Source organism: Varanus komodoensis, unplaced genomic scaffold (assembly GCF_004798865.1).
Source record: "Varanus komodoensis strain SLA01 unplaced genomic scaffold, ASM479886v1 scaffold14_1, whole genome shotgun sequence".
In the NCBI taxonomy this organism is placed as follows: domain Eukaryota; kingdom Metazoa; phylum Chordata; class Lepidosauria; order Squamata; family Varanidae; genus Varanus; species Varanus komodoensis.
Window position 1 is genome coordinate 9,360,368 of NW_025335438.1, and position 72,089 is coordinate 9,432,456.

The following is a 72,089-nucleotide window of genomic DNA, read 5'->3' on the forward strand; positions in this document are numbered from 1 at the left end:
GATGCATACATTTGAGAAACCACACACAAAACAACATTTCAATCATAGAGGATATCCACATTTTAAAAGTGCACAAAAATGCATACATGAATGTGTACCTTATGGAAAATGCATTCATATTACCACATTGATTGATAGATAGACAGATAGGCAAGTTTGTGCAGACTGTGATAAATGAGCCCATGCCAAACAGATCTGCCCACCCCTAATTGACACAGCACCCATCACATTTTCCTCAACATGGAATAGAACCCAATATGGAATATGGAAAGTCCTTCCATGCTTATGAATATAGCCACTTGCTGAGTGGATAAGGATAGTAGCAAATGCCTCTTTACAAAAAACTATGGTTCCTCTTCGCTAAAAAGCACAGTGATACTTCCCAAGCTTAAATATGCCTGGACCTCACTGTATTAGGCAATTTCTCACCAGTCTCCAACATATTATTACTGGGCAAGGTGCTAAAACATATGGTGGTTCCTTAGTGCCAGTGGTTCCTGGTTAATACAGATTATCTAGATCCATTTCAGACTGGCTTCAGGTCTGGTAATGGGACTGGTTTTGGCACCTTGGCAGATGATCTGTACTGAGGATTGGAAGGGAGAGTATGTGCCTATTGATTGTCCTGGATTTCTTGGTTTTTGAAACCATATGCCATGGTATACTTCGGGGCTATCTAGAATGGGACTTGATACTTTGTTCTACAATGGCTCCAGTTTTTGGGAGAGACAATTTTAGAGATATGCCTATATGATATAATAGCCATTGACCTATGAGTTCCATCTTTTTATTTTGCTGTTATTTTGCTAGTCCATTTTGCTATTTAGCAATACGTACATACATTGAGAGAGTTTCTCCAGTTTGGGAGCCCGTCCAGTAGACTGCTGACACCCAGTTCAAACTTTCCATTTCATTTTAATGCAACTTTTTTTTCTGGGTTGCAATTGGTATCAGTAATGGAGTAGAAGAGGACAAACTAATTGAAGCACAGTGTAGACAAGACAGGTGTCCTGCTTAGTCAAAAGGTAATTCAGAGAATAGAAATTCAACCTGTGCTGTTACGCTAACCCTGAAGACTCAAGCTTTCAGTTTGGGTATATTCCTTTATGAACATGGATGTCCAGCTCTGGCAGTCACTAGGAGTATATTTGCACAGCTGAGGTGCTGCTATGCACCAACTGAACCCATGCCGAAGTCTCTGTTCTTACCATGGTCACACATGCCTTTTTTCCAGCCCATTTTAATAGGTATAGCATGTCATATAGCATCATGAGAAGGCAAGACACACTGGAGAAAACAATCATGCAAGGAAAAGTTGAAGACAGAAGATGAAAAGGGAGACCAAATAAGAGATGGATTTACTCAATGAGGGAAGTCACAGCCTTGAACTGGGAACAGTTAAGCAGGAGTGTCATGTACAGGACACTTTGGGGTGCTTTCTTTCATAGGGTTACCATAAGTCAGACACAACTTGACAGCACATAAGGACAATAATACGTGCCCTGTGTGAAGATGCTTTTGAAAAGTATGAGGTAATTCCAGGGGTCCAGAACTCTGAAGTCAGACCATTTGCTTTACTACAGCAGCTTCATGGGCTATTAGTCTCTTATCAGGGACTATTTAAAGTTCTGCTTCTAACCTATAGGGACAACGCTTCTTGAAAAGTCACCCTCTCCCACAAGAGCACACACAGGTTTAGGATCTTCAGAGGAGGTCCTTCCCTTGATCCCACCAGCACTGAGGTATGCTTGCTGTGGACATGAAAAAAGTCTTCCTGCTTCCATGCTCTGGAAGTCTGCATTGAAAGAAACTAGATTGCCCCCCCCCCCCCCCGTGGTCCATCGACCAGCAAGCAAAAACACATTTTTTATTTCAGTAGGTCTTTGATATGGAAGCTTCCATATATTATTATTACTACATGCGCGCACGCACGCACACACACAGAAAGAGAGAGAGAAAGAGAGAGAGAGAGCACTTTTATATTATTCATATTATAATATAAATGATATAATATATTATTATATGACTAATATTCATATTCATATTATATTATATTATAATCTCAGTGGTTTGCATGATACTTCTTATCTCCATTTTATTTTTACAACAATCCTGTGAAGTAGGTTAGACTAAAAGTCCATGCCTGACCCAAAGATACACAGTAAGTTTCATAAATTATGTGTTGGTCTATATTTGGGAAGGCAATTCTACAAGTAGGGCTTTGTACATTAATCCCAATGCCTTGAATTAGGCTTGGTGCACCACTGGCAGCCTAATGATAAGCATATATCTCACTGTACATGTCAACATGGGCAGTGGGGACAGCATCTGGCCCACTGTAGCTTCTACAGCATTTGCAACAGAAGCCCCAATTGTATATCCATTTAGACCATTGCAATGGTTCAGTAAGAAAGTTGCCAAATGCCTGGAGTATTGTTGTCAACTTATTCTGGTCCTGGGACAGCCATACCTGGGAAACTGCCCCAGCTAGCCATAAACATTTTTTTTGCCACTGAAGCTATGCAGTCATCCAGAAATAGCTGTGATCAAGGGTTCTACTCTCAAACTACATACTTGGTTTGTTACATTTAGTGCTGCCATGTCTAGAATAGTCCATCTACCTAATCTTGAATCCAGAAACCACCTACCATTAAAGCCTCCATCTTATCAGATTTAATTTGTTTATTAGGTCTCACTCAGCATCCAGCTGACCAGTGGATCCAGGCACTGTTCCAGCACTTGCACAGCCTTTCCTGATTCAGATAGAATAGAAAGAGATAACTTATTGGTGACCCTGTGCTCCAAGCCCCAAAGAGATCCACCAGTCAATTCATACAGATGTTAAATGGCATGGGATTTAAGGAGTGTCAGCTACTGGTTTTGGAAGGTCCTTAAGCGAAAAACCAGCTGTTTCTCATCAGAGAACCATTCAGCAAGTAAGACAGGCATCTTCTGCTCTCCCTTCTCAACATTAACAGTTTGGGCCAACAGTGACAGGTGTTGCTAGGTAAACAAGCAGTTTCCAGAGTGAAAAGGAGATGCAAGTCCACACAGTTTTTGTCAATGGCCTCTTCTGGGCCATGGGACCTTGGCAGATGCCCAACCATGCCTACCCTTGATGCCAGCCTTGAAAATAAACTACAATATTTGGGAACTCACAGCTGTCCTGGAGGACTCCTACCACATGACATGTTAAAGTGAATTGGATGTTTGGTCTGGCCATGGACAGACTCAGATTCAAATATTCAGGCATGATGCATACTGGATGGTCTTTGCAAAGTTATAATCTGAGCCTAACCTCCCTTTACAGGGTGGCTGTGAGCTAAAATGTCAGAAATCCACGTGTCGTGCTAGAACTCCTTGAGGGAAGGTCAGAATACAAAGTGATAAATACACAGGGACTTTTTCATTCCTATTGATTTGGGAAGATCTGACCATGTGATTAACAACATCACAGAAAGCAATGGGCCTTAAAAGTGCTGGATTTGGGCTGGATTGTGCCCATAATATACAAACTACAAAAGTAATAACATCCTATATAATATGCACATTCTGATAATTCAGTTCCACTCCCATTGATACAAGGCAATAAATTATCTTATGTACAGAGTACATCTGTCAAAAATATTTCGAGGAATCAGCAAATCTGTACTTTGCAGTTTGAATACTGCCATTTTCCCATTGACTGTCTCATCTCTCTTGGAAGAAAAAAAGTCCTAAATATAAATAGAGCATTTGCTGTTGTCTTTCCACTAAAGCTTTTAAATTTAAGAAATAATAGATGCCTGTCTAGACAACCCTAAAATTGTTTTAGTTACTGATGTATGGATGACTGATAAATGTCATCTTTTTCTGCCTGCAGTGCATTTTGCATCCAGCCTACTGACATTTGTCTATAGTTGACCTGATTCTGCATTTTTCATTTGCATGAAGCATTAAAATTGTTACCACTATGAAACTTCAGAATTCAGTGTGCAAAAAGAAATGCCTTCTATCTTCAATTTCTTTCTCTCTCAATCTTCCTTCTATACTCACGCTAGTAGGAAAGACTCTAAATAATGGAATTCATTGCATAACAACCAGAGAAATAGTAATTAATTCTCTAGCTTTATGTAGTAATGTCCTCAAGTAGATAAAAGGAAATTGAAAAGCATGGAAATAATAAAAAGTATACTTGCTTTTGAAAACAGTGCAGATGTGCTTAATATTAACTACTATGAAACCATTTCTATAAAATGTGCATTAAAATCATATCTCAATCAAGAGCTTTGAAAATCCTGAAAGCAACATGATTAGGACTAGGAATCTGCAAATCTCACAATGCCTGAGGCTCCAATCACATTGGAGATCGTATTGGTAGTATGAAAGATGCTGCAAGCACATGACAAGCATTGATGCTCATCAATTGATTTGATTTGTAGACCACCTGTCTACCTACTCAAGGAGGTTTAGACCCACTAATAAAACTTAATAAAAATAAGAACATTCATTAAAACACAATTAAAAACATGATAACAATGAAGTTAAAAAAGCATTCATCTTGACATATCTGCTTACATATCAAAGGACACCTTGAATATTATATAAGGAGACAAGAGACTTTATTTATGTATTTATGATTTATTTGTTACACTTTTATACCACTGAAGACCTTCATTTACATTGTCATCAACTGTGCCTCTGAAGGCAGTGGTCTTAAAAAAATGGCCTTTCCCAAAGCCCCACTGGGGTTAATAGAAGCACAAGAGTCCTCATTCAAAATCTCAAAATTGTCCATTAAAACAAATAAATAGACTACTTTCCAACCTTTGTGGTGGTGGTGAGACTGTTTTCTCATCCCAGTTCTGAACTGAGCATGGAGATGGTTCATTACCAGCAAAGGATCAAAACCCAGTAGACACCAACTTCTAATACTATGCTCAAGGCATGGTGATGCAGAAGTGTCCTGTCTGTGTATGACTTTACAGAATCTGCATGAACTGCATGAAAAAGTTATGACTGTGCCAGATAAACTCCTGCAAATGACACCAAGAAATAGCTGAAAATAGCCTTGGTAATACTGTGGAGTGAAAGAATGAAAAAACCCGCTATAAGATAAAAAGAAGAATGAGCTAGATAGATGCGGTACACTCAATTGCCATAATTAAAAATGCAAATACTACCTGAAACAGCAACAACAGAAAAATAGGATTCATTGTCATGATCATTACAGGTCCCATTGTGATTGATTGTGCCCAATTTGCCTCTATACACTACATGTGTAACCAAATAAATACTTGACAGCACTTGTGGTTTCAAAATTTCATTTATTTACTGATTTATTTATGTCCTTATTATACCTCCGAATAGCCAAGAGTCTCTGTGCAGTTAACTAAAGTTAAAAGCACACAAATAACAACAAAAATGAAAATGACAGCAATTGCAACTGAATCAGCAAAGAGGTATAGCAGCAGTATGAGATGAAATGCAATATTAAACATAGAAATATAGAAACAGAGCAAGTCAGAAGGGGTCTGCTTGGCCATCTATTCTGACCCCTGCTCCAGCTGGCTCCACTCATGACATGCCTTGTATGTACATGTCTAAACTAAAACTAAAGTTTAAAAATTCAAATGTTAAAATATGGGGAAAATCAAAAAAGTTTTTACCTGCCACCAAAAAGAGTGCACAGTAGACTCCAAACACACCTCTTTCAGTTACTCATGTCTGGGTGCCAGAACTGAAAAGGCCCAACTCCTAGTAGCCACCCACTTCACTTCCTTTGGAGTTCCCAGAGAAGGACCCCTGCAGTTGACCTCGAGTCTGGGTAGATACATATGGAACAAGGCATCCCTTCAGATAACCTGGCTCCAAGCTGTTTCAGCCTTTGAATCGAACATGGTCTTCAACTGGCAACCAGTGCAGCTAGAAAAGGACTAGCATAATACATTCCGTAAGTCAGTTCCCATTAACAAGCTCAGCGTCCTGTTTTGGGTCAGTTGAAGTTTCTAGACTGTTTTTAAAAGTAGTCACATGTGCAATTTATTGCAGTAATCCAAAGAAGAGGTTACCAGAGCATAGAAAACTGTAGCTAGGCTCTCTCTGTCCAGGTAGGGTCGTAGTTGTGATAAATTGTTGTTGTGAACTATCCCAAGACGTCTGTGACAGACAGTATACAAAAGTTTTAAATAAATAAATAGTTCATATATCAGCTATTTAAACTGATAAAAGATGCTTCATACCACTGAATCCACGTGTGCCTCAAGTGACAACTCGGATCCAGGAATACCCTCAAATTACAAACTTTGTCATTTAAGGGCAGTGCAACCCTATTCAGAACAACCCTATCACCCACCAACAGCATCTCCATCTTGTCTGGATTGAGGTTCAGTTTGTTGGCCCTTATCCACTCCATTACCGTGCTCAGACATTGATTCAGAGTGGCCATTGCTTCACCTGGGTCTGATGAAAAAGAGAGGTGCTGCCGAGTGTCATCCCCATATTGATGGTACCTCAGCCCACACTCTGGATGACCTTCCCCAGCAGTTTCATATATATGTTAGTTAGCATAGAGGATAGAACAGAACTGTGCTGGACAACACTGAGAAGGTGTAATGCTGGTGGAAAAAATCTGCCTATTTGCCTTCCTCACCACCACAGAGTATGCTCATTAATGAGTTCTAACCCATGTTTGAGCAGATGCAGCATGAAATTTCCTCCACCTGTGCTCTGGCCATCTCCTCTCTTGCTTCATTGCCCTCAGCTCAGGTGTATATCGAGCAGCTGGCCAAGGAAAGGAAGAGGGTATTCGGGTACAATCTTATCAACCGTCTGACATCTCACATCTCTGCGTTCCACATAGTGACCTGGGATTTGACAGGAGTGCCAGCCATCCACTATGAACTCTGGGTTATTCTGGGTTGACCAAGCATCCACTGGGAATGCCACCAGACCAAAGGCCAATCTAGTAAAGAATTATCCTGGTGGGGGAAGAACCAGAAGAAGGTAGGGTCTGTGAGGTATCTTCTTCTCAGCTGGTTTGTTGATCCCCGAATGCCATATGTCCCTCTACCTGTGACGACAGTACTGGAGGTACTCCCTTGCTTCCCAAAGTTACCCAGACACATAATTAAAATGAATATAATAAAAACAACAAAAACAATATAAAATTTGCACATAAATAGAATGGTACAAAACTGTTGCACATAAATATAACTTACAAAAATGTGACTGTTCCCTCTGTTTCATTTTACCTAGTGCCAGGTAGGTGTGTTTTTACTAGGGTGCACACATGTCTATCTTCCACATGGTTAGTGCAGAAATGTCCATTGTCCTTTCTCAAATGCTCAAAGCTAGAGGTGGGATTCAGCTTCAGCCAAATCCCAAACTGAATCAAGTTGATTTTGAAAGGTTCAGAAAATGTTTGTGTTGCCAACAATGGGCCCAATAGACCAAAATTCTTACTTTGTATATGTACATTACTAGATACATTTGTAGCTTACACAGGAAAATGAAGTCAACTGTCTTCTCTTTGTGCCTACACCTTTTGGTATTGTATGTTGTCTGTTGTCTATGGTATTCAGAAGTATCGTATCTACTGCCACAGATCTGTCCATCATATATTTATATCTGTATAATCCTTTATAAAAAGCCATTTCAAGTAGCATTTTCCCCCTAGCCCCTGTATAAGAAACCATAATTGGACCTTCCATTCTACATTTACAGAGCCACTTGGTTGAAAGCACTGATTTTAATACAACTCAGTCAATCTGTCTTGAAATGCAGTGTCTTAAGAAATTTGAGGGTCGCTTGTGGGTTTTAGTATGAAACCCTTAGATGCCTTGTCTCAACATGGGAATTGTTGATCTAGTAGAAATGTTTATGGCAAATAATTTTTTTCTTAAACTGGAATAAAGACCTATAGATACAAAAATTATTATGAATCCATGTTATCACCATTTTCCGAGAAGAAAAGGTAAAACAGGATCATTCACGTCTATGATGGATTCAATTGTGGTGGTAGTAAGGGGAAAAAGCTGTGACAAGGTTATTAGCTAATAAGGTACAAAAAGAATTCCAAAAGAGCTGTTCTTGCTTTACAATTGCGCCAGACTTTTTGAAGAGACTTCTGGCATGACAGATAAAGGGAATACTAGGTGAATTATATATTTAAATTTTCTGAAGAGGTAGCACACAAGTGGCTTGTTTTGAAAATAAAGACCCATATGATACAGTGGAAGGAACAAAGTGAATTAAAAAGAGAAAAGGTGATGCAAGGAAAGAAGGAATAATGAATATAATGCATTTATTTAATGCTGGGATCTATTCTCTGGTGAAGCCTGACAAGCATCAAAGATAACCCCTCTGCACTGATTGAGTGCGATACAGTCTTTGAAATGTAATATCACAAATACACTCATATTTGACTGCAACAGGGGGAAAAAGTTTATCTGCAATGCAAACTATTTTATCATGTTTTTTTTAATTAAGCTGCCTTCTTGGAGCCAGACAAGGCAAGAATTTTTAGCAATACTTCAAAATAACTCTGAATTAATACTCTACTTGAAAATAATTGCACTTCATTGACATGGCATCTTAAAACTTCTTACTGGACAAAAGCACATTTAGCTACTGCAGCTGTATTTTGTCTAGTGTCCAGTGTCTAAAAAAGGCATGATGTGACTCCACTATAGAACATCCTTCTTTCCAGATCCAGTATATCAGAAATGAATACTTGCTGACTGAAAGAGTATTTTTCTAACCTGTTCTTCCTATTTACAATTGTTTAAAAGTTTATGTTTAAAGAAGATATATATGATCATGTTGCACAGTTTCCAGTGTCTGTATGGAGGCAGGAGGAAGAGATGGCTGTCCTTATGGAAACAACATCACATGATCATACAGTGACATTTTCAGAGAGAATTCTGGCCCTGCTTTGCTGTGTTTCTGATGTTCTTGCCTTTAAAGATATTAAGGTAAATAAAGAAGGCACTTGTTTAAAAGTTCTTGTTCTACTTCTTATCAATATACATTGAAATTTATCTCTACTCCAAGTTCTCTTAATAGCTGGTAACTTGTTCCAAACTTAAAATATTGCATTTCCACTTAGCAAACAATTATAAAGGATGGCATGATTAGTTTGCACACCACTAATGAGAATATAACATTGTTTGCTATGCTTATTTCTCTGGGAACAAGCTGTTTGGACCTGTTGATACTGGTTATATGAATTACAGCAGTGGTTGGCAGATTTCAGAACAGAGGATCTACTTAGTTTTTTGCTTTTCAGTAGAGTCCCATGATCCATGTCTTGAATGGAACTCAAAACTCTCCTTCCATGTAAACATTCTTTCCTGGATGTGGTTACTTCAACTTTTCTTCATTTGAACAGTACTGATTAGGCCATCAGGGAAGCCATTTTGTTGCTTACTGTTAAATACCATGCAGTCAAAAATCCTTGATGAACTACAGAAGTAAAACCAGATCTAACTACCTTCTTCCCTCATCCCCACTTTAGACTCAAGAAATTCGTTGTGGGTGTGATTAAATGCATAAAATGATGTTCTGGTTGTGCTGTTCTCCCCCTTACAAGCTTGATTTCTAATTATTTCATTTCCTTATTAACTTCTATTTAAGCTGTCTTGGTGCTTAAAAGCGCTAAAACCATTCTGTCATATTTGCAAAAGCACTTGTTCTACAGCAAGGATAACCACATATTTTCATTTTATTCCATTTTTAACTGTTGTATTTCTTTTCTGACAAGGCCATCCTTTTTTCCATTTTGTGATCAAAGTCATAAGAGTTCATGCTTTTGCTTTGAATACAGATCAAAGAGTTACCTTTTTTAATATCCTGAAAATAATGTATTTGATTAAAACCATCATGTGTATTTTAGAAAAGCATTTCCATGTTAATTTTAGTGTTCATTTGATAATTCTGAAAAAGAGTATAATAGTTGGGTGGCAGGCTGATTCTCTGCATTAACAATCAAGTCTCACTTGATCCAGTGGGATTTTCATACACATGTGTGAACCAGCAAAAATCACCTGGTTGAGATTCAAGAGATTCTTGAATTCCTCTTTCAAGTTCATTCTGACTTATGTCCATATCAGATGGTAAGTAGTGCCTATTTTGGCATAGAGATGCCTCCATACTTTTCCAAGTTGTGAACATTTTAATATTGATTAACATATATCCTTTTTTTTTTCAGGCACACTTTTCAAATGCATTTTCGATCCACAAATTGAATACTTGAGAAGTTGCTCTGTCCCTTACCATCCTGCACAGTCATGAAGGTATTGGATGGCGATTTTGGTGGTTCCACATAGACCAATAGCCATTAGGGTCTATCCAGTTCCAGGGAACATTCAGCATAATAGTTTCATTTCTTTGGAATTTCCTGCCTCTGGAGGTCAGGCAGACACCAACAAATGTATTGCTTTCAGCACCTCCTGAAAACATCTTTATTTAAGGAAGCATTCCTTGACTGACCAGTCATGTTTTCATTGATCTTCTTTTCATGTCATTTTATGCCTTCTATCTGTTTTATCTTTCTATTGTTTACTTTCAAATAAATAAGAATAGGATTTTTAGCATCAGTGTTATGGAAAAAAATAGTTCTTTTTATATATATCTGGAAAACTGGTGCTGGCTCAAAAAGTGTTTTTGTGTTTTCCCTAACTGCACCTGCGAAATAAGTAGGAATGGGATATCAATGTGAATAATTTAAAATTCCTCAAAGACCTGTGGATTTTGAGCACAGGATTATTAAAACCCGAACTCTTTTGCTTCTGTTATAAACATCATCAGGACATAAGCTAAGCACAGTTAAGCCTATCTGAGACCTTTGACTTCAATAGCCATGTTAATGCATGCTTCAATCTAGCCAATTTTGTTGAATCCGGACTAAAAGCATGATCCTGTGCATGGCATTAAATTGAGTTAAGTTGGGATTACTTCCTCAGGTAAGTGAATATAGGATTACACCCTAAGTTTCATGTATTTAGCACCCATTGAAATGAGCGAGGAAAGTCACGACTAACCTTTGACACTGATGTGAATTATGTGAATTAACTCAGGATCCAACCCACTGAAATCATCAATATGTAAGAATATTTAACATTGACTAGACTGTGATATTAATATATATTTATGCTTTCCAATAGCAGCTCTCTAGGCTCCTCTTTTTAGAATTTGTCACTGATATCACTGCTGTCCAGTGAACTGCCTGCAAGGCTTTCTATGATGTTACTTGCCGAAGATCCATACTTCCAGGTTGTTCATTGGTTGTCATGCTTTATTAATACAATTGCTAAGTATGCTTCTTTTCACAATCTTTGTCTGAGAAAATTAGCTTAACATCCCTGTCAACAAATCATATTTTTAAAGTGGCATAAAAAGCAAATTATGCTATAAATGAATCCTTAGATATCTGTCTACCAAAGCTACTGTTGTTATGCCTCATTTGTACAACATACACATGCAATCCTGTGAATGACTACTTAGAGAAGAGTCCCATTTAGTTTAGGAGAATACAGAATATAGGATTGCAGAATAGACACAGCATTTCAGCCTTGGAGAAAGAAAGTAAATGACAGACTGGATTAGCTCCAGATAAAGTCTTATTCATAGTGTGACTATTTCAAAATGCCTTAATGATAGTAACTTAAGTCCCATTGACTTCGGTGGATCTTTTCTGTATGTCAATGTTTAATTGGTTTTCATGTGTTTTATACTGCATGCTGTGCTATTTTAATTTCTATTTTACTTGTTGTTTGTTGTAAACCATCCTGAGATGCTAGTATAGGGATGGTTTATAAAAGTGTTAAATAAACAAACAAACAAACAAACATCCAGGGCCAACTTAATGTGTTAAAGATAGAAATCTACTCTCAAAAACAGATAGCTTGAGTTCTGCAATATTCTTTTCTTAACAAGGTATCCTTTAGTGATACTGGAATAGTAAATAACTTCCAGAAAGATGACTGAATGAGTAGTGTGTGCAGTGGAGAATATGATCGAAGGATCACACAATTGTTTACCTGACAAAAGCACTGACTTTCTTTTCTAGGAGCAAAGCTGATTGATATGGTCTAATGCAGTTTTTTAATATTTTAATGTTGTAAGTTACTCCAGCTTATGTGCATTAAAGGTAAAAGCATTCTAGAACCTGGAAGAGAACTTACAACATTATATTAGACTACTTTGACTTCTAGATCCCAATATATCAGCTGTCTAAGAACTGTGGAGGGTAACTGTTTAAAATGGAACCAACCATTTCTGTAAGCCCCACACAGATTCAGAATTATGTGATCAAACATATGTATGTATGTATTTAAAGTTGTTATACCCTGCCTTTCACTGTGTCTCAGGATGGTAGTTCATGCAAGTGCTGTTGAACCTGAGTTGTGTTGCACTCAGTTGTAACTCTTCATTTTCTGCATTTTTGGTAGAAGTAAAAATGAAATATAAAGTTGTAAGAACTTATGGAAATATTAAATGGAAAAAAGATGACTTCAATTTTGATAGCTATGTATGTGTGTTGAATTTATCTAGACTGGTATGCATGGACACTTTAATCTTCATCACTTTATTCTAAAACTATTTTTTCTGCTCCTGCATTTATCTGTTTAAGATCAAAATTATTTTTGCATTCTTGTGGTTTTGAATATGCTTTTCTTTCTCTCTCCACTTCAAATATTCAGATTTCTTCCCAAAATGTAGAATTTTAAGTTATGGCCACTCACTATGCAGCTGAGTAATTTAAAAAAAGCAATTGCCTGATGAGCTGTATAGTTACCACTTCCATATTCCTTATCATTTTATTTCTGTTCAAGTATATAAACATAGTATAATATGGATAACTATCCATGGATAATAAGACTATTCAAATTAAATATACAAGGTCAAATACATATTACAGGATCACTTCTCATGTTAACATTCAGTCTTTATAATGAAAAGCTTGCTTTTTATATCAGGCTTTGAGTTGAACTTTACTATAAAAGAACAGTAATGTTAATCATCAACACCACTGCACACTTGATAGCATACGAGTAAAAGAATTCATAATAATCTGTGGTATCAAACAGAATGGGCACACAGGGTTGTGGAGTTTGCTCTGATCATGGTTGCTCTGTGGATCCACTGCCATTCACAGACAATGCTACCATATTCATGAAATCTTCCAGAAGATCCTAACAGTGATAATTGATCCCTTTTTCCTTGAAACAGTCTACAGTTCTGAAATGGTTATGCAGCAACAATAGTAAATTGGCCAAAGAAACAAGGTTTGAAGCCCTAAGATGGAGTAGCCAACTACGGTTTTTGTCACAGGTTCCATTCCTTTGAAAATGTCAAGCACCATATGCCAGTGGTGGATGGGGCTGAAACTAGTGTTAGACAGAGTAAGACCCAAAAAAGGAATGGGATCACTATTGTCTTTGTCATTAGGCCACTCATTCTGCCTCCACACCCTTTTCTGTCCTTTTCCCTTCCTGGCAACCCTCACCTTTGCAACCCAGTAAGTTCCAGGAAAGGGACAGATCATTCTTGCCAGTTGTCCATACTGCTTGCTTGCAAAGATCTTTTGAAATTAGACCAAGGCTACATGATATGAGTGTAAGGGCCACAAAGAGCCAACCCTGCTCTAAGTCATGTTTTCACAGGAACTATAGGACTGTACCATGAATCAGTTTCCCCAGACTAGTGCATATCTAGCTGTTGCACTACGATGACCATCATTACTGGACTGGGCATCACTTTTCTCACACAACACCATTCTGCGATATCAAAATAGCCCTTCTAAAAATGGGAGAGCATGTTTGGGACTAAGCTATAATTTGTATCATTTTTTCCTTGCCAAGAGGCATATCTAAAAAGAAGCTAGATGGACAATTTATCTGAAACTCAGAATGAGAATTTAAAGTTATATTTGACCACCCACAGACACAATCAATGTGGAAAATATTAACTACAGACTTCATAAGCAATGGAGAAGTGGAAGAATTGTTTTCTTGCCTTAAAATAGGCTTGTCTGTATCTTTGAAAATCGTTTCCCTTTTGCCTTCTTACTTCACCTCTAAGGCCTTCTTAGCTTTGGTAAATCAGTGTACAAGGCACAGGAGGAGACTGTTCTCTATTTCTTTTTTTTTTTCCTTGCTAATACTAAATGGGACATTTGAACAAGTAACCCACCAATAGAACAATGCATGCCAAATGTTGCCCAGGGCTGGCAATGGCTTATTTGTATTGGTTGCCTACAATATTAAACTGGAATTCAGAAAATTAGGTGAACACATTTGGGATTCTTAATACTGTGGAAGTACGATGATCAGTGACCTGTAGTGTCACTGAATTGAGTTCCCAAGCAGTCCCTCATCCATGCCCGTATGGGACTTGAGCCTGTATAGCTTCAGCAATAAGGTTGTATCAAGTATTTCATTCCATGCCCTGAGGAGACTGAGTAGAAGAGACTGAGTATAGATTGCAAAATATTTATCTTCCTCAAGGTAAAGGAAAACATATTAACCAGTGCTTTTTTTGTCATAGAACGCACTGGAACAGAGTTCCGGCACCTTTTTTTGACAGATTTTCCAAGTTTTAAAAGTAACTTTTGAAAATTTGATGTTTGGTCCACATGGATTTGAATTGCCCTGTCAAATAGCAGGTCAGTGGGAAAATCATTAAAACAGTGAATGCGGGCTACTTGTGTGTCGAATCCGATGCATGCATATTTCATCTGCGCTGGTGCTGCTCAGCTTGTGATTGGTTGTGTGGTCGTGTGCTGAGTGCTTACTGCAGGTGGCAACCGTTATGTTTCATTACACAACTGAAGTGTGTGGATGTGTGTACAGTGATTGACTACACGCGAAAGGTAAATAATTTCATGAGTTCTGGCACCTTTTTTCTTACAAAAAAAGCACTGATACTAACTGAAACTATAAAACTATCTACTTGAAGAAACTTTTCCTGAATAAGGATGAAATTAAGGCAGCAAACCTGAGTCCCTGGGAAGCAGCTAAGCAGTGGTATAGCTAGGGCTGGCCCTTGAGCCCAATGTCCAGGGCTCCACAATGTGGGAAGGTCCCAATGACCACCCAGGGAAGGAGAGGAAAACAGCAAAAGACCTTGTGTCAGCATCTGAGCCAGCACAGCAAGCAAAGCCAATCAAGACCTTTTTGTCCTATCTTAAAGTGTGCGTGTGTGTTTGGGAACTGTCAGCTGGGCATCTACATGGTTACAGATGCCCATTTCATTATTTATACTTTAAATGTATATGATCCTTCTGTATTTCACTCACTCACAAGTCAATGTGTTCCTCATCAGAGCCACAAAACAAAACTCCATTTTATTCTGGTAGTCATAAATGTGCTATAACTTAAGTGAGTTGAAAATGTGAAACTGCATATTTTGGTGGGCAACCTGTTTGTTTTTGCTTGAATATGTCAAGAATGTAGAAGCTGTTTGAAAGCTTAGAGTGGAGGTGGGAAGAGGACTGTTAGTTGTGTGTTTCATAACTGAAGATGCCTAGGCAGGTTTCTCGTGAGGGTAGATCCCTGTTGGATTGTGACCTACTAGATGGGAGGCTCCAAAAGTTTGTTGAGTTCACTTGCTAAAATTGGCTAATGCAACTGGTGTAGCTAAGGGGATGTTGGCTGCTGCTCAGATCTGTGGTTGGAGAGGGAGGTCCATTGCCAGATATATCCTTGTGACACTGGCTACCCAAGATGATCCAGCAAGGTAGCTCCATAGATAGACCATGCTAGAAGATGCTATGGATCTGCAAGAACTTTATCTCCTCATCTCCTCCCAGACACATCCTCCTTGAAGGCCCTGAATAACCCTAGTGCTGTGTTTGGCATAGGTAATTTCCTCACAACAGGAAGCAAAGAACAGGAGGTGGGCAGGTATTAAAAAGGAGGAGGAGGAGGGGTGGGGGGGAAGTATCAACCTATCCTGGCTACAAGATGGCAAATTGTGGGTCTGACACAGATTAACCACAGAATCTTTCTTTTCTACTCCTTTACAATTGCTCTGAAAATCTTATGTAATTTTCAAATATGAAACTTCAGTGACAACATATTAAGTTTCAGTACAATAGCTGCCAATCGCAAGAGCACTCTTACTTATTACAAATTCCAGGGATTTTAATGAACATAGTAAGGAAATGGAATAGGAGGAATTTAGCCTAATCAAAGCTCTAACTGATGTAGTTAGAACTGTTATGTGGTTCTCATCTGATTTCAATATGCTTTAACTTTTTCTGCTTATGGCTATGACAGCCAATTTAAAAAACAACATTGCTGTTTACATAATACAAAAGGGGAGTTACTTCAAGGCCCATTTAACATTCATCTGTTTTCAATATCTGTTTATTGAGCATTGATGAAAAACAGTCAATCTGAAAACATTTGCAGCAACCATTTCATAGCTACTCAAGCCTATGCTCATACATTACATCATGGTTCAAACAGCTCAGCAAAAGACAAAGTTTCATCATGGCCAGGCATTTTGATTTTGTACAATATGGCTTACAAAAATAATTTTGCACTTAGAAAATAAATCAGATTCTCAATAAATTACAATATACTTATTATTTAACAAGGTAGAGTAGCTTGTATAAAATAGATAAAATTAAGAGTTCAAAAAGGCAACTATTTTATTTCTGAATATAGAACATTTTGGCAGTCTATGAAATCAAAATATTGTACATCTTAAAATGTAGATATGATATTAAGCACTAACAACTCTGCTTTTCTGTTTGCCTGCTGCATTGCTCAGGTAATATAATTTTTTTATCCAAAAAAAGAAAAGTGCCAGTTACATGACATTTGCTCCATTGACCTTGAATGTAAACTGACATATTAAGAATGTGCAAGAACCTTTGTGTGTTCCAAGTGGGCAACTTGGACTGGTAAAGTCTGCAGTCCAAAATGTGAGTACAAATTGCCCAGCGTCTTGATGGGAGAGTGTTGAGTTGAAAGGACCAGTCTCCTAGCTTGTAGACTCATACCCCATCTCATCCTCTGGCTCATGGTCTATAGTGGTGCTCTGGTAATGTGCAGCATGAGATGGGCAACCCATGTGCAGGGATCTCCTGGCAAATACACCCCAGCTTGTGTCTGGATCTACTTCTTGGATAGCCTTCATTACTGGCCTTTCTGAGATTTGAAATTATACTTAACATTGAGTCTCCTTTCCAGATGAGATCTGGGTAACGTGTGTGGTGATGGGAGAATTTATTCTGCCAATGGCTTCCATTTTAGTGACAGATGAACAACAGAAGACCCTGCTGAATGAGATGAGCTGTGAACAGAGCCCTTCCTCTTGTGGAAGAGTCCCTCTTCTTGAAGGAGGCAGCTTATGGATCCAGTCCAGTGTGTGCAGATTGAAACAAGGTTCTTGACACATTCATGCTAGCTTGCTGCTTAAGGGTACATGTGCATTTTCAAATATCCATCTATTTATTCCACTTGATAAAGGAAATGGAAGAATATGAGTCAGTGAGAAACAAGAAGAGTCACAGATAACAATGGCACTGCCACCATGTTGTATGACCATTGTGACTGGTAGACCCCTGGTCTGGGCTTTTTGACATGAGGCATGTGTTGTCCTTTCACAATGATGCCATCATTCCCCAGGAATGCAAGTCTGCAAGTTTTCTAGAAATATTTCCAGGGGTTTTTTTAAATGAAGATACTCCAAATATTCTGGCATTTTCCTAAATGGTGCTAATGTTACAGAGACCTAGTGTATTTTTGTAATTCCACACTATGCCACATACAACCTTGTGTTGTGCAATGGAACATATAGGCATATGTAGAAAAACAGAGAGGAAAACCTCCAAGAAAAACTTCATGCTGAGAACCTCCTATAAAGAATGTAGAAGCAGTCTCAGTAAAGCACTGGGTTATGTGCTTCATGGAGAGAGCCAAAATAACCTAGACCAAATATTTCAGCATAATTTATACTGGGTATCACCTGAAAGTAGATTTCCTACATCAAATCACAAAAGTGCTGTTTCTCAGGGGTTCTTTATATTTATTTTTAAAGGGAATTTATTTAACAGAGCCATATTTACTTAAAAATAAGTTCCATAGTCATTAGGAAAATTTGGTTCCACTCCTATGCAATGTTTCTGGGAGAGTGCTCCACCAAATACAATGGGCCATGTTTCTAAGTAAATGCAAACAGGTTTAGTATACAACACACACACACATGCCATAAAGATGCTTGTAGGAAGTATTTTGGCTTTCAACCTTCATTGTATACTCAAGAAAATGAGACACCTGCTTTGATTAACTGTTAAAACTGCTTGCTTTACTGTTTCATTATTTCTACATTTCAGCTTGCAATTTTATTAAAATCAGGTTTTGCATTCTGTTATGAATAATACTTACTTAAGGCTTTTTAAAGATGACAAATGTTACAAAGGGACAATAAATTAAACCTCTTCAATTATGATTCAAAGGCATTGCAAACAAGGAACAGCTTTCCCTGAATTCATCTACTAGCTCCCACAAAGTATATCTGAAGTCAGGCTTTAAAAAAAAAAACATTAGCAAAAATTATCCCCCCTCCCTGGTAAAGAAAATGACAACACCCAAACTTGTCTCCAAATGGAGACACAACAACAACACCCAAATATGTCTCCAAATAATCTTTGTTTATTTTAATGACAGTTTGAAATTTTCTGTCCTGAATCTTCCAGTGTCGTAATGGGTGAAACACAGTGCTTGTTTTACAAAAAGTATTGATGAATATCACAATGACTTTTGTTTCAGAAGAGACTGCTGTGCAATAACTGTAACTTGGTTTGTAGGTATCTTGTAGTCCTGGCCAGAGCCTTGTGGAGGAGAAGGCAGTGGAGTTTCAGGAGTTGCTGAAAAAGAATTAGAAAAAAATCCAATCATACCTGAGTCTGCAACACAGACTGGAGATGAAATGTGGGAGCAATAACCAAGCTGCAGTGGATTAGAAATAGTCATCTCATTTATTACCACCAGCTGACAGAATTTGGCGTAGTACAAAGCAAGGCACCAGGCATCATAGGGCAACCTGAATGCTAGCCACTGCCGCCATTTCAGCTTCCATACTAGATTAGCACTGAAGAGAATGGCAGGAATCTTGGGGCCAGCGGTTAGCTAGGGATGGATCTTGGGCCCAGGTTCAGGTGAACTTGTGTGAAGGGCATACAACCACTGAGAGAAACCTGATAAGGCTTCAGGGTAGTAAAAGCTCTCTCCATTGTATTCCCGTAGGCATGACGGTGCCATGATTTAAGAGTGTTTTAACTGAAAAACTGCACTTGCACAAATAATTCATTTTAAAAAATCAGGATTGGTAAATAGACTTGCTGCTATAGTTGTTGCACAATATTAAGATTGTAGAAGCAGTTGTTCACCATGGCAGGCTGGTTGCAGTGGAGAGAAAGCTATTCACAACAGTTACATGCCTATCTACAGAAAGTCCCATAAAACTATAATGTTCAGAGTCTAAAATTATCTACTTGCACAATCATTTGAGGCCACTGCAGCACAAACCAAGAATGCAAGTCGTAGGTGAGCCAGTCCCTAATCTGGGCTGGGACCATAGGTGGCCTAACAAGATCCCTTATGGAGATCACTCAGTGGTGGTGAGGAGTTGGCAAATATCCCCACCCATTCTGCTATGAACCCAGCTCAATGATTTCAGAATCTGCAGAAATATGGATCAATGAAATTCATGCTATGAGATGTCAAGCATCATTGCCATGAGATGATAGACACCAAGCTTTACTAAGACCAATAGTGAATGTTCATAATTTTTTTCATGCTCCAATTAAGTAGTAGTCAATCTCTCTTCATAGCAGGGTAGCAAGCAAGTTGGTTATGACAATACTGAAACCATGAGAACCAAGGACAGAGATTCTCCTTCTGGTCTGCTCCCAAGCCCTAGTCTCAAGATCCAGTCAGCATAGGTTGGGCCAGTGTTTGTTATGTGACACATGCAGGGGCCAATTGCTAGCTGCACACCAAAAAGGAAGCTTCCCTTTGTTCTCTTCTATCACTCAAGTAATAGGTACAAAAGGTGCCTCCCAGTGATTGGCAACCTTGACCTTATCTTCACTAAGGTAAAGTTGAAACAGCAGTGGGAGAGGGTGCTTTTCTATAGATATTTTTACCCTGCTGAGCAAGCAGTCCACCTTTTCTGTGCATGCCACAAAGATGTCCAACAGGACAATCCAGTTGCCAAAGCACAGAACAGATGTCCTTCCCACTCTCCCTCGCTTGTTTCAACAGTGAAAACATTTTCTCGCCTCTTCACACCCAGTTTAGACAGCAGAGACTGGTTGATCAGTGACCGTGCACCAGATTAAAGTGGCAACAAAGCATTGATTTGATGGTTCTCAATACCATTATCATGTAGCCAAATCCAATTGGCTACAGGAGACTCTGATTTCACTTGCTGTCACTACCAGATCTTCAAGTGGCTGGCTCACTCAAAAAAACAAAAAACAAATCCAGGCTTGTGGAGGAATGGAGTAGGAGCAACATGCAAAACAAGATGCTACACGTGCCACAAAGAGCATAAACAAAATGGTACCATTTAATAATTTTTCAGACAACATTTCATGGTCTCCAAAAGGCCCTAACTGAACCTCAAGAATGTTCATGGATAAAAACGGACAAAAATTTGGCATGCCTGTAATTTTTACAACCCTCACTAAAAGAATTGCTTAAGGGGAAAAAAGGATACTTGAATTCAAATTGTTGGATTCATCACTGGTTATCAAATTCTGCAAAAGAACTTTTTTTCCCCCTAAAAAAATAGGTGGGGGGGGGAACTAACTAATTCACCAACTAGTTAAAAAAAACCACAGAAAATATAATTGAATTATATGTTTGTGATGAACTTACAAATCTGTTCAGGGCCAGTCACTGAACTTATAAGCAGAGTTTGCCCAGTAAGTGGATCTTGGGCTAGGTGAGAATGTACTGGATGGAGATTAGCAGAATCATTAGACATACCTGCAACAAAATCCCAAACATGTGTCAGTTCTATTCAAATGAATATTTTGCTACTGCAAACAAAAACCAAAAGGAAAAAAAACACATCACAAAACTGTTTCCTTGTTCAAAATAAGTTGCCAGTCCTCAGTGATGTATGTGTCTGTTTGGTACAAGCAAACATGGAACTACACACTGGGTAAAACAGGAATAACTAATATAGAAAACTTTGAAGTGCCGTGGCTTAATGTCATCCATGAAAAGTAGTTCTCAAGAAGCACATCACCTTGTGCCTTGTAGATTTAATACTCCCATTTAAAATAGACATTATTTAAAAATAGTTGAATAGATCTATGTGATTTCTTTTATAGCTACTATGTGCTTTGGTTTCATTTTATAATTTATGTAAAAATGATGTCTGTAGCCTCATCAACCAAACTCTGCTTCTGTATAACCCATGATATAAAGATTAGTAAAGTAGTTTGTACAATTCTATGTGATTGCTTGAAACAGAACAATAAAGTATCTATAGACCATGTCAGGAAGATGTTAAAAGAGTTTCTGCTCTAAACATTGAAAGAAATAATCATCTCACTTCCAGCACTCCTGGAATCTGCAGTTAGATCTCCAGTTGGATCCCAAGGACTATTACCATGCAAGTTTGTTTCATACTGATCATCAATGCCAGCACTGTCTTGTCTAAGTAAAGGCAGCTCAGTTAACATCTCACGCTAACAGAGAAAGAGCTATTCTGCAGTTGATAGACTATTGTCACATGATTTTGCATTCTCATCTCACTAATTTTGAGCACTAGGTAGCCTATTGCCATACCTACCTCCTAGCAACATTTCCTGTAGTAGGCTGTCAATTTTAACCATACCAAATAGTTTCACAAATTGTATTTGTTCAATCATTTGCCAGGTAATACTCTGGAGAGTAGGCAAAAGTAGCAGGAGTTCTCCAAAGCGTCCCCTGGAGTCATACTGACGGTCATTGATGTAATCCTCCAGACTGATCTGAACTTGAAACCTCATGTTCCTAATCTTCGTTGGGTTACTCAATCCTTTTGCATCTTCAACAAAACATCAATGTTATACAAAGATACAACACATTACCACAGAAATACAATGAAGCACATAATTAGCTCCCTACAACATCACAACCCCTTGAAATATCCTTGAAATTTTATCAGAAAAGTTGAGCACCACCGTTCTGTTCATGTCCCGAAAAGAATGTTTGTTTCTTAATTCTTTCTTGGTATAGAGTATGGAGGTTATGCAGTGGCAAGAAAAATGAACACAGCAGATGCTCAGAAATCTTTTTTTATTTATTACTTAATATTCTTCTTTGATATTGAAAATAGATCCAGCATTAAATCCTGTCACAAAATAAACCCTGGCTACTTTCACAGTAGAGCTGAAGAAAGTAAGAATCTATCAGCTATATCATTTTGTTACTCAGAAAGATATATTGCTGGTGTCTGAAGGACACTGACCAGTGAGAACATGAACATCAAGTGCTGATTCTGTGGGGTCTATCTTGCACAGCCCATGTATAAAGGAAACCCTCAGGAACTTGGTTGAAAGACAGTAGGTACATTCATGACTCTGGATACCAGCAGGAATCCCAATACCCAAACTATGTTGAAGGACACATATACTGCCAGCCATCATGGCTGTAGAGGCAGGTAATATCACCTGCTCTTCACCAGTTGTACAGAGGTTACAAAAGGCTAATTTTGTATTAAGCTAATTTCAGAAAATGTGGTCTCAACCATCCAGTGTCAGGCTAACTTAAGCGCCATTCATTTCATTGGGTTGGCTTTAAGTAGGGAAATATAGATATAACCCAGATGGAGAGTGTTCATCTTGATCTGAATGTGGGAATTACACTCCCCTTATGGGAAAAGGTTCATATCCTGGGGATCTTCCTGGATTCATCTTTGTCACTTGAGGCTTAGGTGGCATCAGTGTCCCACTTTCTCCCACTTTCACCTCGTGCACAGCTACAACAGGGTTAACATGATTATACCCTGGGAACCTCTAAATTAGATTACTACATTGCGCTGTATGTGAGACCGCCCTTGAAGACTGTTCAGAAGCTGCAGCTTATACAAAATGTGGAATAACTGGAACAAAGTTCAGAACATAAAACACCAACTCTGACCCAGGTGCACTGGCTACCCATATGCTTACAAGCCCAATTCAAGGCAATGGTTTAACCTATAAAGCCTTAGATTGCTTCAGACTGCAATACCCAATGACCCACCCCTCTCAACCTGAGCCTTCTTGGACACTTGTTGACTAAAGGCCTTCTGAGGGCTTTCTTGAAGTACAAACTCAGACAGCTGCAACAATGAGAGAACCTTCTCAGTGGAAGTTTCCCATTTACAGAATGATGTTCCCACTCATACCTGCCTGGTACCAACTATTTTGGTTCCATGTTGAGACCTCACTTCACCCAGGCATTTAAATACACTTAAGGATATTTCATGACATCATATGGCATTTGTGTCATCTGCTTTTAATAGGTCTAGTTATACTAAAATTGTTATAACTGTTTGTTTTTTATTTATGTATACAGGAAAAATCACATTGTGTTTATGTCTTTTTAATGCTATTTTCATTGTATTTGTGCACTGTACTTTATGATTGTTGTGAACCACCCAGCGTGTTTCAGCTCTTGGATATTATAGAAATGAAATAAACAACACCAGAATAGGAAAGTTTTCTGCTTTTCTGCTTAAAGTATGTGAATTAATGAATACTTCAATTTCCCAAAGAAGACCAAAGTAAAATTGTTCCAGGATCATTACTGTTCAAAAACTTTAAATCCTGTTTCTATGACCCTGCTATCTCTGCTACACTAGGGTTATGAAACATACCTGGATCAAAGAAGACAATTGCCTTCAGGCAAGCATATTCATTATCATCAATTTGAAGTTCCTGAAATGGTTGTATAATCTCATCCAGAATCCGGTTTGCAACTCGACTGATCTCCATTACAGAACTGTTTCGATGGATTACAAAATCATTACCTTAAGAAAGAAAATAGAACCAGTAGCATTAACAATATCTGGGGACCCAAAATGCAAGGCAGTTCCTATTTTTTGACAACACATTTCCACATATAAATAGCTTCATAAAGTCCCTTCTCCAAGCATACTTATTGTTCTCTACATATAATGTGTCAGCAGACAATTGTTCTACTGTATAATACTTATCATCATGCATTATGTTACCATAGTTCATCTATAGATGTGTGATGTGTGGTAGAAGCACTTACTTTTATGATAAGAAATCTATGTTAGTAAAGTGGATTTCCCAAGTCAAGACCAACTGAAGATTCAAAGAGGGTACAGGGGCATCCCTGAGATGTCTGGTTGGCCACTGTGAGAAACAGGATACTGAACTAAAAGGGACTTTTGGCCTGATTCAGCTGCCCTCCTTTATGCTCTTACATGTAGAGGAGAAGAGGATATTTACTGATCTCATGGAATACCCACCCTTTTAGTCAAATATTGAAAAGTGTTTTCTTTCCAAAGCAATGGGTGGAACATTAACAAGCTTATTAATGCATGTTTGTAATGAAAATATATACAAAAGATTATCATGAACACTATACACACACATCATCATCATCATGTGCCATCAAGTCATGTCCAACTTATGATGACCCTATGTATAAAAGCTCTCCAAATGCCCTATCCATCTCCACAATGCCCTATCCATCTCCACCTTGTTCAACTCATGTAAATTCAAGGAGGCGGCTTCTTTTATGGAGTCAATCCATCTTATATTGATTGATAAGTCATCTAATATGGATTGACTCCATATATCATACAAGGAAGGTGGAGGTCCCATAAAAATGGGGGAAGTTTCTTAACAATGCTGCATCAATCCCCATCTCTATGTCCACCCTGTTCCTCAAAGCCTCACTACCATCCATGCGGCACTTACAGAGAGATTCCAAGCCTCATGTGTCTTATGGAAGACACTTATAGCTAATGCTCCAGGTCAAGGTGTCAGGTATACTTACTCCTCAGGAGACAGAATTGTGATGTTAAAAGGTAAATCAGATATACACTTACCTAAAAGAATGATGTCCTTGTAAGGCATAGACCGTTTTGCTGCTCCAAGCAACAGGTGTTCTCCAGCATGTCCTCTTAATAGAGCAACCTTGAAAAAAAATTCACATAGAATGGTAACATAAAAATAAAGTGAACAGAGTAAGACAAATGACCTGCATTAGCTGTTTCTGCTATGGTAAGGTACCCACACACTTATATTAGTAAACTGTATTTCTGATAAGAGGTTTCTACGTCATAAATACAGTAGAAAGTTGTATTTTTATAAGCTCCCTTTTGTAGCAAAATGCAAATTAGCAAACCTCGAGCTTGTCAATATTCTTCCAATTCTAAATAGAAGATCATTCTGATTCATTTCCATATTAGAGTATAAGTTTTATTTCCTTTTTGTACCAAAAATCATGTGCACTTTTCCCTAAATGTACTCCTCCATTATGGACATTTTTGAAATGCACACCTTTGACCATCAATAAAAGCATACTTTCTGCATTTTCCAAAAGCACTCAAGTTTGCCTGCACAATTTTCAAATGCACTTATTTCTCAATTGCATTTTTGTTTGTTCTGTGAATTGTGCTGCAAGACTGAAAGTGGGGAGACTTCAAATACAGATTTGGGTCTGTTTGATTCTGGTCAAAAACAAACTAAAATAAATTCTTCTTACATCTCAACACACGTGTCCTTTGGTTTCCAATTTCTCAATACCTGGACATCTCATGAAAAACAGGCTGTGAAACTCTCTCCCTTACTTCCCTAAAACTAATTTAGTTTCCCTGACCTCACTGGCCTTAGCCTCCCATCTGCTCTTTCAAAGCAAGTAGGAAGAGGTCTTTGACATTTTCCTTACAGAATTAAAATTAGGTGTTCCCTTGATCCATAACATGCATCTGTATATCTTATTTTCCCTTAATTAATTACAGGTGGGATGATATTATTTGGTAGTCAGCAAACAGAGAAGGAAAACATAGCTCTTTCCTCACTGGTGATAGTGGAAGGCTAGAGGAGCACCAAGCTAAGCTTCCTAGCCGCAGCAGGGTAGGCAGGTTCTTCCCATGAGACAGTGGAGGGAAGAAATAAGTGTGCCTTCCCACACTCTATGTTCTAAGTACAATTTACCCCTGTATAGAATTAACTAAGGAGGAGAAAAAAGACATAGTTTCATACTGAGCATCAAGGGAATGTCTAGTTTGACTTTTAAAAGTAAATTTTCCCTAAACCCTAATTTTCTTGGTCCTCACTTTGATTTGAGATTTCTACTTGTATGTTTGCTTGGCCTTGGTAGTATGTGATTCTGGAAGGTGATTTTGTTTAGCCTTGCTCTGGATAATCAAATCTAATGAAGGTTCTTATTCAAGGCTCTTATTCAAATACGGTGAAGTAAAGATTATAAACCAGCTCTCCCATGAGCCATGATTAAAGTCCTGGGTTTACTAATACTGTTTCAATTTTCCTAATGTAATACAAGCAGTGAAGGCTTTACTCTCTTCATGTTTCCCTTTCTTTCTCACTTCTCTCTGTATTTAAATATTAACAGCTCATCTGTATAACTAAAACCATTAAGCATAAATTGGATAAATTAAATTTGATAAATTACATTGTACATAAAAACAAAAAAACAAAAGGCAAATGTCAGTCATATCTCTGCTTGCCAGCACTGCTATTGTACTAGATTCTGGGCCACCTGAAGTTTCCCAACATCCATCCAAAGTCTGTGAAAGTTGCCTGACATAGACCACATTGCAGAAGAACAAATAGGACTACTGGATTACGTTGCTCAATGTATGATTCCATAAAGTGTCTCTATGTTGATTGTGATTTATTTTCTTTTAAGAGTTTGGTGAGCTATACCTTTTCATGGATAACTTAGGTCAATAGAACTTTCAATTATGTATATCTGGAGTTTTATTTGCTTTCCAGTGTTGTAGAATGTGATTAGTGTATTATTAGCTATTAGTGTATTCTTACCAAACCTTGTAGCATGACGGGTCCCATTTGCCAGGTCCAATTTGCCCGGAATGCCTTCCACTAAGACATGGGCATCTTTTACAATAAGTTCAGTTTCTTAGTTTGGTTTAATATCATAGAATGATGTTATGTCCAAACTGGAAACGGATCATTACACAGTGCTGTCATATAACCATAGCATAGGGTTCCTGGTACATTGTATCATACCTGATCATCCAGACGCAGTTCACAGAAAGCTGGAATATATTTTGCCCACTCCACGAGAACCAAGAGCTGTTGTTTCATAGATTCACAAACATCACTAATACTGGCAATTTTCTTAACATTTATGTCAGTAGTGCTAGAAGTGGAGTTTGAAACAGGGATCTGGCCATAGTCAAAAGAAATTGTGAACAAAGGTCTCAAATTATTAGTGATCTTCATAAACTTTTAATTATTTTTGCCAAATGATTTCATGTTCCTACAGTTCACAAGTATAAGGCCCTCACACAAATATAATAACAGAATTTAGTTCGACAGTGAGTATATACTGAATATTTCCTAGACAGATGATAGGCAGGCAGACAGGCAGGTAGACAGTTGACAGAAGTCACATATATTTAGACACAGATATGAAAATCCTAAACAAGTGATGCGAATAAGCAAACTGTCCCTGCTCTTCCATATTGTGTTCATCACCCATTAAGGGTTCTCATGGATGGAGACATTCTGAAGAAAAGAGCCTTTTAAACCCACAATGAGGAAGTGGGGGCATGCCAGAAAAACAGCATTCTAGGTCACATGATGACCCTCCTTGGACAGCGGAGGATCTTCTCTTCAGAGAGTCATCCTCTATGAACAAAATTGCCTGTGGAGGTGTGGAGTTGCAGTGCACACACTCCTCAGGTGTCTATTCCACACACATAAGGAAAGAATGAACATAGATAAATGTATAGCTGGATGGACTGAGATGTCCATTCTGTATGGTGAATACGTAGCCCTTGTGTCTATACTGCAGCAGAGACTAATGGGTCAGTCCTATGAATTGAAATCATATTACTTTCAGTGACACTTACTGCCAGGTAAGTGTGAATAGGATTGTAATCTTAGTCTTTTATTTTATGAACAGATCCTTCTGTAGCTGTATACAGGGTGTTGGGGGAGAGTGGAGAAGCTAAAGATCAGGGTACATTATTGGGAGAATGCTAGTTTTTCATCGGAAGAAATACTACTAAGTAGCTTTCTATCACTTAGTAGAAAGGAATACTACTAAGTAGCTTTTCTATCACTGGTATCGAAAAGAAAGAAATGTGGCATGAAAAACAAAGGTGAGTATAGTATATCTTCTGAACTATATGAAGATTTTCTATAAGGTCCTATATAGTGATTTTCTATATGGTCCTATATAGTAATCAACAACATATCCACCCTCTCTTTTCCTACTCCCAGAACAAACCCTATTTTCACTGCTGTAACAGAAGTCATCCTTTAGAATGGACTTTCAAACCTTGACATTCTGTCAACTTCAAGCTGAACATTTCTCCAGTTCAGAGTGCTTAGAGAATCATGTCAGAAGGCTCCTTACAAATTACGTCTAATAGGGCTAATGGCCTGAACCTGAATCAGGCAGTTAACTATTTTGAAAATGAACAATGTAAAAAAGCATTTTTATGAAAGTAGCTGAACAAAATTATAATGTTCTTCAGGGGGTCTTCCTGTCTTATTTTAATGTTGCAAATACAAAAGGATAAATGCATTTAGAAATAATGGATACAGAGACTATTCCAAAGGTCAAGGTGACTCCCTAGGCATAGTGGTAGATTATTGTACCTGACGAGAGAGCACTTCAGCCTGGGACAATGTGTTAATAGAAGGAATGTTACTGCTGTCAAAAATGCTTCGTCTCGTGCTTATCCTGTCCCGTTCATTCTGTACAGCTGAAAGGGGAAAACATCAAATATTCTATTTATTTGCATGCAGACCATGTTTCTGCACAACATTTTAAAGTATTATCAAGAAACTGTGTGCACCATATGTTGTCAAATCTGTTATTTGTGAGAATCATAAGAGAAGAACAGAAAAACATCTTGTAAAGTTTTATATTGACATTAGCATAAATGTTCCTACAGTAATTCCAGAAGGCGGCATTATTTTGACTTGCAACCCAGCCCAATTCACATGACCACAACAGTTCAACACTGTCAGAAACTAGGCATGGGAAGGAGGAGTCAGGACAGAGACACAAGGACCACGGCAACAGAACTTGAAATGAGAGGGTCCAAAATCTGCTTGAAGTCCAGGAGTAAAGTCACAGACAGTATCATAGTCAAGGTGCAGGCTGAATTCAGGGACTAGGACTGCTTATTGGAACAAAATTAAGATGAGGTCATAAACAAACCAGTGGTCAAGAACATAATTGGACATGTCATAATATGACAAAGAGACATGTGGGTACATCATAAGAAATTAAATTTCTTTCACAGCATTTCATTTTCATAAAAAGAAACACCACTGGGTTGAATTCAGAGTTGCACCCTCACACATACAAACCAAAGGGCTTCTTCTGATAGTGGTGGAAACTGAAATAAATCAAATAAGGACAAACCTGGCTATTTTTCACCAGTTCTTTCTTCCTGCAGTTCCCAGATGCACACACAGTTTTGAGAAATTCTCCAACCTCCCAGACCAAATTGGTAAGGGCACAGGGAAGGAAACCACCTTCCCTACATTGCCATGTCACCCATGAGATCTTTCAGTTTGCGGATTTGGTTTTCTGTGCCACTCTAGAACCAATCCATACTTTTTCTGCCCAACTTAATTAAATTTTAAGGATCTAACACTGAAAGATATTCAATATGCATTAAACCACAGAATTCTGACCAGATAGTCTGAAGCAGAACTATTCAAAGAGATTCTGGAAAGAGAACTGCAGGATAGAACACAAGGCTTGTGAGGCAGCAATGTCCCTTTTAATACAAAAATGAAAGAGATAAATAAAGCTACCAATCAGCTCTCCTGAATCTATTTTATGTCCAAGGTCACATCAAGGAGAAAAAAGCATAGTTCTAATCAACATATTTCTTTAGTGCATGCACAGAACCTCATAACCTTTTATAAGAGCAGCAGTTGTATTTCCAATGATCCGTTTGTTATTTTTAGGGAAGCAATCTGCATCTGAAAAGTTGAGAGCCAGCACAAATGCTTCAATAAAAATGTGTTCTGTGCACTATATAGTATTCTGCAGTTTATATGAAGAATGAACACACTTTATGGTAAAGGCGCACTAGATTCTTAGCCAAGGACATTCACTGATGGGCCTTTTATTAAGGTCATAATAAGAAATGTCGTACAGTGATAAACACTAAGTGATAAATGGTCATGCAGACGTGAATCAAGAATGATGGTCCAGCCTTTTTCACTGGAGAAACGCTATCTTTTTCATTCCTTAACTCAGCATCTAAACAACCAAATGTTGTTAAAGCTTTAAATATAAAATTATACCATAGAGATGGGCACCTAGTCGCTAAGGTCATTCTGTGTAAATGGTGGGACTGTGTTAAAAGTATTTTTTGAAAGAAAAAGGGAGGGAGGGAGGGAGGAATCTCATCTGAAAAGTTTATTACTAGTTTGTAGAGGTTTTAAATAAAAGATGATCCTTCAACCAGAAGCAAGCTAGGTTGAAGGCAGAGGTTTGAGCAGTTCCATTTTTTAAAACACATGGCAATTTGTAAATTTTTTAAATGGCTAATGAAATTTGGGTAAATAAGCACCTTCAAACTATATAGCTTTAGCATGAGTTGGGCAGAATCAGCCAATATCCATAAGCAAATTAGCTGATTCTGACCAAAGTTCTCTACAGCTATGTGATTTGGGGGGTGGCTATTTGCACAAATTTCATTAGTGGTTAAAAATGTGCAAATTGTGGTTCATCTCAGAGATAGAAGTTGGCAAGCTGGCTCGTCCCACATAGTATGTCAGCACCATGCTAACAAATTGGCACCCATGAGGACCAAATTGTGAAAAACTTTAGCTCACTGCCCAGAAAGGTTCATTATTAAGCAAAAATTGAATTAATAAATAATAAAATCCGTTGGATTTTCACTTCCCTTATCAGATTCTTCACACATCTCTAGAATAAGAAGCAATGATCTAACTGTTCTCAGTGAAACTACTACCCCTTCCCACTTCCTATTGTGACTTTTTACAAGCTTGGAGAGTTTGAAAAGTAGATTTTAATTGGGCAAGGCCATGATGTGGGGATGGGGGATGTAGAGAAAAACCCTGCCAAGCGTATGTAACTCGGACCAGCCCAATCTATTGTGCTGCTTGAGGCAAAGGACAAGATGCCTTCCCCCCTTCCAAATACAGGCAGTTAAATTTTACTTCAGTAGAGATGTTGGAACAAGGTACTGCACTATATGTGAAGGTGGGATGTTAGCTGCAAATCAACAAGCAGAGGGATATCTACAGAACAGAGCATGCAGCAGAGTTCTGTCCACCAACAGAAGGGAATGACTGAGAAAATTGGAAGCAGTGGCCAGGGGGTCTCTGTTCTTCAACATCTGCTGCCTGAAGCAGCTGCCTCACTCTTCCTAATGTCCCTGGTATAAGATTTTCTCTTAATGAGGGTTCAGTTTATGGTCAGAAGATCATACATGCATTACTGAATAGTAATAGACATATGAAGAAAAAATCAAGACAGCCCTGTGACTGAGGTTTTAAAACTGTTAGGTTCCTAGTTCAAAACATAGGCTCTGTATGACTGCCAGGAAAAATATAATACAATAAGAGATAAATTAAATTTAATAGATCTGTTTTCTGTGGAAAGTGATGGATGAGAGAACCTTTGGGAATTCCTTTCTGTATTTACAAATATGTAAATCTGTGTCAGGCTTCTTCAGCAAAGTAATGAGTCTCTTTAAGAAAGAAGTAGTTCTTCTTTGTCTTTCATACACCCACACAGAGAAATAAAACAAGGTTATAATTTACTAATGGCCTGAATCTGAGTTGACAATGTTCCTGTGTTAATGTGTCAATGACAAAGGAATAACCAAGCAAGCTATTATTCTTTCTAGTCCACAAATGGCTTGACCTTTATTACATCTTTTTGCCCTGAAAATCAGTCACCATGCAACAATTTCAAGTACAATCCAGAACTGACAGGGTTTTGTTTGTAGAGTGTCAATGTACAAAACTGGCTTCCAGATCAGCTCCTTAAATTTATCCAAAATGTCCCTGATTTCAGTGTAAAGTTGGCAGTTATGCTCATGTGCAGAGCATTTTATACCAGCAGTCACATGTCTCTTTCCCTAGTTCTTTTAAATCTGAAAAGCACCCTCAGTGATTGCAAGTGGTAGTGGTAGCAGTAGGGGATACGGAATGCCGAACCAACATTCCTCCTGCTGTTCCACTATGGGGTCCCATATCTTTTCCACTGTGGAAAGAGTTGTCTTTCTCCCTGTTATATTTCTCTGTCTTTAAACATTTCAGATTTGTGTTTTTCAGACTTTTACTGGCTTTTATGCAACAGAATATCTCTCTCTACCACAATTTACCGGGACTCTACACTCAACCTCCGAGACCTTCCTCAGAGTGCCACCACTAAGCAAGGCTCAGTTGGCAGCAGCAAAGAGGAGGGGCTTACCTGGGGTAGGCCCCCAGTTATGTGCAGTTTCCTCACTGAGGCCCACCTGATGCCAACTGAGGCCAAGGTTCAGATAGCCTTTTATGCAAAGGCATTTTACACCTCCAATAGCATATGGGACTTGGGGGTTCTGTCAGCTATTTTTAATGAACCTAGTTCTGTTAATTTGTCGTAGTTATTTGAGTCATTTAAACTCTGATTTGTAAACTTCCTTTGTGAAATTTTATGTTTTACTGTTTTATACTGTATTTTATTACACTTTATGAAGAACTTGTAAACTGCCCAGATAAGTACAGAAATACGATTAATTAATTAATTAATTAATTAATATTTTGTTTTTACCTTGACTTGGTTCTCTTTTAAACTTAAATTTTTATATTGTATTTTGTTATGTTGTTACTCTGTTATTGTATCTCATAGCTTTAAATTTCTTTTGTGAACCTTGCAGAGAAGTTCTTGGGCAGTATAGAAGTTAAATTAAATTAAATTAAATTAAATACTGGAGAAAACATGCAACTTCTTGTCAAACCTAGTTTGGGCCTCCAAGTCAAGAGAGATTTTTATCTCACTACAGAATTGTCCCAAGTGAAAATACTGGGACTGTAAAGGATGCAACCAGAAACAATACTAATGAACTCAAACCCTAATTTGGCACTTAGGGATATGTCTTGTTTCCACTCAGACTAATTTCCAAATCTGCTTTGCCTCAGGTCCCAAAGCCAAGTAAATATATAGAAATATAGGCCTGAATTGAGAAAAATCTGATGTTTCATGCTTCCCATTGAGTATTATGGGAAATCCAAAACTGGCTATACCTTTTCTTCTTTGCTTGTTCAAAGTGGATGCGATTTGTAAACATAGTGGCAGTGGTTGCTTAGGAGTGGATTACACCTTCCTAATACAAAAAAGTACTAGGCATTTTATGCTATATGCCATGCTATGTCATGCTAAGCTATATTCTGTGACCTTTTTAAAAGGAACTGCTGATAACTTATCATGCAAGCACAGTCTTCACATTTTGAAAATATCAGTTAAAAAATTAGAGGATTCCACTTAGTCTCCCTATGTTGCTTCTGGATCATTCTTCTGAAAGTAACAGATTGTACAAAGGTGGCTCTAAGAAAATTACTATGTTTCCAAAGAATAGGTGCAGTGATCAATGTGGAAGAGGAATCCTTATCCAGGCATGTGTCAATAACTCACTTTCCCCTTCTTTCTCCTGTGTTTTGGGGATCAATTTGTATGAAAATCACAAACTTCATAAATGTGACTATATGTACAAATGCTTAAAAAGTGTAAGTGTAAAGGATGATTGAACACCAGTTTAAAGCTCCCCTCACCCATGTAATTAAGCCTGATGTTGGAGGAATGACTACATGTAGAAATAATGTTTTGTTTGGTTTTTCAAATCTTTTCTTTGGATTTTTTTGTTTACCTTAGCCAAAAGTTGGATAATAAGCCAACTTCTTATTAGAAATGTTTTTCTACTTCTACTAAAAAAAATCCCAGCAGAACCACATGTGTGTGTATCTTCATTCATTAGTTATTTCCTTACTTCCTGCTAATTGATATAAAACATACTCTTAAATGGAAGGTTAGAAAAGAAAGGTTACCTTCCTTCTTCATCCCAGCATGAAAACACTTTTTTAAACGACAGTATCTGCATTGATTTCTCTTGTCCTTATCAACAATACATTGCCGGCTAAATCTGTTGGACAGAATCGAGGGTAAATATATTAGAGCAGAAGTACAGGAGGATCCTGATTAGCATGACTGAAACAATTAATGGACACTGTCAAAACAATGTCTCCAACTATCAACCTTCACTGGTATTTTTTCTTTAATCAGCCTTGAAACATTTCTCTTTGCCATTCTTCTAAAGGGAATAATTTCTTGTGATGGGTAAGCAAAATCCCATTAGGTTATTCATCATCTTGTGAAAGCAAGGCATATAAATTTTGCTCTTGATTTAGCTGAATGTTTAAGGTTGCCTCGTTTTACAGCTTGATCCTCTTCTGCTGGTGCATATCATCAGGACTAAAGCACAACCACCACCACCAGTCGGGATCTGGAGAAATTTGTTCAGTGCATGTTTTAATGCAAACTGACCCAATTTAGCTCCAATTTGCCATGCTGTCTGAAAATGATGGCATTTACTGTCTGACACATCTGGAGAGCAGCAGCTTCCTAAAGGCTAACTAATACAGTCTAACTCTCAGTTTCTAGGAGACCACCAAATACTTTTAGGAGATGAGCTGTAGCCTTATATTCATTTGCTTGTTGGTTATGTTTGTATCCTGTCTTTCCTCCAAGTAGGCCATGATAGCATATATGGTACTCATCATCATGATCTTTCATCCTTGCAATAACTTGGCAAGGTAAGTTAAGCTGAGAGCCAGTAACTCACCAGAAGTCACCCAGCTTCATGACCAGGTTTCTATAACTTGATCCAACTCTTTAACTACTACACCACACTTACATGAAAGCAAGAAGGCACTCTGCCAATGCTTGTTCCCTCTATTTGAAATTCACAAACAGTGTATATAGACTTTCTTTGTTCATGAATGCTCCATGTAGCAATTGTGTTTAAAAGCCACTAATAAGACACATATGTTTAAACAAACAAACAAACCATCTAAGTTACCAGTGAGGCCCCTGTATTGGAACTAGGAAATAGTTCCAGATTGAGATGCATCTCTAAATATATTCTGTCCCTGCAGAGGTATCTTATATCAGGATACTGCTCTGACATTACCATACTGGTTTGGTTGCTAAAAAGTATGAATAAATGACAACACAGGGCTTTCCAGAAAAGAAGGGTCAAGACAGATGATGATCTGGCCAGAGAGGGAGCTGGATGCTTCTTACCTTGCTTGCTTGTCAGGGTTCAACCATCAGTTTAGCTGTGGTGATGTAGTACTTGAGTCAAATTAGATTGGTATAATCAGGTGGTTCAATTATTTGACAGTAGTTTTGAACCATCATGGCTTCATGGCTGAACTCAAGTGCACAGAGATGCATGCTAAAGCTCTACTGCTTTCAAGATACACACGTGCGTGCACACACGCACACACTTGGGCCAGCAGTCTCAAGATAACAGAAAGCCTTGAAACAGAGACCTGAGCCAAGTGATAGTAATAGCAGGAGAGAGAGTACCTTTTAACCTCGGCAGCAATCCTAGGCAACCTTCTTGAAAAATAAGGAGATAAAAGAAAATGCCAGAGGGCACCTTGTAGCAGAGATCTAGTAATGCTTGGTGGTGCAGGGGAGAGGGGAGGACGTGGATAACAGAGATATGGGAAGTCAAAATAAAGCAGGGGACAGTACAGCAGAGCAGAGTCTCAAAGTGAAGACTGCTGACATGGCAGTATCTGAAGATCAAAATCTACATTTATTGCTATTCGCAAATGAAACAGTTTTGTCCAGGATTGTAAATGGCTGCTGGGATAAGCAGTTCAATCTTTAATGTGCTGACTGCTATTCAGCAAGTAATCTTTTCTACATTAAACACTGGAGTGTTCCAAATAAAGCCATCTCTTTCACCATGGCAGTGGTGGCACAGCAGCACTGAGCTCAAGCAGTTTCTGGGTAAAGCTGACAATCTTCCAGTCCTGTTCTCTAATCTGTCATCCTCCATGGCATTCTTCTGGGCATTCAGTATGGATGTGTATAGGGGGCACCTCATTGACTTGGCTCAGCTTCATTCTTGGGAGCAGGCAGTAATGGATAAATACACAAGGAACCCAGCATAGCACTGCAACTCCCATGGGTAAATCAAGCCACTGTGTCAATCAATTCAAAGCAGGTATACTACCAACTAAGCTTCAGATACCGCATCAGACTTTGCTCTGTATTATATGTGTCTTCACCAAATATTACACTGAGTGTTGTTTTGGGTTTACAAAGAAAGGCAGGACACTACTTTATGTAAGTAAATACTGAATTCCTTCTATCTGATATTTCTCGTACCTGCAAGTGTAAACGTGGTTCTTTCGTATGCTGCGCCGGAAGAACCCCTTGCATCCGTCACAACTGGAGGCGCCATAATGCTTGCCAGTGGCTCTGTCTCCACATATTGCACAAAGGCCACCAACCCCACTGTCTGTTGTATTCATACTGAGTGGCTCAGTTGAGCAACTGTCTGAGGAGGGGTAAGAACAAAACGGATAATTAGGAGCAAAGCCTTTGGAGTGGGAGAAGGAAATTCAACACCGTGACTAAATTACACCAGCCTGGAGATTTTACTGGCCTTCTCTTTTAATTAGCATTTACCATTTAAAGACTGAAGAAAACACAGCATGCCTAATTACCTCCAATTGTTATTCTAATGAATGCTTTCAAACATATCATGCCCACTTGTCAGGATTTATGATGCTCATAACAATGAATGCTTTTGGGAGGGAAGGGTTTAAACTCCAAGACTCGCAGCAGAAGTTACAGTGTTATGTCAATTGCCCAGCTCCAAATGTGCTTCTAACTGTTTAAATATCCTTGTTAGTTTTAAATAGTTCAGAAATGCTGCCGTAAGGCAACATTTTCTGAGAGGCTGAAAAATCACCATGTATTAATTTTCAAATGACTTGATGGTGGCTGCCATACACTGTTGACCCTCCCTATTGAAAAGGTATGATCAGTTAAGACAGTGCCAATTGTTAGCAGTTGGCATTTCTGTCTGGATTCAGCCCCCTGTCTATCTAAATCGATAGAAACCATAATCTCTTTAGGGCACAATCCTATGCCTGTTTCTATGCATTTTTTTAAGTCCAATAATTCCCAGCATTCCCTGCCAATCTAGCTCACTGCAGAATGCACAGCTAGGATTACTTCTTTAGTATATGCTTGCAATTCTGTTCCAGAAAGTGCCATTTGACATTTGTCAGGTTTAGATGTGTAAAGAGTTTTCTTTTTTTCCTTTTCCTTCATGTAACAGCATCAACTGCAAGCCTTGATAAATCTGTACACACAGGGCTGAAATTCTGATTTGAATTCCTTCCTAAATTCTGCAGCAAGGAAAGATAAAAGCATAATTCTGTAACTAGAAGAAATTCACTATGCTTTTGTATTTACATCCTTGTAAATTTATTCAGTTATTTCATTAAAACAATTTGGTGGAAAGGTGTTTGATTTTAGTTTAGTTGTTGGAAGGATAATGGATCCATCAGTGGACAAGCACAGAAGGTTAGCCAAAACCCCTATCTCATCAACATGGCCAACCTTATAGTTACTAAGCAATGGAGTTCAGATTGTCATGATTCTCTCTTCTAGTTACCCCAAAGTTATATTAGTCCTGTAAAGTTAATTCACAATTTATCAAATGTCCCAAATTTTGATGAATTAAGTGAGCAGATTGAATGCTAATTAGTTGGTTCTCCCCAAATATGTCTACTATCCTTCTATTTTTTAATATCACCCATCCATGGTTTAAGATCTCCTTTATTCAGTTAAACAGAATCATACACACACACACATTTTTCAATAAAAAAAATGAGCAAATAAAAAAGGAAATAAGGGTAGTGACTCAAAATTATCTTTCTCTTTCATTAGTGATAACAAACAATAAATGCCAACAGGTCAAATCTGTGTTTGTATTAGTATGATTGTAGACTAATTTTCAAATATTTATTTATTTATTTATTTTAAAGCAAACTGCCCTAGTACTATTTCAGTTTTAACTAATTTGATATGATAAAAACTTAAAAAATAGAGAATATTATTATGATATTTGCCACAAAGACTCCGCAGTTGTTCCCACAGCTCCTGCCCAAACAAGTTATCTGTTTATATATGAAAAGTTAAATATTGTTTCCTTCATATATGACTCACCGGTCTTATTGCACTGGGTCAAAAACTCTTTACATGGATGTTTCCAACCGAACTAAAGTTAAAGAGTTACTCTAATCAAACATCAAGAAATTCTCTTAGATAAACATAAACTTCTACAGAGTTGTTGTGATTAAGAAATCAGTCCAGTTGCATATCGATATTCTGTGTTTAATTTTACTGTATATTAAATAGATCAGCTGCAAATTGGCATCAGAATATTTTCAGTATAGTCAATTATTTTTCTCTCTGGATCTGTGTATCTTAATGGTCAATTTAAATATCATGTACAAAACTATTCCTTCTTCTAAGCTGACAGTGGCAGTTACACAGTCATCTTACAGAAAATAAAAGAAATTCAGAAAGATTTTCTATTGTGATTTTCTATTGCTTGACAAGTTGACCAATGACAGGACTATGTAGTTATTTTATTACATAGAACTAGTATCTTATTTTCTGTACCAAAATGAATATTATTTTAAAAATATATTATTTAACATTATGTAGACAGTGAACAGAAAGAAATCAATCTCTCCTTGAGTTTTCCAAAGACTAAGTAAAACTATAATTGCAACGCTAATTAGCATTACACTTCATTTGATCATACCACCACATAGTTTTTCTACAACTAAGAATATCCCATTTTTAGCATTCTAATGTTGATTTTACTGATTATTGAAAAGTCATTATCACATTGTTCTAACTCATTGGTCTGTTTGTTTGTTTTTCATAATATGCACTTCTCTGAACTTCTTGGAACTTAATACATTATGGCATGTTTTAATATTCTTTGTGACATGCCATTTTTGCATTCATCTAAAAATTGACTTTCCAATTTTAGCCATTAAAAGACAATGAGAGACATATTGTATTCACTACTATTTAAAAAATAAATGGAATTAATTCATGAACCTACCAATAATATTACTTCAGAGTACTTTGGTAGCTTACAATATCTTTTTTATAATCAAAATAGAATATTATTAATTTTAGTGATGAAGTTTAGTGATGAAGAGTAAAGAAAAAAGTGAAAGGAACAGAGATGAAGGTTTGAAATCAAATTGGTTACATTAATAATAATGAAACATCTGGCTAACTCTTTGCAGTTTTAATTTATTTTTCTTCCTTCTTCAGTCCTACTTAGTTTTTCATCTCTAAAAGAATTTAAACTCACCACTGCCATTAAACAAGACCTGCATTGTCTCAAATTCCAAACTGGTGTAACTTGGATCTAAGACATCGGTGTAGCTTGCCATATCTATGTCTAGGACTTGCTGTGTGATCTTCATCATTTAATGTGAACCTACAAAATGACAGCTTGCTCAATGTAGACGGTGCAATCCTTTCTATTTTCCGTCAATCAATGATTCATAATCCAATTGTTAACTGTAATAGTATCACTTATGTGTTGCAGTGGGAGGAGTTGTAAAACATATTCAACCTGACATACTGTACCTGTATCTCTTTCCTTTTTTATGTAATACAATTACCAATTGCTTATGATAATAGTGGAATGTTTCATGGAAAGTTTTAAGTGGGAGTTCTGACTGACAGGGATGCTTTGAAATTTGCAAGTGCTTCCGACTAAAAGAATCTGACTTTAAAAATACGTTTTAAAAGTTGTCCAACAACCTAGTAAAGCTCTTGTCATTTCAGTAGCATAATTCACAGCAGCAGAAGTTGTTGCTTGTGTATTAACTGTGCATCACAAATCTTGATGATCTACTTAAAATCACCCAGAAAACTACCAGTCAATCTATGGGTAAATTGTTTGCCTAACCCTGGCCTACACCATATAACCTGTCCACCACAAAAACAGTTGGATGTATGGGTTCCACTGGTATTTGTGCAGTTTTCATATAGAAGTTGTGTACATGGTAAGAGAAGGAATACAAGCTCATGATTTGGTCCTGTACCCTATACTGGTACACTTTATTTGCTGGAGAATTCCATTCAGTAGACCTAAGAGTCACTAAAACAGCTTGAACAGACTTGTTGAAGTAATGGGTGTACTTGTTCCTTGCAAGTATACCCATTGCACAGAAAATAACTACTGCACGAAGAAAGGAAAGCTTCTTAGATATGTGGATCAGAGGTCCTGGTTTATGTTCTATGGACACTTACCAACTGGCCAGCACATACATGAGTAATTTGAAGGAAACAACTATTTGCTTGCATGATACATTTTCCTTAAAGAGCTCCTTAAAGTTTGATTTGTTGCATCTCATGAATAGTTAAAATGGTATTGTTCAAATGGGAAAATGAAGTTTGGGTATCTGAAGTTTGGGTATTGATCAAGTATAAGGTAGCCATCCAAGGTTTCATTAACATTACATTCAGGAATTTACATGTTTTTACTTGTATTTGTGGGTGAACCACTACTAATGGTGCTTGTGATAAACTGACCCTTCTTGCTAGCCATGAAGTGGCAGAAAAATACAGTGATCTCTTTCCCTCCCAAAAGTGCAAGGACATCCAGGAGTGATTTGGCTGCAGTACTGCTGAGGTGGTTGTAATACTGCATCCCTTAATTTTAGCCACGCAGGCAGGGCTGTGGCTCACAAACAGGAAAGGTAGATCAGGTATTTTCTTGTTCACTTCATTGCTGTGATAAACAGACATTTGCAGACATATGGCATCCAAATGGGCAAACTCCCTTTCTCATGGAAAATGATGACTCTTTGAATGTCATATGGCTGAGGCACTCAACAGCACTTCCACAGAACGGCACACAGCTGGACAACTTCTTTGTCTCTTTTTCCAATAAGAAAGGAAGAATGATTATAGGTGACCAAAGCAGCAAAGATTCAAGCAATGGTAAGTGATCATAATGTATGTACTGGTGGCTATGGCCACATATTAGTAAAGAAGGCTTCCTTCCTTTAGTGTTGCTTTTTGGATTTCTTCCTGAAATTTGGGGTGTACTGACTTGGACTGATTCAGGATTCATGCAAAGCAATGCAACATTTCTCCAAATCACTCCAGAGTGAGTCCAGGTCTTCCTGAATTCATGAGCTATATGGACATTTGAAGATAAAGAAACAACAGACTTGCAAAAATTCAACATTTATCCTCAAACTTTCTGTATGTGAAAAATAACAGAATAAGGAGAAGCAGTAGGAAGAATTGGGGTGTGGGTTTATGACTGAGGAGATTGGCTTCTAATCACAAGAAATATTTTTTCAAGGGCTCTCCAACCACAGCACTTTGGAATAGGGATATAGTGAAAACATAGTAAAAATTTGTTCAGTTCGTTCCTAATGTAAACTTCCTCAATTTTGCAATTTTGAAAAACTACATGGACAGAAACTATGTCCATAGTTTTCCTTGCTACCATTAGCATTGAACAAACAATGATCTTCATTAGGAATCTTGGGAGGGGGACAGATTAAAGTGCCCACCCCCATTTTGTTGCTGCTAATAACAGCAAAGAAAAGGCCACTCTGCTCAGGATCTATACAATATCCATAGAGAAGCTGTGGTTTATATTGGTGGCCTTCAGATTTGGTTTTCATAAAGCACCAGTATTTATTTCTAAGTAAACCCCTTTTTCAAATGTGTAAAAATAAGTATCACAAACAGTAGATTATGTCATGCTTTCCTTGAAACACCCCACTTTGTTGACTTTCACACAGTGATTGTGATAACTACAAACGAGCTTGGCACACCACGAAGCAGAAGAAAGAAGACTTGATATGATTGCATGGACCTCTCCCAAGCTGTCAGGGTTACAATACCAAACACTGAAATATTTCAAGTCAAGAAGTCCCTGAAATAAGAATGTTGTTCTACTTTTTTAATTTTTTTTTCTTTATGGGGGGGTAGTCATGGGAGGCGTTATATACGACCCAAAATTTTATTAACTTTTTTTTTCCAAAGAGCATTGCTAAGATTTTCTTGAAATAAACTAGGACAGCCAATCTTTACTTTAAAGGCTTACAGCTACTGAACAAAACCTTTCAGGTTGCTGACCAAATGGATTGGGGTCACCCCAGATTTCAGCATGAACATTCCATTCAACTGGAAGTCCCTTAAAACGGCAGGAAAGTGGGGAAAACAATGTTCCAGAATATTTTTTATTTTCATCATTACTTTTAGATAGTATCAGTCCAGTTTTATCAGTCTAGATCTACACACACACACACACACACACAAGTGTGTGTGTGTGTTAGCTTCAGGTACCCCCTATTAAAATTAATGACTAAACCTTTCATCCTTAAAGCATGACTACATGAGCTTGAGCAAACTGTTCATCCTTAGAGCATGAGAATGTGGTGATACTAACATTAACTAATTATGTGGATTGCTTGGCCTAAAATTTCACTCACTATCAGAATCAGCCCAATAGCAAGACCAAGTAAAACAGTTCCTTCAGATACCAAATTATGGAAGCTGTGCGAAGACAGCAAATTATAGATTCTTTTATTATTGTTGTGTTTTAATTGCCCAGCGATGTGAGAGGAACTTATAGCATTTTCTGCCTCAGATGAAAAAATAACCTGTAGGTTTGGGTTACTATACACCTTGATATCGTTGGGTTTGGAGGAGCACCATATTCTGCTTCCTCTCAGTCAGCTAGATGCCTTATGCCAGTAATATGTGATATTTCAGTAGTATGTAGCTCTATTTATTACCAGAGAGGAAGCATGATAAGAAATAGCTTCAAAAAGTATACATTTGTCATACATTCTTTTATGAAAATATGAAGAGTCCTACATCGATATCCCAATGGCATAGCATGGGGATGGAGCTAAACACTTTTTCCACTTGTACTTCTGGAAGACAACAAAGAAAAGAGGTGGGATTACTAGGAACAGAGAAGTGTATTGTGTAATAATAACAGGACAACAATTAAGAGTAGCCCATTATACTGAGAAAACTGGAAAATGGTGCTTCCATTTCTTATATCAGTTCTCTATTTCTTACAGATAACAGGCAATGGGGTATGGGAGAAATGGCTGTTTTAGTCATTGTTTTGTACTTTAAAAGATTCTGAGCTCATTATCAGCTGATATGAATGCTATCAGAAAGCATTCCTATGTTATCTGCAAGGCTCCTTCGTGTGCTAATTGCCCTGGTTTCTACCAGATTTAATCGCCCTCATTGGGATATAAAATTGAAAACAAGCTAATAAAAATCAAGGTTACTTCTATAAAGATATTCCTGAAACACCAAACTGAACAGCCACTGAGAATCCTTACATCTTCTGCAAAACCACCTTTAAATCCACCTTCAAAATACATTTGTTCCACATAGCTTTTCTTGATTTGCCACAGCGTCTCCAAGCCTCTGTATCATTCATGAAGACTTAGCCCCCTGTCTTGTCATCCATACCCCCTATTATACTTTAGAGCGCTTGACACATTGTAACTCAGGGATTGCATAAGCAGTCATCATCCCTGGTGATCTGGCCAGTTTATATGTCAACCAGGAGCTCTGGAATCCCAGAAGTGAGCATGAAGGATCTGCCAACTGTACTAACAAAGAATATGTCAGGGACACGTGTTGGCCCATGCTGATATGTGACAGGGGATACTATGGCTACTTGAATGACATGAGAACCTCTAGTATAAAATGAGTTTTTTAAACAGAGTTTGTGTTATGATTTTAGCATGTACAATGCAGGCAAATGCTATAAAAGTAATGGATAATGTAAAAATGAATTAAAGATAACTATGCCTTCCATCGTGCCAACCAACTTGGCCATTGGTCATACTCGATGTGGGTGACCCAACACATCTGGAGGACAGGCGGCTGCCATACCCAGCTTCCAGATGTTTTTGGACTTCAGCTCTCAGCAGCCCAGCCAGCATAACTAATAGTCAAGAATTTTTGAGAGCTGTAGTAAAAACCATATGGACAGCAACAGGTTAGGAAAGTCTGTTCCTGTTTCTCCAACTATACAGTCAGCAGAAACTCTTGTCTGGAATCCAAAGAGAGAGTTCCATCTATATGCATGTAATTGCTTCTGTCCAGCTTTCCAAAAACAGTTTCTCATCCAGGTCAGACAGAATTTACCAATATCCTCTAAAGCTGCTTGAAGAACTATGATATGAAAAGACATGTGCAAAAGCTCAGTCCATTATATAGTTAAAAGTATCATACACACTTTTTATATTCTGACAATTGCTTTTCTGAGAAGATGAAAAGGAGGGGCTAATTTCCACACTGGAGCTGTACAGAGCTGTACAGATTTAATATGAACTACCTCTTTATTTAAGAAATAAATCAAGGTCAAAATGCCTTTTATTTTAAATGCATTTTCACTGTATGCTACGTGTTATGTTCTGAATTTGACTGCTTTGGCAATGAACAACCAAAGAAAAAGAAGCTGAACTGTTAAATTGGTTTAGGGTACAATCCTAGTCACTCTGACTCAACTATAAATGTCTACTTAGTTTTGAATAGATTTCCATGCTATTAATGAAGTATTTTCATGGGACATTTCATCCCACAAATCATATTTGCTATTATGAAATCTAAGTACAACTCTGTTTCAGGCAACCCACAATTCAGAACCTGTTTCAAGACCATGTCTTTTGATAACCACTCTGAGAGCACTTGGTATTCTTGATCACTTTGATCCACCTCCCCACATTCTATGTATCTTTACCTGGAAGTAAGTTTTATTTGTGCACAAAATTCATAATTATATTTACTTATTTATTTTCTATTTTGCCCAACAGCAAAAGATATATTCCCATTTTACATAAAAGCTGCTGTTTCTTTGCATTGTAAATGCATAATGATAATCATTTGTGCAGCTTTTAGATTGTTTGAAGAATTTAACATACATTCTCCTGTTGCAATCCTTATGAAAAACCTAAGATATTTTGAATTTATATTCCCCAAATTCCAGAGAAGGGGGTAGAGACTGTGAGAGATGGTTTGCCTGAGGCTGTTAAAGAAGCTTGAGGCAAAATTTGAACTTGGGACGTATGAATTTATAGCTTTTTTTAGCCAGAATACTCTAAATGCGTTCAGTTGTCTTTAGCAATCATGAAAGCTTCTGCTTGTTTATTCATTCATTTTTAATAGTAATGTATTCTTGCATATATCCCCTGTTAGTTTTCAATTGTGGAAGTTAAGAATTCACTTTCACAGTAATAAACCATCCTCTATTTGAAGGCCTGTCCAGTTCAAATCCAGTTTAAGGCCAAAGAACCATAAAGAGAGGGCCATCAACAGCACCTGGACAGAAACTGAATATGTACACAGGATACCTGGTCACAATGCTCCACAATACAGGGACTACATTGTATTATATAGTCTACTGAAATTATACCAATTATTTTTAAATTTGATTTATGTCAGCATATTAATTTGGATTTGCAGTTCAAAAGCATGCAAATGCAAGTAGGTAAAAAAGTACCACTTCGGTGGGAAGGTAAACAGCATTCTATGTACTTAAGTTTTTAGTCATGCCGCCCACATGACCACAGAGACTATCTGCAGACAAGCTGGCTCCCTTGGCTAGGAAACGGAGATGAGCACCCCTAGAGTCAGATATGACTGGACCTAACGTCAAGGGGAAACCTTTACCTTTACGTACTTTTACCTTTTTATTAATTTGGATAATGAAAATTTCTTACAAATTTCTTGGAGAAGTACAAATAGCTATCATAGACACGGAAACCCCTTTTTCAACAGATTGTTTTTCTGATTGAAATCAACCAGCACTATTTGCTATATTAGGGAAAACTTCCATGTCATGATGTGCAAGTCAAAGTCAGTCCTTTTCAACAGATATAGATGATAATAATTCATATGCTGTGTTTTCTTCAAGAAGCTAAAGACACATTTTTTGCCTTTCTTCCATTTTATCCTTACAAAAACTCTGCAAGGTAGTGAATGGCCTGAAGAAGTTCATATAGTGAGCTTCATACCAGAGACTTGAACTTTCATCTCTCTAGTTCAAGCCCAACATCATACCCATTATACAATACTGGCTCTGAAAATGGTATTTTTACATTTAAGAAGGTAGTGTAGAGTGTGAATATATATGGAGCATTTTAACCTGTGCTTTAGGCAATCAGGTAATCACAACACCAAGACTCTATATCTGAAGTACTGATTAGCAATCCTGTGATCGACTTTTGCTGAGTTATAGTTAAATAGCATGTGATAGGTACAGTTAGTTAAATATTGCTTAAAGCAAGTTACTTATTCTTTTCCAGCAGGGGAAAAAACTTTCATAAAAGACAGAAAGAAAGACAAGTGGAAAGAGTTCAAATGTAAGATACAGCTGGGCTTTGTAAGATTTATTTTTTTAAAAGCCCTCTCTCGCTGTTGAAGAACAGTGAAATGATTAGTAAGTTATTAATAATCTTTCAGGTGAAACATTGGCTTGTGTTTGATCATAAACATTTTGCGTAGATTAGATAAGTTTCACACACACCTTACCTTCATTTACCATGAAAAACTCACAATTCCAAAATAAAATTTCACAAATTGAATTACTTTTTCTTGAAAGGTGAGATATTTGTCCACATTAGACTTGACGCTTCAGAAATTCTGTTACAGAACTCTTCAAATAGATTCTCATGACATTCATCAAATCTTAATCTAGTACCTATTTATACATGGTGGTGGTCCATACTGGATTATGTCACTTGTGATCAGAGCTTTGGGGTTCTTGGCCAATAACAGAACACTGTGAGAATATGCTCCTTTTCCATTTTTCTCAGCGCTTTGTCCATCAGTCAGGCTTTTCTAACCAATGTTTACATGGACACATTACTGTACAGTAATGTGTCCATGTAATTCCATCTTTAAAATATCCACTCACAGTACAAAATCTCCCTGCATTTCTCCTAGGTGACTTTCTGTTCTGATTTCCAAACAGATCAAGTCCAAATTCATTTTGTCACTCTCCACTTATATGCAGCATAGCCTAGCAACCAGTTCATACCTGATGTGCATTACACTGATAACATAAAGAAGGAGAAGGAGAAGGAAGGCTGAAAATGTCTAAAAGACAATTATTTAATCCACAGCAGTGGGGCAAAAACAAATCAGCCATGTATGCTAGAAATACAGGGGCTTGACCAGCTAGAATGGTGTTGCCAAAAGTAACAGCCTCCAGTGAGCAGATCCCAAGCAACATTCATCTGCAAAGCTGCTTCTAGGTACCACAGTCTCACATATTTATTGAAAGCTTTTACATGCTACCTTCATACACTTCCCTCTCGTTTATCAGATCAAGTCTTTTCTGTTCTGCCTGTGCTGCTCAGACCTGCTCTCCACTGCTTCCAAAACCAGACAGAATATTCCAGTTAAATATTAGGAAAGGAAAATGCTCTATTTACAGGCAGTTCTGCTGGAAAGTTGCTATGGTTGATGATGCAATCCTAAATTCTAGAGATTTTCCAAGGAGATGCTGGCCAGGCATCCATTAGAAGACATTTCAGTATACATGGTCCCCAGTGCAAATCCTTAGAAATGATTACTCTTGGAGTTCCTTCCAACTTTGGCCTCCAATGATTTCATTATCAGGTATGCAGACTTCTTTCTTTTCTTTTTTTAAAAAAATGTTGATAGTTACCTTTGAAAATTAGGAGCCTCTACCAAAGGGGCAACTCAAGATTCAGAAATAGTTAGAAACCCTTACATTCAAAGAAAATCTGTCAGACATTTCTAGCAAACGTGAACTCTTTGTACATTAAAAATGAAAAGAAGTGCTTTGAAAATGTATTTGTAGTTTGTTGTGAGACTACCCTTTGGTGGTAATTCCTTTAACTATTTATAGAGAGGAGGGCATCTCTAATAACATATTGCTGCTTTTACATTCCTGTGGTTCAAAGAACCAGTTTGTACTTGCTTCATAATCAGAAGAAAGCTAAGCCTATTGGGAAATGTGTCCCACATTAAAATCTTCTATGATAAAACTTGCCCCCAAAAGTTTAAAGAATTGCTCAGTTTAAATGCTGCAGAAATGGCATGGAATAATATAAATTCTAGACATGAACTCCAATAAAGATTTACGTTAAATTAGTTGTGTAACATGGGATATAGGCAGTTGTGTCTTGTTTTAACATACATACATAGAGCAACAAGATATGCTGGTTGTCAAATATGACTGATTGTTACAACGTTTTAGGAAATGGATCCCCATCTTCTTTTTGGTGACCTTTCTTGGTGTTGGCTTCTATATGGTGAAACATAGATAAAAGTTGTGCTTACTTGTTTCACAGCATGCTTGTGGCATTTTTTACCCACAAAGGGGAATAGAGCCTACTAGATAAAACTTGTGGCTCTTCACCTACTTAGCAATTCTCCTGAGGTTTTCAACCCAGATAGGCAAAGTGCACTGGAAAAAAAAGACTATCCAAAAATTTGTGTCATCCCATTTCATTTGTGACATTTGCTTCATTATATTTCAGGACATGAAGCTGTTTTCCTCTCTAGCATGAGGAACGAGCATCTTTTGGAATTGTCAGACCAGAGATTAACAAAGAAATAAACCCCAATACTCAGGGGTACTAGGAACTTGATCTAACTATTTCAGATCTTGGGTGCAATACCGGTAGTGTGATCCCAGCACTGTAGCATTCTCCACTCTCTCCCCAACTTAATTGGGCACTATAGTCAGAGCTTTTGATCTCTGCATAGGCCATGCATCTAGATGGCTACAGTGTTATTGAATTTAGTGCACCGTGCATCCCACCAGGTACCACTGATTCCCATGCTGCTTTCAAGTTTTGAATGCCTACTCCAGTACCAATACCTGCTGAACTGATGATGAGCTTCACCTAGGAATGGACAAATTGGTCACTTTTGCTTTTTCACACATTGGAGTATTTAACCTTGAGTTTCTTCCATTTTATTATGAAAAATTGTGAATGTTGGTCAATTTTCGTTAATAAAAAAGAAAGAAAAATGAGATTCTCTTTCACCCCTACATTCTTCTAACTCTGCACTTTTCAATTCAAAAGTATCATACAGGGCTAGTCTTTGCTGGGCTTACTGACAATTTGAAATTGTTGCAGATACCATCACAAAATGGCTGTCTTGAAGGGAGTGACTCATCACATAATGGTCCCCTGACTAGTCAAAAAAATACCCCATGGAACTCCAAGAATCTGATTATAAACAGAGGAAGGGGATGAATTCCAACACAATCCACATATTTGACTTCACAGAAGCTCAACACAGAAACAGGTAAAAAACACAATCTTATGCATGCTTACATGGAAGTCCATGTAAATTACTTGTGAGTAGACAGAGGATTTCTCTCCTTATCTATATGCAGACACATACCTTTTCCCAGCCCCAAAGGAAAAGAAAATGTTTCCAATCCAAAAGGGGAAAAAACCATTTTCCTTGCCTCTAAACAAGGCTCAGTCCTTCTCTTCCATAATCAAAGCTCCTGCCTAGGAAGGTGTTAAGTGTGTGTGTAACAAAGGAGAAAAGGGGCTTGGAAGGAAGGAAGGAAGGAAGAGCAAGTCTACAAGCTGGGAGCAGGAAGAAATAATGAAATAAAGGCAAGAGACCGGGAGGTAGGTGAAATAGAAAGCTCAAGAACAAAATAAAGGCTAGGAAGAGAAGAGAAAGCAAGGTAAAAAAGTGTTGGGGAAAATGTCAAGTTAGTGGAAGAACTGAAGAGCTTCAGAGATACCATTGGAGATCCTGGTGCATACAGTGGCAATAAGGCTACCACACTGGGGTATGACTTGGCAGTAACTATAAATCCACTTTTATAACTGGATGGCAAATAAGAACTGTAGCAAGGGCTGGTGATATATAAAGTGTCAGTATAGGGCAGAATGGAGAAGGGATAGATTTTTCTTCTTCACTAATGCAGCACCCTGGACTGTCAAACATTCAAATCAAAGCAGAGGTTTCCCACCATGACCTGAAATTGCTTTCCAGTCTTCCAACAAAGCCATTGCTCCAAAATCTAGATAATCACATAAATTTAGTTTTGTTTAAACAATGTTGATCCTAAATAGACACTGGAACTAGAGAGTATATTACCAACCATCACCTAGATTTGAATTCTTAGTGAGTCACTCCTATCCACCACAGTAGCAAGATATGAGATCCTCTGACACCTTCCTGATCACTAGCCTCATGATATGGGGTCAAGTATGATTAGCAGCCATGCAAGTTCTGAACATTTGGGCATGAGAATCGGTGGTTTCTCCATACAGCCACTAGGAGAACTAACTGGGAAAGGAGCTGTATAGTTGCCACAAACTCTGTGGGCAATACCTTCCAGATGAACTACAGTTTCTGCCTCGCATGGATAAGGGACAAAATGATGGGAATTATAAGCCAAAGCTTCTGGAAAGCACTTGCTAGTGGGAAAGTAAGTTAGTTCAACAGAAGAACCAGATAGCTCTCATATTCCTTTTCACACTGCATTCATTAGGTCCACATTGTGACTGAGACTGTACTTAATTTCAGTAGCATATCTTCCATGCTCCCTATTATCTACAAATTCTGTATAAGTAAGGTGGCAGCTGTTCCCACTAAAAATCTATGTAATAATTATAACTTTCAAAGTGCTTTCCAGTCTATATTATGCCCTTGGAGCAGCCATTTGAGAAAGGGCACTATTACTACATAAGGAAAGAAAATGGAAAAAAATAGTGCCTTGCCCATTGCCCAGCCATGAAGCAGATGCTCAACCTGAAACAAGGCCTCCCAGAGTTATATCATCATCTCTCTTCACTGGAGGGAGAACAGGATAGGCAGTGATTTTACTTTGTGTTCCAAACCGTGGGATTATACCTCAGGAACATTTGAATCATCATGGAGTTATAAGTGACTATTACTGAAAAGATCGAAATGGACTTAAACCATATACACTTGCTAAAAACACAAATCCCTTTACTGAAATATACACCAGGGACAACCCATCATGTGCTGGTTACACAGTTCTGAAATATTTAATTAAATAAATGATGCATGCATACATAACACATATATATTACAATAAATCTGAGGTTGCCAACTTGTAATCCTTCAGATGCTTTGGATTACAATTCCCATGGTCCCTCATGATTGGCTATGCTGGCTAAGGTTGTAGGCTGAAATACCTGGAGGCCACAAGTTGCCTGTCATGCAATGAATAGTCTTAAATACACTATATTTATTTATTCCTTTGTTTTTAAAAATTCATGTTAGCCTTTATCCAAGGCTTTGTTGAATAAGCCCATCACTGACATTTATTGCTAAATTGTACTAAGTGGCATCATGACCACACTGTCTATGAACAAAATACAAATAATTTTACCTCACTTGTTTGCTGGGTTTGTTGCCTTCACTTTTGGAATGTTTAACCTTGTGGCTATCTGCAGTTTGGTATGGTTTAGGCATTCTGTCTTTCTTCCTATTGGTTTAATGTTGCTTTAGAAAACCATGTTTATAAATACTTTGGCAGTGCATGGATCAGAAAAACCAACCATCTCAGCTGTAACAGCAGCCAATCTCACAGAGGACCCTTAGAAACAACCATGGCTGCACAGGACTGAGCATTAAAAAGCCAAAGCTGAACTTGTTTTTAAACCTATCTCTTATGCTGTTGCTTATCTACGCATGATAAATTAGTCTCTCCATCATCTACAGTTAAGAAAAGCTAGTCTCCGTGGGAAACTTTGCTGTCCTGTATACTTCTTAAACATGTCTTCTCTGAGAGTTCTTACAGAGCTAATCTAAGAACCATTCTTTGGGCAATAAAGTAGGGAAGGGCATTAAAGTTTAAAGTAATCATATTCCAATCTGTTTATTTAGCTGTACTTCTTAATGGCAGACCTTTGTACAGGCAACCATGGCAAGGGAACACCACAGAATCCTACACAGTTTTCCTACACCCATTTCAATCCTGAAATTCTAGAGGGCTTTTTTCCTAAAGGAAAGTTATTAGAATTCAAGCGCTTCAGAATCATCTTCTCCTGACACCAGCATATAGCTCCTTCCCATGAAATTGCCAGATGTTGCCTTTATGGCATGGGATGGGACAATGTGAGAGTGCTTTTACAAATGGTATTGTAAGCCTGGAACATTATTGTGATGAAGCATATGGAGCCTTGGCTCATGTGCTAGGAATAGTCATTACTAAAGGGTGAAACACTGAAAACCTTTATGGTACTGTTCTAGCCAGGGATGGGCAGAGCTGAAGAAGCTGTAGGTGAAATATACTATTACCTCAGCTACCATCCTAAGGCATGCTGATGACCCTGAGGACATCCATCTTGATAGAAATCTACACCCCTGATATGTCACATACTGTACCTAGTGTTAGTAGTGAGGGTAAAATCCTCACACAATATGACGTCCTCACACAATAGGATTTTCTTCTTTCCTCTTCTACTGCAGCCTCCCATGCTCTCATAATCTACCTTGAAGGGTCACACAACTGCTTCCCCCTCAGGCGATTTTTAGAGTGCACATGAAGGATTGCTTGATTGGTGGCGAGGCTTAAACTGGGTACTACATTTGAGTCAACCTACTCATTGGCCTTGCCAGGACTTTGCACTAGCAATGCTAACAAATTTCTTTCCTGTACATATCACAGTTTTCAGAGTACTGCACAACCCTAAGACTATCACCAAACAAGTGAATTGCTAAGTTTAGTAGCTTGAAATCAATCAACTGATGGCATCGGCATAGAAGTAAAGCCAGTGCTCCCAATGCAAACATCATACTTGCTTTGATTATCATGATGAATGCATACGCCACATCAGGAATCAGCTTAAAAAGGGCATCCTCAGTTGCATGAGAAGGAAGATGCTTTTTCCTGATGGTACCATCCAGAAGCAGATTTTGGCAGATATTAAAACAGATATGCTTTGACATATATGCATATTCCAATGAACTGGCAATTTTCTCTAATTCACCAAAAGTGCTTTCTGAGTGTTGATCAATGCATTAAATGTTGACATGCTATTCTATTTTATTTTAAAGATACAGAGAGAGAGCTTACCACATACACATATGGAACTGGTAACTAGCAAAGAAACTAGTATGCCCTCTGTCCCATAGTTAAATGCTGCCACCATCTGACAGTCAGTTCTGCAAAGTGATTAGAAGATGCATAAATTTAAATTATGTCTCACAGCCAATTAAAGAATTTTCCATAGATTAAAACATGTATCAGTCCATTAAGTAATTTAATTTAAAATACATTTTCATCTTATCAAAGCCTCAGTGTAAGTGCCTTTTGGAGATGTTGAAATTAATATGAGATTTACAATTTACCATTTAATAAACAGTAACTACCATTGTTACTGTATTGTTACAGAATCAAATAAACATTTAAAAATCTTTAAAAGAAGGTATGTGTCCCTCATTCTAAGCTTCATGGATCTAAAATATGCTCTGCCGTTAACAGTGCACTCTTATGCATATCTCCTCACATAGCCATTACAGTCAAGGGACTGCAACTTAAGAGTGTACAAGACAAGACTGCAACCCAGGCTTGCAATCCAGTAGATGTGAGCAGGAAAGTCTGAACCTGAAGGTTCACCCTCATTCAAAGTATCTTCATTTCCCCATTCCTCCCACTGTGCATTTTTACTAAACATCCATTTTCAACTATCTAGGGATACTATTTTGAAGGGGTGGGAGAAGGCTGGAATGGCAATTTATATTTGTATCTTTGCTGTCCCCATCTCTTCCTCTCTCCCAAATGCCTCCTTTACTCCACCTCCAAGATCACTTTCCTAACCTGATGGAACAGCTGGTATGAGACTTTCCATGTCAGCTGTATGTATGTGCAGTGTGTGTGTGTGTGTGTGTGTGTGTGTGTGTGTGTGGTGAGGGGAGAGATCAGATTCTAAATCACCCTATATTCCCTATCCCAACTATTCTCTAGGCTATAGATCATTCTCTTAATTAACAAAAGCCTTAGGGGAGTGCTCCCCAACTCTGTGCCTCCAGATTGAACTACAACCTTCATCATCCCCAGGCACTATGGGGTGAGGGGAAGATCAGAAGTCCAACCACATGTAGAAGACAGCAGGTTGGAAGAGGCTACTTTAGGGCGTAATCCTACACCAGCTACTGGAGAGCACGGAGTCATATTTGAACAGAACTTTGAATAAGCACACAGAAAGAAACCCCAGGGCTGAACCCACCAAACAACTTTTCCTTTCTCCTCTTAGCTAGTGGATGTATCCAGGCTGAATAAAAATTCAGTAGCTGTGAAATATTATAGAAGGTATATTGGACAACTCATTGAACTCTGGAAGTTTAGCACAAGTTACAACAATGTCCATAGATAAGAAGGTTTCACTGACAATAGGGCTCCTTCCAAGGTCCAGGGTAGATATAACATTATCTAGACTTAGATGATCAGCACCCTACTTGAAGCCTAGAAAGTGATACAAGGAACCTATTCTGTGTCCCAACCCCAATTCCCTAATTTCAGGATAGATTACATCTAGTCAGGCTTCTGTGCTTGCTTTGTACCAGCTATTTTTACCCTAGTAACAAGATTCTTCCAAAGCCCTTCAATAACATAACTACTTGAAGTAGCAGAAGGAGGAAGAAAGCAGAGTGCTTTACAGCCATGTTTCCTTTCTTCTAACTTTGTAGAGGAAATTTGTTGAGAAAAAGTTTTATTTGTGTGTTTATGGCTGCTATAGGCATATATAGCTATTTTATGGCAGAAAAAGCAATAGATCCTAAGCAAACACTGATAAGTTTTCTGTTCTGAGAAGACTCCACCTAGATGTCTTGGCACTGGAAAGCCCCACAGCCTGATAAGAACTGAGAACAGTTGAACCTTCAAAAAAATGAAGATGGTAGGTTCATTAAAACAAATGACTAAAAGGCAAAACATGGCCAGTAACACACTTTCTGTCTATATGAAATCCAAAAGGTGTCACAGTAGCCCCCAAGCATTTAAACTTAGTGCCCTCTTGAAGCTGTAAACCATCCAGAATAAACAGTACTTTTACTCTTAGCAACATTTACTAATTAAATCACGTAACACCTAGATAGGAACTTGACTTAAATATCCAGAAAGCTTAAAAAGTAAATTCAAGATAAGAATTAATGCACACATCATGACCAATCTAAAACATATAATTAATTTTTATCACAAACATTAATTTTGTTCTAGCCTAATGATCTGGATAAATAGGATATAATTTCACCATTTTATAAATGGGGACTTAAGGAATAGATATGCAATGGTCTATTAAGTCAAGCAAAAGGAAAAAAGAAACAAACAAGCAACACTCAGGAAGAGGAGATCCACTGGGGAGACCCACAGAGACATCAGTTCAACTATCCATCTGTAAATCCAACACATAGGGATCTACAAATTTTGTTAAATCGGTTCTTTGACATTTCTCAGATTGTCATTTACCTTTTGTTCCAGTAAGCCTCTCCAAATTGAATCCAGCTCTCGGGCTGAAAGAGTTTGATCCCTTCACTTGCCTTTTGTACAGAAAGGCCTGGATTGCCAAACACCTGCATATGGGAACTCCATGGCTTGTTATGACATGCTATAGCATGGTGGAGAGGAGGTATTTAAGTGTGCAGAGCCCTACAAGTATATAAGACATGGGGTCTGGAATAGAAAAGGTGGACACAACTGCTCCCAATGACTCCCAGTGTCCTTGATCAACATAACCTCTATGTACACTGAGCAGGAACTGGGTCACACCTGATTTTACTCACCATGGCAGCTAAAGAAATGTTTTAAATTGGCTGCTTCAAAATATAATACCAATGCATAATAAACTTCACTGGCTAAAAGTTTGCTTCCAAACCAAGTTCAGGGTTCACATTTTGTGGAATCTGGCTATTTAAAGGGAAGTTAAATGGCAAGGAAATTCAACATATGCTAAAAGAGAATAATGAGATAGTACAGAATTTGGATGAATTCTTTGTGTTTTCACTGTAGAAGGTATAGGGCTGATATATGTACACAGATAGACACATATCTTACAACTTCAGTTATTCATTATTCCAATCTTAAATTTATTCCATTCTGACCTCCAAAATTTGTTTTAAGTTCACATGAGTATTTGTAAACATTTTATGTATGCCTTTTTGCATGTCATGTTACCAATCTACATGTTTTTGAAAACCCCCAACTTGATGCATTTTAGCGTTATTTTTGTGTGCATTTCTCTTTGTTTATGTGTGCATATACACATATACACACTCATATATGGGGAAATACACACTCATACTCACATTTTAATGCAGCTTATTGATTGGAGAAATTTTATACTTCTTTGCAAGCTTCTGATAAGTATAAAATTTGAAGGATAAGTAAGGCTTTTTGTAAGATTGATGTAGAGACCTGCCCTCATTGGTCATGTCTTCCACTCCCCCAAGATATATTGTGGCTACTCAGAAAGTATAGCAAGAAAAATAAAGTTAGTTTAAAATGAGGTACTGTGGGTTGGGAATGCTGCTGCTACTGTTCCGCTTCCTTTTGCTCTTTTTTCTCATCAAGGACAGTGTGAGCCCTTGGCAGCAGAGTCTAAGAGTTGCCCTGCCCTCTGTGGACCACATCCCTATGCACTGCTTGAAAGAAGATGGTTGCCACTCAAAGGGGTCAAGCACATTCTGAGTGAAAGGATCCTCTCTAGCTCGTTGGAGGATCTCTGCTTACATGCAGGGCCTCTGGCAGTTTTCCAATTGCTCTTGCTGCTCAAAGAATGAACTCCTGGATGAAGGAGGAGCCACTGCTAATCCTCCTGCACGCACGCACACGCACGCGCACACACACACGCACACACAGAAGGCTCAGTGACAGGATTAGTAGAGGTATGGAGTGTGGAGGGTGACAAAAGTGCACCTTGCTGAAAACCACAAAATGTCTTGAGGTCGTTCTGCTGGAAAGTTATGAATCCAGGGCAGCCATTCCACACACGCAGCAAATTATTTTCATATGGAAGCCATTTCCAACTACAATTCTACTATCACAAGACTTGCAGGCATTACAATAGGAAGAAAAATCACTTGTGTGTGTGTGTCAGCTTTCACCAAACACATTAGACAATACAGTAGCAACAAAACTGTCTCTTGACATGAAAATGAGTGGTGGTAATGGGGAAATCATTCATTTTAGCAAGTGTTTATGATATCTATTCATACAGACAACAACTGTGGCTCAAGCTAAATCTAGTTCAGATCGTGTGTGTGTGTGTGTGTGTGTGTGTGTACACAGCCCTCCCCCTCATTTCCCTGCAAACCTAGTTATTTTATCTACCTCTCAACAACCAAGCTACTCTACCTTGTCATTTCAATTTTCACATATTTCCTGTTGGTATATTAGTTCTATGATTCAATGAAATCTCATCTCTGCAAACCACTGCTATAAGCTACTGTCTGGAACAAAGCTCTTTCTAAAATTCAATCTCAAACAAAATGAAAAGAACAGAGGGTGGCGGCGGGGGGAGGGGGAGAAAAGAAATCACAAATGAGAAAGTGGACCACAACCAATCTTACGAGACCCATTCTCCTAGGTTCTGCAAATTCTTTTTGATTCATCCACAAATGTGAGCTTTGGGAGCATGCAGCCATGTCTGTTATTGCAGAGTTAACAACAAAGGGATTAAGCAGAAGATCTTTCAAGAAACACTATAGATTGAGAGTTCCAGTTACTAGCTCAGCACACAGCTGTGTACAACATGGGAAGAACTGAAATATACAAGCAATGGGTAGGATCCAAACTTTAATGGTATTTAACAGATCCATGTATTTCAATGAACCTGCTCTAAGCAGGACCAAGCCTTGATTAAACTCTATAGCTTTCTGCTCATGAAATAAGGAATAAATATAGGACAGCACTATGTTGTGGCTACTAGATAGTCTAGAGGGCTATGCAATTTTTAGAGAATTGGCACTGTATGAACTGCTTGCTTTTCCCAAAATACAGCATTCCTGGGTAACTACCTCAGATTTTGAATCAGAACTGGAAGAAGAGGAAGGCTTGGCATTCTTAGCAGAACTCCCAAGCCAGCAAACATTAAGATAAGGCAAGTGGCTGGTAAAAACCAGACCATCTCCAGTTCAGGGCAAGCAATTAAATAAGTGGAACCCAAAGGGATAGGACAACATATCAAAATAAGCCCCATTGTCCAGTGCCAGTTCAAGACAGCCAGCCAAATGAGTGACATCTTGTGTGCCCACTGTCTGGCACACATGCAATAGGAACCTTCCTGAAGGTGCAGTTTATTGGAATTGGTAGATAAGTAGAAGAAGAATCCCATTTGGAGTCATCATCTTAGAATCATGTAGCATTCCCAAATTAGTTGGCTCTCTAACTTGATGAATTTTTTTTTAGCAATGCTCCCATTGTTCCACTAAGTCAGACTGGCTGTACTGCATTGACATAACAATGACTGTAGTTAGAAGCCTCTTTTCTTGATCTGCTTGGAAAAAGAAAGAAAAGTAGGACCTCAGGGAGGGGAGAAGTCCTGTCATGATGCAAAGTATCCTGGCTCTGCTTCAGCCTTCCTTGTGTCCTGAGCTGTTTTTCATAGTTCTGAGAGATTTTATTTTATTTATTTATTAAAACATTGAGATATAAGTATCTGTACTGTATATTTGTTTTCAAAAGTATTTCCCACCAAGGTCTTAGCTCATTCATATCCTCCCCTCTCTCTATATAGCTTTCTAGTCTGCCACTCCACTAGCAAGTGCAGTGGCAGACTAGCTTGTTTCAGTTCATTTTTGATCTGGACTCATCCTTTTCACACCTTTTGGACCAAAGTTGAGTTGGGCACTATCTGTAGTTGTAGTCCATAAAAATCAAAACTTACAGTGTGATTCGCTGATTCCAAAAAATGCATTCAACAGTATGCATACATCTGAAAAACAATAAAATCCATACTTTTGAAAAATACAAACAAATGTGCTTTAATCAATGAGAGAACTATGTGTACTTTTCAATGATGTACTCAGTTGATATGTAAATTTAGAAATATACAATGACAATATGAATGGATTTTCCAGGAAAACTACAAAGCTGGAAGCAGTTTCCAGATGCAGTTCAGTGAACATTTGTGAGTTCAGGTTTTGCTGTTTCTTACTTGCCTGTCTTCAGCCTATCAATCACTGCCGTGGGTCCCCAAAGAAGTCATGAACAAAGCATAGGTTTCTTTAGTCACCAAATCTTATATATCAATAACTTGCTTATAATCAATATAACAGTGACAAATTGATTGCTTAATTAAATAATTAATTTGCCAGGGAGTATTATTTTAAATATGCAGCTTTTGCACAACCCAGTTGTAGGTTGCTCTTTGATGTGCAAACTCTGACACCATGGGTTGTTTGTACCTTAAGTAATTTAAAGCAGCCTCATAGATTGTAGATTTGCAATGTGGGTGAGTCTTCTGTCTCTGAACAGACAGACTTCTGACCCAATATTTTTCCAAAGTGTTGGTAGGCCAATCAGCCAGCTCTAACACTGCATCAAGTGCCCTGTCCTCCTGGAACATGGTATCTCCCTAAATCCAGAGTCCTAGTAAGCCCTTCACCAGAGATATGATGCAAGGAAAAGCTTTTATCTTTGTAGTCTCTATTTTCTAAGGATTTCCAGAGGCAACTCACAAACAGCACCTATGTAAAGCAACATTCCTTGATACTTACTAGGATAGGGAAGGCTGTCTTAGTGCCCAAGTAAGTAAACTGGCTGCCTGCAAAATTAGGTTGCATCAGTTTTGTACATTTACAAAATTCTTCACCACATAATGAACTAATAAAGTGGACACAACCAGGGTGTCCTTTACTGGCGTGTATCAAAAGTAACTACCATTATCCATTTGAAAGTGAATGAAAATAACCACTTTGGACTAATAGTCCTCTGTCTCTTTGCTCGACATGTGTTGAACCTTACCACTCAGACCTGAATGGGCACATGAGGGAAGTGACCATGCATTGCAATGGGTCAATGTGTGGTGTGGGTAGGGGCAAAAGACACATGTCCTTTAAGACAGCCCCACCTTTTCTCCAGTCCCTTCTCCTCCCCTGTGTCAAAGTGTGAATCTAGTTGCTTGCCAACCTGGGGCCAAGCACGTGGAGTTCTGGGATGCATTATGATTGTCCTCGAGCACATAATTTCTGTCTACCACCCACTCTCAGTGACAATGACTAGCATCATTTAGTTGGCAAATTCAGTAAAATCGGGTTACAAATGGGGGCATGTCAGACAACAAAAGCTGAGGCAGTACCTGGGAAGAGTTTCTATATTAATGAGTATCTCACTGAAGTTCTAAATTAATGCAAATTATGACTCTTCCCTCAACTTATGGGATGCAGAGTAATAATTACCATGCTATACTTGATAGGAGTACTCTTAGTGGAATTCTAAATAAATTCACTGGAACCTTTGCTTTAAATCTAATGTCAAATAGTACAATGCATTTCAAACATCATACATTTGTAAAGGTTTTCCTGTGTTGCTATGGGCCCTCCTATGAATTATTTCCTAGACAGGTATTCCTGCACAAACTCACTTCTCATGGCCAAAAGTGCCTAAGATCATCCTGAAATTACAGCAATTACTCATATGGATAATACAAAGTAGGGGGAAATATTTAAATGGGTTTTTAGTTTCTGCTAATACAATTTAGCCTCTGTAAATAAGGAAGAAGATATACCATCAAGTCATCCATCAGTTGTTTGCAAACCACTAGGAAAAGCTTTCTGGACCACAATGTGAAAACCTCTGATCTATTTATTCTGTAAATGTGAGTGTCTAGAGACCATCGGGCATATGCACAGTTATCAAGATGCTGTGTGACGGGAAAAATAAAAATAAACATACTAATGACACTGTATAACAGTATGTGGGTAAGGCATTTTACCCTTAAATTACATTACTAATGAGGTATATAAAGTGGCTCTAAATAGATTTAGGTCAAGCTGTAAGGCTGACCTTTTAGCAGTTTATCGATTTTCAACAGTGATCTAGAATGTCATATACCAATAACAGAATTAAATGCTTCTCGTCAGTGGGGGGAGATAGGCCACTGGCAATCTCATCTCACACATCAGATTTCCATTCAGCTATGGATAATTTTAGATTCTTCAAATATATAGCACACATGCTCATTCCTTTGCCAAATTAGAAAATACAAAAAAAAAAAAGACCTAGGCTAGGATGGAAAACCAACTTCCTCTAAGAAATGGAACTTACTCAGCTCCTTTTGGAGAATGCAAAGAAAAGGGGCTTGTTATAACGAAGCAGTACTGGAAACTCAGGGGAAAAGGCTACTGGTTATTTTTATCATACCTAATGTATTACACTAACATGGATTAGTTTTTGCCAAATGTGTATCTGCGATGCCAGCTTTTTCAATGCTAATAATACAACTGAAACTATTTCAGAATGATAGAGTTGTAGGCCATCTAGTTCAATCCTCTACACAATGTAGACAGTCCAGAACTAGAACATGGCCTGCAGATGGTTGGCTGAAGATCTCCAACAGTCCTTTAGTTCACATTTTCAAGCAAAACTTCATATTACACTCAGTCTTCCAAATGCACACTTTTCTGAATTTTGCAATGGGAGTCTATAATAAAACAATGAAAACATAAATGTGCATACTGAGGTGAAAGGCACACAAATGTGTATATTAGCAAGAATAACAAAATGCCTTATTGTTTGCAAAATAAAATTGCTTGCAAAAAGGGGTCTATTTGGTAAAATTGCATATAAGGAATAATATCCAGTGCTAACAATCTACCAGCTCTGAACACATTGCACTAGCTGAAACAAATGCTAGTGAAACAGGAAGGATTTCACTCTCTAATGTGACTCAGGAAAGTAGTCCAACCCAGTTGAATCTACTGTATCTGGAACAAAAGTCAACAGAGCTCAACAAGCGCTAGTTTTCAACTGTGGCTTCCTGTTGCTTAGTGGTCATTCTCAGTAGTGCAATGGCAGCACTGAAATAGGTGTTATTAGGAGAAATATTAATTTGTACCCATTATTATTATTATAATAATAATGGGTACAAATGTTCATGTAAACTTAAAAGAAGAATCCTAAATTTTAGGACAAATCAGACTTATGCTTCAAAAAGCTCACTTAAGGTCAGGGAAATTGACAGATTTGGCCATCCCTTGAGCCTTTCACCCACTAGGCTTCATTGTCAAGCTGCTTTTACTAATAAGAAGTTTTTCCTAATGTTCATCTGGAAACTGCCCTCCTATGTATTTCCAGCCCATTAAATCTACCCCTGCCTTCTGTGGCATCACAGAACAAGTATTTGCCCTGATCTTTATGACAGCTGTTCAGGTGTTTATTGTGTCCCCTCTCAATTTTCTCTTCAGCAGGCTAGACATAGGATTTGTTTTCCATCCTGCTGACCATCTTAATTGCTCTCCTCAGATACCATTCCAATTTGTCTGCATCCTTCCAAAGCTGGCACTCAGAACAGGGGGTGGTGCTCCAGATGAGGTCTGAGTGGTGTGGAATAACTGGCCAAGACTTGAAAATGACAGTTCAATTACTGCAGCCTACTGATAAGTAAGGGACATTTCCGTTTAGACGGGGAGAAAAGAGCAGGACTGGTTTACAGATCCATGATTAACATAGATGACTGCAGTGCCCTACAGGAACTTGAATGTTTCAATAAGCCATGTCAGATCAAAGATCAAGAATAGATTTTCATATACCTTAGATATAATTCTATACAGAAGGATCAGAACACACTATCACACTGTATAAGCAAGTGCTGAAAATTAAATGATGTACTGGGCATCTGTGAGCCAAGTCATCAATTGTATATCCTGTCCCTGTGCAATACTGTGAGGGTAGGATAGCATTGCTAGAGACCACCAGATAGTCATACTATAGAGAAATGAACTGACTGTTCACCAGAACAGAAAGAATTTTTCATACTTCCAGTGCATTCCCAGGTGCAATTCAAAGGACTTGTGTTCACATTTAAAATCCTATATCACTTAGTGCTCAGGTACCTGAAAGCATCATCATCATCATCATCATCATCATCATCATCATATTTTCCAGGCATATTATTTATTCATTTAATTTCTATAGCTGAAGTTATCAAGTCAGTTCATAAAAATACATAAAAATACACCAACCACAGTGTCAAATGAAAATGAACTTGGAGTTAATGTTCAATAGAACGAGACCAACATAAAGCATATAATTAAACAACACTGAACGCTTCGGGGAAGAAGGTAGCCTTAATCTGACACCAAAAGGATAACAGAGTTGAAGTCAGGTGGACCTCAGTGGAGAGATCATTCCAAAATATGGGGAACCACTGAGAAGGTCCTCTCCTTTTGCCAGCTCTCAGGCCAACCTCACAGGTGACACTTGGAGGAAGTCCTGATGGCCTTGTCTGGGTAGAGTCAGGGCAGGAGAGGCACTATTTCAAGCACTGAGGTCCCAAGCCATTTAAGTCAGAACCAGCACCTTATATTGGGATTGGAAGCATCTAGGTAGCGAATACAGGCAGGCAGAATTGGCGTTATAAACCTGCTGGTCCCAGCTGTTAGTTTGGCTGCTGCATTTTCACAAGCTGCAGCTTCTGAGCACTCTTCAGGGAATGCCCTGCATCACATCCATTGTAGTAATCTGACTTGGAGATTATTTTAACATAGTGCAACTTATTTTATTTGGATTTAGGGATTTTATCTTGTTTTTGGAAACCATCCTGGAAACTTTGCTGAATGATGATACAAAAACCTTTAAACTAAATATTTATATAACATAAATAGAATATTACCATATGTTGAGTGATAAAATGCAATTGCCCTTAAATATGTTACACACGAGTGAAATAACTGGATCCTAGTCTAGCTAGTTTCACTTTTTAATGCTTTTTGGTCATGCATATATGCATTTGTATAGGTGGGCGTATGTTTTTACCCTCAGAGGCCAGTTGGTTTCACTTCTCTGTTTTCAGTTAGTAATGAGGTGAAGCCCAGAGAAACTGGTCAGATTCCAAATTGCTTAATGTATGGACAGCTCAAAACAACAGAACTTATTATCATAAACAAGAGGTCCACTTGTGCATCTTGCAGTCAAGTTTCCAAGAAACCGAAAATGCCCACCACACAAAATCTATTTACTTGCATAAAAGCCTCCACAAAAGCAAATGAGAACTGACAGATTCAACCATCACATCAAGATGCAAGACCTCTCTGTTTTCTGCAATATTTAATTTAAAAAAGAATGTATAACAATGCAACTGGGCTTTCTGCTTTCTTCTTATAGAAAACTGTCCCAAACAACCCTTGCTAGCTAGGATTTGGGAGGAAATTAGCCTTATCAGCTAGCAATCCCCAGCCTTCTTTTAAAAAGAAAATTAATTAGGATGTTCCACTAAGCTAGAGATAAACAAGAGGGTTACTACCTCTCCCCTGAAGGTGGTATTACAGAGGTATCATTGTGCATAGTACAAAGAATTGACTTGCACCATGGACACAAATTTGCAATGTTTCTAAACCCTGTAAACCCTGTTTGACCACATAATGCCAATGGGACCAAAGAAGTATTTCTGCACTCAATGGGCAACAATTCATCTATCAAAACAGTTTCAGCTCTTTTTAAAAAAAGACTTATGCTTTGACCACAAGTATGACTTTCTTTAAAACTTTCCTTGAACTGCAATTATCTACTCTGACCCTTAAACAAGGAGGGCTTTTCCCCCATAGATTCTTGAGCCAAATTTTCTTTGCAACCCATTCTTCTGGCTTTTCAATATCCCAAGAATATTTCTGTTCCAGATGGAGTACCAAATCCAATGTCTTGGAACATGAAGTAGCTTCCCAGTAAAGATTTTCAAGCCTAGCAATGCTCAAAGGCATTCCTCAGGGTACATTTTGAACTTCAATGCAAACTTATCCTGCCAGGTATGAAGGGTGCACAGTTGTACAAATCAGCTGTATAAATCCTATCAAAATACACAGAAGTATATGGCTAACAACATTAAGGCCTACAATTAAAGACCATACCTGAACAGAGCAATTGTATGGTCCCTAAACAATGGCTAGAATGCCACAGAAGTTTTGGATTTCCATATCCAGGGCTGAAAAACAGCTCTGAACTTGGATCTTGCATTCCACAAAGAGGGCTTCCCCAACCTGCCTTAAGGCAAGCATGGAAAGAACCACACTGTTTCTCCAACATCATAGGAGCAAACTAGTAGAAAGTTTATGGAGATTTCTTAGGAGCAGGGCAAGGAAGAGGGAAGATCTGCCCCACCAAGCCACAATGAATCCTGACGATACTTCTTCAATCTGCTTTCCTCCTCGCTGAAGCATGGCAGTTAGATACCTGAAACTGGTCACCTGGCTGTTCTGCAGTAGCACCTCCACCTCTCGATATTGGGTGCCCATGATCCTCCAAGTTTGAAGAGCTACAGATATCCCCATTGTATTGTACCCTAAAGACATCACAAGCAGGAAGAGGTTAGATTACAAGGTGTTAAAAATATGCTATAAAGAAGAAGATTGCAGAGAAGTTCTCCATATACTATATGTCTTTGCCACACAGGGAGTCTGTGGAACTAAAGCAGACCATGAAAACTAGAGCTGATGTTCCAGAACGGGACAGTAGGAGACACTTGCAACCCCCACCATCCAGATATTATTGCAGATCCAGCCACTCCATCAGATATGAAACTCAGGAACAGCAAAGGAAGAACTTTACTATTAAATAGACAAGTAGAGATTGTGCCTTCTTTTAAATCAAAACCATGCTCCCCAGAGGTTTCCGGACCATTTGTTTCAAAACAAAGCAGTGGTATGAAGAAGTCTTGCTGCAGAGTCAACATGGCTTCCACAAAGATAAGTCCTTCCTCACTATCCTCTATAGTACAGAAGGACAGCCTTTTTTTAAAGTGACTATATAATGAGCTATTCTATCTAGGCCTGTTTAGAAACTACTGAAGGTTGTCCATCCTTTGGGAACAGTGTTTTGGTGCTGCAAAGATAATAGCGGGGTTTTTCCTTATCTGACTACAAAAGCATGATGGAGAGACAGGTAGTGAGATACTGGGATGGAAATGATGTAAGGAAGACACAGTAAGTAAGAAGAAATAAGAAGTTCAAAGTGTATTTTAAAGTAGTGTAAACCACTTGGAGAAAATGAGAGTTGAAAAGTGGAATTTGCTTATGGGGCATAGTGGTTAGAGTTTTAAACTGTGATTGAGGAGATCTAGGGTCTAGTCTCTGCTCAACCATTAAGTCACAGGGTAACTTTGGGGCAGTCAGTCACTCAGCCCAACTTACTTCAGTCTTGTGAGGATGAAATGGAGAGGAGGAAGACCATTTGAAGCATTTCAGATTTCTTATAAGAAGACAAAAGCAAGATAAAAATGTACCCATGAACAAAATACATAAATCTGAAGACTGAATAAAATTCAGATAAGTGAGCCTAAATTACATGAGGATTGGTAGGGCTTAAGTTCCAGACTTTCTCGGGATTGTTCTCTGTGCCATGCATGCCAGTTAGCCATAGCATAGTGCAAACAGTTCCGGACTTCCATATCAACTCTGCCTCTTGTTTTCTGGTACACTTCACATTACTAAAAGAAACACATGGCCAAACTCATTTTAAAGGGAAGACTTGTGTAAGCTAATTATTACAGGAAGTTGGCAATCTAAATTACGCGGTGATTTCATGTCTGCTGGGAGAAATGTGGGTTTAAAAAAAAACAACAAGAACTATTTCATAAACAAGGCATTTCTGACCATTGTGGAGGGGGGAGGGAGGGGGGAGGGAGGAAGACATGTTGGCCATAAGGGTGGGGGGGGGGGAAGGAAACCAAATTCAATATATCATTTTTGGTGATCTTTGTCTTGGTCTAATAGAGGTGTGGATTTTAGACTTTTCCAGTTACTGTCTATTCTTAAGGTGCAATCTTATGCATGTTGAGACAAGAGTTCTACAATTCCCAGGAAAAGTCAAAGGCCTTTTTTCTGTCTGGTTTTGAATAGGGTTTTATGCTTAGGACATGCAGAAGCAGGGCTAGCAGCCAATTTGTTACTGTGACAGCAACTAAAGTATGAAAAGACAATCTGCTCCTTCAGTGCCTATTGGCTGTCAGGGTTGCAGCGAACTGACAGCCAAAGCAGACATTACTTTAAATATAAGTCTAGCAACTAAGTAATTTCTCCCATTTTTACATTAGCGTATACACAGTAAATGCTGGATTTGGTTTTAAAACTCTCCCACTTCCCCTCCCACTATGGTCCTGATCCTGATCTATGGCCTTACAGCTATTCTAAAGTTACGGTGAAAAAAGACTTAGATTTTTAAAGCGATTGTTTGGGCCCAAAAAAATTCTTCCCTGTTACTTATGGGGTAGGAGATATGGGGTCTTGTTTAAAGTTCCTTCCACTTTTTCTCCTGAGGAACTACAAAGGGCAGGCAGCTTGCCCATAGTATTTTAAAATCTCAAGGGCTGCCATGTCATGTTGTGAAGTAAATCTCATACAATTCATCACCCAAGTTGGAGGAAAATAGTTTGAAGCTCAAAAATAATGAATTCTGTCATTTCCAATAGAAGTGTGAAGGGAGAATTATGAATGAACCTTTTAAAAATACGTGTGTGGAGGGAGATTGCCCTTCTACAAAATGAAAGCAGCACGCTTGTGTTTAAATGGCCCAATCCTGAATCCGAGACCTTTCGCTTTCAATTAAGTTAAATTGACAATTGGAAAAGATTTGAAAATGTAGCTTGGTTCTTTCAGTTTGATAGATTTCAGCTCTGACATTATACATGTTATTCCAACCTGAATTTAACTTAAAAAAATATGAAAATGTAAAGTGAAAAGCCTGATTCAATCACAGCTGTTGAAGTACATTTTAAAATACCTCAAAAATGACCCAAAATTTAGTTCAAAATTTGTTTTTTGATGCTGTTATTTCACTTATGGTTTTACACCTTTTCAGTGCTGAAACACTCATAGCCGTATCCTCCATACCCTTAAATTTACTGAGAATTAAGTCTTATAATGTTCAGTGGGGCTTATTTCCATTTAACCTGCATCAGAATTCAACTTTAGTTTAATATAATAAAATATAATGTAATAGTGAATGCGATATATGCGGCTTTGTTAAACTTATATTGTATGTTACTAAGATAATTTAACAAGAAAGTGCAACCTCATAAGAAAAATTATAAACTCCATGTTTGTAAGTTGCATCTATCGCAAAGGAATAGTTTGCCTTAGTTCCTATTTGGGTTCTGCATAAGCACTGGAATAATGTTGCTATCAAAAGCAATAAATCAAGCAGCAACAAGAGCTGGTTTCATATAACAGGTCCAGGCTATGCAGCTGTGCTTACAATTCATGCTTAGCATCACTGTTATTGGGAATCTCTTTACTGGCTTTTCAACTTTGTTGGGATACAAGAAAAGGTTCGCGTACAGCTGAGTGGTTTTGTTATAAAAAGCTTCCAAATTAAATTAATTGTCAGATCTTTACAATTATATATTATACAAGTACAATTAATACTACTGAAAAATTATATCAATCATGTAATTCTCTGCCACCAAATCAACCCTGGAATTTTAAGCATACATCCCAAATCTGAGTCTCATTTAACTTAATGGGACTTAATTATTAATAAAAATGTATAATCAGCTTGTACAAATGCTTTCATATGCTGATTATGGTGTTGTCTATTGAAAGGAAGAAAAATTACAAAATTAAGGCCACTCTAATCTCTTGGAGATAAAAAAGCTCTCTGTAAATACCATAAGCAGTGACAAAGCAGCAAGCTAGCCTAGATTTTGACACATCTGTAGAATCAACATATTTATTCTTGTCCTACATACATACTAGCCCATTAGTGTCTCTTTAGCTTTAATCACCACCCATTAATAAGGATGCAAAGAAATAGTAAATATAACTTGAGCACACCATGGCTATCTGCCATAATGTGTATCTATTTCAGAGACTTCTGAATTCCCAGGCCAAAAGTATACAACAGCACCCAAAAAGGTCAGTGGACAAACCAGGTCCATTAAAATCAGTAGAAGCTACATGATTAAGTGAACTAAGTTGCAGATAATTTTCTTATTATTTTTATTTTCAAATATAAAAAAACTGGGAAAGAACAGCAAACAAAATATTTTAAATGTATGCCTATTTACAGTAAAAATGCACAACTCCATTAATGGGAAGGAGGGTGAAAAATACCTGCATAAATTTTGTTCTTGAAAAATCTGTGACAGCTGGGCATGTTCGTGGCTTTTAAATCATATACTGCTGCTGTGAGGATTAGCAAAAGTGGACTTTAAGAGCCCTAATAATTGCATAAAGATTCATATTTCAGGTATGGGAAGAAACACAGCAGTCTGAAGATCTCACAGCTCTTGCAGCATTTGAATTTACAGCCTACAGTTGTCAATTTCCTCTGGATGTTTATTTAGAAATATGTACAGCTTTTATTAATTTACGTTTTGAAACTTAAGTTGCAGCTAGTTGTAGTTCCAAGGGTGGGGGGTGGTATACCATGTGGTGTTGCTAGTAGATGACTGACAACATCCTTGTTCTTTCCCTACTTTTTCTTGTTCCCACCAACACTCACAGGAACAGGAGATGTGGTGGTATGGAATGCATTCTTCTTGGCATAGACCAGGTATAAATCATACATCACCTTTAACTGTCCATACAGCTTTTCACAAATGGCCTCTCAAAAGTCTGCACCTTATTTGTAGGCATAGAAATGGAAGGATCCCTTTTACCAAATGTCTCCAGAAGGAGGAAAAAGTTTCCAATAGTCCATCAGAGGCGAGGCTCAGCATTAGTCATAGTTGTGGCACAGTCTTTTCCCCTAAAGGCTTCTGAGTTTTGTGCTGCCATTGCAAGTTCTAGCAACAGCCAATGTGTTGGTAGACTGGCCACCATTTTGCATCCTCCATGGTGCCCATCTCTAGCATCATTCTGGGGCACTGTATACATGTGAGAGTGAGAGAGGAAGGAGGCTACTGCCCAAAACTGTTTTTTTAAACCCTGCATTTTTTTTTCAAAATTCTATTCTTAAAAATTTCTCAGAAAATTTCTTAGGACATTTGCCACAGCTGTGGTTTTCATTCTTCACAGTTGCATACTTTCAAGATCTTCCAAATATTATATTTCTAATGGGTAATTTTTGCACACATATTATCACTAATGCAGATGCTTGTAATACTGATCCTTTCCTGCAAACCCTGTAGTGATGTGAGAGGGAACACTGTTGTGTTGTGTTGTGTCTGGCTCCAGGGAAGGGACAGAACTAATACTGGGCCAAAATATGCTCTCCCAAAGCTTTCTTTCTCTGTGATAGAGGCTTCTGGGTTTTTTGGTCTCATTCTCCAAATGCTCCATTTTTTTTTTTTTTTTTTGATGGTATTTTTGACTTACCTTATCATTGGTTTTGGTTGAACATCAGGAAAAATATCTTTTCAGAGCAGAAAGACAAGGGAATCAACTGCCAAGGGAGGTACTGGGTTCTTCATTGCCAGAGGCCTTCTAGCAAAGACTAGACAGCCACCTGTCAGGAAAGCTTTAAATATGGTTCCTACAGTGAGCAGGGAGTTGAACATGACAGGCATTTGCCTATGGATCTTGATGAGGTGGCTGATGGTGCTAAGGGTTTATTTTTCTATTTTGTTTCTCACTGTAGCCTGCAAGTTTGTCCATATTTCCTGATCTGAGAAAGTTACATTTTCAGGAAATACTGGGGAAAGAGTTGTTGTTCTGGTTGTTTTCATTTCTATACTGTCCAATAGTGAAAGCTCTATGAGTTACTTTATGACATCTCCCCCTGGACTTTAACTGAAGTGCAAGAAGTTAGGGAGGCCACAGGGGATATAATTATACAATAAAAGGAAGGACCCGCACACACACACTGCTCCACCACCTCATAAATAAAGTAAGCACAAGAACCCGGAACCCCACCCATGAGATTTTATCATGGAAATGTTCTTCTCCTTTAAATATTTCTAAGGGAATCCACTTCTATCAAACTGAATGAGAATGGTTTAAAAAAAACATGGAAAACCTTTGTAGCACACTGCTACCTGTTCGGTCATTCCTTGAGAATTTTCACAAATGATGACACGCCTTGCTTGAACAGTAACTACAGTTATTACGCGACTACACTGGAGACACACAGTGAAAGGAAAGAGGAAGTGTTTCCAGAACATGGAAGATTTTCCAGAACACTGCTAGATTTATACATGCACCATCATGCCACAAAGATATCTGTTAGCCGCACAGAGTGTCGATGAGAGCAGAGTTCTAAATCAGCTTTCCCCTTCATTTCAGATATAAGGGCATTCTGGTCAGTTGCATCCAAGAGAAAAACCATAGCTGCATCTGTGGAAGTTTTTTCAATGGCTTCCTATGAACATAAGAACATAGCAGGAGCCCTGCTGGATTGTACCAAAAACCTATCCAGTTGATCATTCTGTTCCTTCACTGGCCTTTGGGAAGCTCACATGAGAAGAACAGCTTTCGGTCTCTTGTTTGTTTTTCCAAATAAATGGTGCTTGGAGATATTCCACCTCTGATACTGAACCCTGTTCATCCCTCTATCCTTTTGCAATTCCTACTTCCTTTAATGGCTTCCCCTCTCTTATCTTCTTCCTCTTTATTTCTAGTGTTTTAAAATTGTTACTATTACTATTATTGCAAATACTAGCCTTGCTTTCTAACCAACTCCCACTGCCA

The 72,089-nt window shown here is 38.1% G+C and overlaps 1 protein-coding gene across 1 annotated transcript; it reads right to left on the reverse strand.

Annotated features, from left to right (window-relative positions):
• Window positions 1-18,558: 18,558 nt before the first annotated feature.
• Window positions 18,559-36,771, reverse strand: HNF4G (hepatocyte nuclear factor 4 gamma). Its single transcript, XM_044424091.1, has 9 exons — window positions 36,612-36,771; window positions 34,256-34,350; window positions 28,829-28,935; window positions 27,227-27,385; window positions 25,060-25,147; window positions 23,854-24,006; window positions 21,805-22,041; window positions 20,880-20,990; window positions 18,559-18,862 (listed from the first exon to the last, which is right to left on the reverse strand). The coding sequence occupies exons 1-9, from the start codon at window positions 36,755-36,757 to the stop codon at window positions 18,744-18,746; spliced, it is 1,215 nt and encodes a 404-aa protein (XP_044280026.1). The 5' UTR covers window positions 36,758-36,771; the 3' UTR covers window positions 18,559-18,743.
• Between the last annotated feature and the right edge of the window lie 35,318 nt (window positions 36,772-72,089).

What these genes read in the sequence shown, in the direction of transcription:
- HNF4G (XM_044424091.1), bottom strand. Translation starts at nt 36,757, where the DNA reads ATGAATACAACAGACAGTGGGGTTGGTGGCCTTTGTGCAATATGTGGA. An exon ending in ACAGGAAATGTTGCTAGGAG is followed by an intron (nt 20,991 to 21,804) that starts GTAGGTATGGCA and finishes ATTTTGTTGCAG; the next exon opens with GTATGTCTAATGATTCTGCT. An exon ending in GACTGGCCCTGAACAGATTT is followed by an intron (nt 18,863 to 20,879) that starts GTAAGTTCATCA and finishes ATTCTTTTTCAG; the next exon opens with CAACTCCTGAAACTCCACTG.